The following is a 67,026-nucleotide window of genomic DNA, read 5'->3' as shown; positions in this document are numbered from 1 at the left end:
GTGTTTGTCTAATTTTCATTGACTTTATTGCAATGCATTATTAGGCTATGTTCACACTACGTTTATCAGCGTGCGTTGCCATATGCAAAAATACTGTGGAGACACCATCACCTTTCTCAACGTCAGTGAGCTAGCCAGACCTTCCTCCGGGAAGGATCAACAAAGCCAAGGAATGTCTCCAGTCAAGGAAACCACCCAAGCAAGGTATCCATCCAGAGACAGCTGTATCGGGCAGTTTGCCCCTCATCAGTTTGGAGTCGGATTCTGGCTAGTGGGAGCAATGCCTAGTAAGTTAATGCAAAAAGACGCTGGTTGACCTCAGGGTGATGCAACAAAACACCGCAAAGACACCATCACTGCAGAGACACCCTCTCTGTTAAAGTGCCGGCCACTGGGCATTAGGGACATTCCTGCAGCCAATTCCTCTGTATTGGGTGCAAGAATGTTCTTTTTGTACTATTGATTTGCGGGTACCATCAGGTGTGCTCGCAAATCAATTAACCATTTACTACCATGTAAAAAACGGGGTTTAACATAAGGATTTGTGACATAGCGGGCAGCATTGCATTGACTTCAATGCAATGCAACCCCTGCAGCAAAGAACAGACGCTGATTTTATTCTAATCAGCGTCCGTTCTTTACTGAAAAATTACCTAGTCTGAACATAGCCCTACAGGAACATAGTGTGAACATAGCCCTATGCAACTGCGCAAGTTTCCTCCCACCAATTTGAAAGACCTAATAAATGTGTGGGGAAGGAAAGGCACATGAGGTAATGTAGTAGCCATGCTGGTATTACTGTGATTGACTGTACGATTAGCGTAATTACATAAGTTACGTTCATGGTATAAAAACGCGACGCTGAGGCAAATTTTCTCAAAGTCTTTCCTGATTCTTGTGCCACTCAGTAGGGAGAGTGAAAGGAGCAGGGACAGCATCTGAATTTAATTAGGCGGCAATATTCACAGTGGTAGTTAGTCAGTGTAGGGAGGGAGAGCCTACTGAGTAAGGCTTAGAACGTTGTGATTTTTTTTAAAGTAGGGAGGGTGAAAGAATCCAGCGTTTTAGCACTATAAAGATTTCTTAACCGTGTAGTGACCAGGCGTTCTCTGTGGGGGGAAAAAAGTTAAGAACTGAACAGTCCTTTGTAGGGCTAATTTATATATTTTTTTTTTATTAATCTTTTTGTCGGGCTCAGCTGTGTGCCAGGGATTGCCAGTATATACGCACAGGGACACGCTAATGCTACACGCCTCCTAATTGCTCCACTATAACGTATTTTACTCTTTGCACCTGATAATCATGTGCATAGACTGAACTGTACGCTTCTACTGTACGTTTGTTATTTGATTGTGAATATTTGGCGAACATGAACCAATCACAATCATTTTCTAAAATAAACATTGGGATGGTCGCTCATCACTATTTTCTTGTTAAGTTATGTATATGAGCTGACATTGAACACTATTTGCTTGTTCAATTTGGCCAGCTATCTATAACACAGGGACATAACTATATGTGATGTCCTTTAACTCCTTGTGCACCCCTTTGGCAGTATACTTTAGATATCTATGGTGACATCATAAGACAATTTATCTGTGCTTTATGCATATGAAATATATTTTAGTTTTTTTATTTTCCCTGCACTTAGTTGAGGCCAGGGACCACCATAGTAGTTGGGGCCACCCCCAAAAGGCAGGGACAGACTATTGGGATTTTAGCCTAGTGTGCACTCCCCTCCTTGCCCAGTATACAGTAATCTTTTGTGTGTCTCTGTTGCTGCCCACCTAGGTGCATGGTTCATAAATATAGTATGTTTTGATCACATTAGACACTATATATAATTCGCCAACATTAGGCAATCCATCATTTTTTTTTATTTATTTTTTTTTTTTTGGGGGGGGGGGGGTGTTGTCATCTAGGTTCCATAAAATATTGTTCATTCCCTTGAAAAATACATTTTAAATAAAGGGGCAAAGCTTTCTGCACACGCATGTATTTCTTTAATATCCATAATTATATAATTCCTGAAATGTTTGTGTGGGACGGACAAAAGCACAAGTAGTCCCTGGATCTGTAATTACACACCAAGCAACCTAGCTATTAAGCAAGTCATGCCGATTACTGAAAAGCAGTCTGCAGCACAGTATTGCTTTCTAAATCTCAGAAATGTTCTAAATGAGTGACAGGTCTTTAATATAAAAGAGGTTTATAAATAGTGGGAAAATATAAAACACCTTAATGCTACAAAAAACACTAAACATGCTTGAATGAGCCTGCGTCAGAGGGAAAGTGTATAATAGGGGTTGTAAGGGAACATAATGAATATAAGAAATGTTAGAAATCCTCTGCCGCTCCCCTATTGATGCCTTGGTGGTCCACTAATGGCTTTGCTATATACCTGCGTGACTATTATAAAATATATTGTTTTCACATGCAAAACTAAAAAGGTATCTTATTAAAGGAGCTGTCTTAGGATCCATTTACACAGAAAGATTATCTGACAGATTATCTGCCAAATATTTGAAGCCAAAGTCAGAAAAAGACTATAAACAGAGATCAGATCATAAAGGAAAGCCTGAGATTTCTCCTTTTTTCAAATCCATTCCTGGCTTTGGCTTCAAATCTTTGGCAGATAGTCTGTCAGATAATCTTTCTGTGTAAATGGACCCTTACCATCAAGTGTAATCCCCTATTAACAGGGTAAGGGATACGTGTATGACCAACTAATTCGCCCAATCGATCATTTATCGATTTTGAAGCAATGGTTTTATTCTTATAACGATCAGCGGTTAGACGAAGAGATAAAATGTTTGCAAAAAATTGTTTTTGCAATCGTTTTAAGATTGCTTAAAGGGAACCTGTCACCCCCTGTGCCGGGGTGACAGGCTCCCGTCCCCCCGCTACAGCCCCCTATACTCACCTGATCCCGCCAGGACCCGCTTCTGGATACGGTCGGGTCACGGAGTCCAACGCTCATAGAGAATGACGGAGAGTCCAGCATTGGACTCATCTCTCATCGCGTGCGCCGTGTTGCAGCGGCTGAGATCTCTGTGACCCGATCGGATCCAGAAGCGGGATCCGGCGGGATCAGGTGAGTAAAGGGGGCTGTAGCGGGGGGTCGGGAGCCTGTCACCCCGACACGGGGGTGACAGGTTCCCTTTAAGCCCTTCTCACACTGTTTAGACAAAGCGATCTGCAAATTTTTAGCAAACGACCAACGACGATTTGAGAACATATTTAAAGACCATGAACGATTCCTCTCTCGTCGCTTAAACGTTCACTGTGTTTACACGAGCCAATTATCGCTCAAATGCGATTGTTATTGCGAAAATTTGAACGATAATCGCTCTTTGTAAAAGGACCATTGGCATGAACAATAAAACATTACATGAACAATGAAAGAGAACATCACGCTCATCAGAAATCTAACAGGTGGACAGAGTTCAGCATCTATTCCTATTACCACTGAACAGTAATATGATCTAATGTATTACCCTGTCAAAGTAATAGCATCTGTATAATTGAAGGATAAATCTACCTTGTATTTTTCAAAAGATTTTACTGCATGTTTGTAAGAAAACCTGTTAAGAAACTATACATTTTTCTTATGTCTTTTTGATAGGGAAAACCTATAGGAAAATGGTTTCTAGAAACATTGCTACTCTTGTCCAATACAACTACGTAAGTTCCGCAGAAATCACGGCCATTGTCACAATGGCCGCGATTTCTGCTGTGCTCACGTAGTGCTGCAGGCTGAGGGAATCCCGGCCAGAGTGTATACACATATAGTTTACACTCCGGACGGGATCCCTAGAGGCACCGCGAGATACTGAAATGTCAGTTTTCTGCAGCGCCATTCAATGAATAGCGGCCACAGAAATCCCTGTCAGTTCCCACAATTAAGCAAATGGCTACGGCCACACGCTCCATTGTGTGCAGTGGGGAGTTCTGTGCACGTCCGCATCAGAACTCAGCGGCGCTAAAGATCATCCAGCCAGTACTGCAGTAACCACCGAGATTATCTTTTCTGAGACCGGCCATTCTGTGACCTGGCCGGGTCACGGAACGGCCAGTCTCTTACATGTCAACATAAGCGCCTAAAGAGTGATGCTCCTGCCAGTCAACATAAAGAGCCTAAAGAGTGATGCTCCTGTATTTCTGCAGCACATTGGGGGAGATTTATCAAAGGGAGTAAAATTTAGACTGGTGCAAACTGCCCGCAGCAGCCAATCACAGCTCAGCTTTCCTTTTACCAGAGCTGGCATCTGAGCTGTAATTGGCTCCTGTGGGCAGTTTGCACCAGTCTAAATTTTACACCCTTTGATAAATCTCCCCCATAGACTTTATTTTCCTAATCAAATCCTGGGAAAGGCCCTAAGCAGTTTAAACATTATAACAGTTGCTCTCTGTACACATGCCAGCTCCAAACTAGCAAAGTTCTGCCATACAGCAACCTCAGTTTTGAACGCTTTCAGTAGACTTGTCAGCACCCTGCACTCTGCATGTTCTCACGTGATTCTTTTGTGTGGCACTAGGGACTAGAAATATGCATATGATGCTGGGAGAGATTGTGCTGACAGATTTTCTCTTACTCTTTTGGAAGATTTTTTACATTTTCATTTGTTCATCTTCTTTTCCAAAGAGTCACATAGCTTTAATTTTTCCATCTATAGATTCATATGAGGACTTTTTTTTAAGAACCAATTGTACTGTCACAAAGCTTTTCATTTTACCAATGTATGGCATTCATTTAAATGTATGGCAAAACTAAAATTATATTATTTACTGGGTTTCATGCTAAAAATTGTCAGCTCTAGAGTTTTTTTCCTTTTCTTTCTTTTTTGTTTACACCATTCACCGTACAGGATCAGTCATATTTAGTAAAATTTTGATAGTTCGGACAATTCCATACACTATGATAACTAATACCATAATTTTTTTTACTTGACAAATGGGAAGGGGGGGCACTGATGTTAGACCCCGTGTGGCCTCAGCGTGACTTCTGGTTATGAGCTAAAGGAGGGAGTTTTTAATAAAACAAACAGGGATATTGAATAGGGATAAAAGTCACTGAACCAAACTTTGAGAAAGTTCGTAACGAATCTGGTTAAAATAACAATAAATTAGTCTCCTCAGAAATATATGGGTGCTGCCTAATCAAAAATGTAATGTGACAGCTTTCTGTGAGTATCAACCACGACAAATGAAAGCATCTTCAGTGTTCAAGCTAATCTACTTTATTAAAGCTTCAAAAAATAAAATAGGAGAACCCAGTTTAGCCGCAACAAAAAAGGTAAAAAAAAAAAAAAAAAAAAACTGTAAAAAAAAAAGTCCCATCAGCTGTCCCAGCCAAAAAAAAAAAGTCCCATCAGCTGTCCCATCACTGCACAGTTGTGTAGAAAAATGTTGGCGACTCATTAGGATTCTTGGTGTCCAAGACCGTGCACCCCATTGCTGATGTCTGGTGCTTTAATTATGGGCAAGGGCAGAACATGTCTGTTACTGCCCATTGGGTCAACATCCTCCCAGAAGACCATCAGGAAATTGGCCCATTCTTTCCACTCTCACCTCCCCGGTGCTTTCGGGGGCCAGTTCTTCACAAGTTCTGCCTCCACCAGTTTGCAACCATCCGCCGCTTTGACTGCAGTCCAACCTGCCCCGGTTTCTTACCAACGATGTCAGGCCCGGCGCTCTTAGGCTATCCTCCATTTTGTGAGCCAGGGTGAACAGAGCCACAGTGGGCAGGAGCTCCTCCGGACCATCAGGGAGGAGATATATGAATGGCTGATCCCATGTCAACTAACAGTCGGAAGTGTTGTAGCCGACAACAGGAGGAACATTGCCTCTGCAGTGCAGCAGGGAGGGCTGAGTCATACACCTTGTATGGCACATGTGATAAACCTCATAGTGCACAGGTTTCTTCGAACATTTCCTGCCAATTATTGATCTTTTTTGAGGACACGACTCTGTTTGTGAGCAGGCATGACTATGGTATGAATGAGATAACCCCACTCATCCGTATTCTGGAAAGTGCGCTGAACAACATTATCAGCGAGGATTCCAAGGCCACCACTCCAAGGCTGAACATCCTCCTCCGTCAATTGTCTGTTGTCAACCATACTGGCCTGGGTGCAATCAGGTACTGCCTCCTCCTCCTCAAATAGTCTGTTCTCAACTATACTGGCCTGGGTGCAATCAAGTGGTGCCGCCTCCTCCAATACTCTCTTCTCAATCATACTGGCCTGTGTGCAATCAAGTGCTGCTGCCTCCTCCTCCTCCGTCAATTGTCTGTTCTCAACCATACTGAGTCCAATACAGTACTATTACTGCTGCTGGTTCCACTGTCAAATGTCTGTTTTCCACCTTACTGGGTCCAAGGAACTGTGTGCCCTATGTCCCGTGTAATCAGTTATACAGTACCTTGGCTAATTTTTTTTTTTTTTTTTTTTGCACTTTGATTTTTTTCCACTTTTTTTCATTGTAATAGCAACTGCAACTAAACGAGACTATACCCTATCAGACTCCCACTATTGTAGCTGCAATTATTCAGCTGTTATAGCAAGGTTCATTTTACTGAACTTTTCAAAAGTTTGCTCATCCCTAATATTAAACGCCCTCCTCAGGGCTCTAAAGGACATTTGGGCAGTCTAAAATCAGAACATTCTCCAGAGCCCTTTTAATTTGCGAAGTTGAATTTTGTTAATGCTGTAATTTACTTGGAACCCCACATATTTGTAGAAAATACCACTGCTTAAGGTCTGCACATGAAACTATTTCAGACTTTCAGTTATCAAAATGCTTTAGTGATATTCCAAAGTTCAAAATAAAAGTTTGTATAAATCCTAGAGAAGATTTATGGTGAGCAGACTACACAGCTTCTGAGAAAGCAAGCAGAACTTTATTTCCCAGGAATACCCATGGAAGTCATCTGGGGCAGGAAGGAAGTGAGAGAGAGGAAGAGAGAAGGACTTCTTGTAATAATGGGGACCAGAGAGAGAAGCCAGAAATGAAGAGAGAGATAGACAACAGAGAAGTACAAGGTGATCACAAAAGGAAATCTAAAAGAGAGGAATGGGGGTGGGGCCAAGACAAAACCTCCCAGCTCCCATGTGTCCTCTGAAGAGGCTTCTACCACTCACTTCCCCCTGTGAATTCCCTGTGAAATTCCCTCCTCCTCCATGTTGGTCAAGCCTGGTCCGAGGATCAGCAGAGTGTGAGTAATTGATCATATCTCTGCTGGTTAAACTGCTGCTGGACAGTGATAGACAAGGACTAAGGGTCATTTAGACCCATCAATCTTTGACCATCCACAGCCAAAAAGGAGCGCTGATCAGCAAGATTGGCACTTTTTTGCTGTGTAACTAATCGAATCGCCAGACTGCACAAAAGATCAAGAGCCAACCTTCTAGTATACCAGGCGGCCCTCTGTTACTACATCTTTAAGCGGAATCAAACAACTCCTTATAACAGTCTCCTATTGGGACTAAAATGTAGGTAAAAAAAAAAAAATAGTTGAATAATAAAAAAAACACCTTCCATGGTAAGGCTATGTTTCTACACAATAATTTATGCTCAGTATTTTGCTCAGTATTTTTTAACCAAAACCAGGAGTGGATTGGAAACATAGAAAGGCTTTTTTCACACATTTTTTGTGGATGACTTCCATTTAATAACGGCCGTTGTTTTAAAATAACGGTAATTATTTGCCATTAAATGGCGGCCATCCACTTAATTTCAACAGCATGTAAACATAGCCTTTCTGTGTTTCCAATCCATTCCTGGTTTTGGTTGAAAAATACTGAGCAAAACTACTGTGTTGGAACGTAGCCTAAAAGTACAGATCACCCACCTTTCTCTATTTTCTAGATGTGTAAACAAATAATTAAATAAACATACGTGATATCACCACCTGAGCAATTGCCCGAACTATTAAGTTTACTGAACAGCTTAGATAGAGGAAAAAAATCCAAATGCCAAAATTGTGGATTTTTGCTAAAAGGAAATAGAAAAAAAAAAAAGAATAAAAAGCTAAAGGTCACATCCTTACCAAAGTGGTACTGATGTAAAGTACAGCCTATGGTGTAAAAAACTATCCCTCATAGAAAGGGAAAAAAAGTTACAAGGGTCTGAATAGGACACTTTTAGGCCTACAAATTTTTTGGGTAAAAATTTATGTTGGAAAATAAAACCTTTATAAATTAGCTATTGTTGTACTTGTAATAAACCAGAAAATGAAGATAATGTATCAGTTTAACTGTAATTTACATTGCGTGAGAGTGAAAGTCCCCAGGATTTTTTCCCATCTCACCATGCATTTTATGGTAAAATAAATTAGTAATTAGAAAGCAAATTTAATTTAGCTAAAAATAAGCCCTTGCTTGATTCTTTTGATGGAAAAATGAAAGCGTTATAAATTTTAGAATGCAAAGAGCAAAAAACAAAAATTAAAAATTGCTGTGTTCCCTATGGGTTAAAGTGGGCATGCATGTGCAGGCCGGTTGGGAGAAGGTGTATTGTCAACCTTTTTCTACTGGAGCCTCACTTAACAAAGGCAATGCCTGGGCTTCACCAGGCTGACCAAGAGGGTGTTGGGGCCTCACCATCTGTAGTGAAAGTCCACCTCTATGGCACTTTTGAAGAGAACCAAAGCAGCTTTTGTCTATCTTCATTGGCATTATCCTGTGGATACTGTGGACAGGGCATACCTTGCCCAGATGGGAATACCTCTTCATACCACTAATGTTCCAAAACTATTGTCTTACCTTAAAGCACAATTTCATGCCAATAATGAAAAAAACTCAGACATAACTTATAGTTTATTTAAAATGTTTCCATTGTTAATTGGGAAATCATGTTTATACACCGTGAATATACATTTTGTAAGTTTAATATATAAATTGATAGTAATTCTAATATAATTATATGGTGTGCTTTACATTAAGCATTCAATCACAATGTATTTCTGTTCAAAGATCAATTACCAATTTAAACGATTAGCAGTAAGGTTCCTGCAAATAATAAAAGAATTGTATCCAAGCTTGCCACCATGAAGTATGCACCTGAAAAAAAAAAAAATCATATGTAATTCCGAAGAATATATGTTTTTATTAAATGCATTATTCATCAACCATGCAACTGGTGTTGTATATCACTATGCATTATATTCTAATGCTATGTGACAAAAAAAAAAAAAGTATGCACATGTGGTGTCCCATCACAGGTGTTTCGTGTTTTACAAATTTTGCAAAAACTCTTTCCTCAAAGCTTAGGATTGATGAAGGTATTTTGTAATTTCACCACTAGATAGTATTTTATGTGTATATTCTTATGTATGGCACAGCTGAAGCTAACAAAGTGTTACTTTTTCTTATATATTATGTTCTTTTTGTTAGGATTGGGACAGGGAGACACAAGGACAGGTGAACCCTGAAGCTGGCACCCGCCCCACTGCCCCTACCTGCTTGCCTCAGATGCTCTAGCAGCAAACTGACAACTTGAAGGCAGTCCCTGATCTTACTAAAGTGGATACACAGAACAATACAAGACAATACACACACAATAAGGAAAAGTCAAAGAACCAAGTCAAAACCAGCCGAGCAATGAAGTACCAAGTCGTGTCCAAGGGGATAGTCAAATAGTCAAAACCAGAGGTCAGGTAACCAGAATATGACATGCAGGGAATGCTAGCTCAAGTATCACCAGACAAGCCAGGAACTTTCACAGGCAAGGCATAGTAGACTGGGGAGGATACTCATAGGCCCCAGACTCAAATTACTGACAGCTGATTGGCAGTGTCAGCTGTCAATCTACAATCAGCTTAAACACACACAACACCTATGCTGCTCTGCCAGGGGAGTGGAACTCTGGCCTCTGCTACAACACAGAATAGCAGAGCCAAGTTGGTAAAAAACACAAGAAGCAGTCCAGCTGCTATGGGCGTCGAAGTCGCGCCCGCAGCAATTGGCCTAAGCGGTTATGTATGCTTTGACCGCATGCATCAGCGGTGTCAGGAGTAGAACGCACGGCCCGAGTCCTAACACTTTTATTGTCCAATGGAGATACTCTTCTTTTCTGACCTGTCCTTTCTATTCTCTTCTTTGCACATTGCTTTCCACCACTCACAGGGTTTCTTCTACACCCCTGTAGGAAGTAGTCACTTAGTGGAAGGAAGTGTAGCTTCAGTCTTTTCTAGATTCTCGTGGGAGAAGGAAACACAGAGCAGACGTCTCTGCTGTAGCCAAACCAGGTCCTGGCTCTGCCAGGACCCTGTCCGAGACAGTCTAGTTCAGTCTAGTTCAGACGGTTGTGTTAGTGAGGTTTGAGACACACATGTATGAAGCAACCAGACACCCTCAGTTTCTCCAGTATATCCACTATTTCCACTATGCAGTGCTAGACACTATAGAGGGAGAAAAGTTGGGTCTAAACCCAGCCCATGCCAAGAACCACTCTACAAAGTACAGGGCAGTATCCTGATATACAGAGGAACTAGCCTGAATAGAACAAAGATACCAGAAGGTCTACGTATTGTATCTCGCAGTGCAGGTGAAACCGGGACACCCTCAGACAATTAGCTTCACCCAGGTAAGACAGGAAGCTCGACACTGTAGGGCAGAAGGTGGTCAGACACTTGTCTAAACATGGGTACAAGTATTACTTTCACTCTCAAGTATTTCTCTCAAGTTTCGGCAGAGCACAGTACTACTTTGGGTTGGGACTCCCTTGACAAACTCCTCTCCTCTATGCTGCTCCACTCTGCTCTCAACTATACAAGCACAACTACAAGTATCTCTACTGTATTCCACTCTTTCAATTATCTCCGCAGCACAGATCCAGCTAAGCACTAAAGTCCATATGCAGATTATCTATTTGCTGCCAAAGTGTTTTACATTATTCAGAGACTGCACAGTAAAGCTGTTCTATTTTTATCACTGGGACTTGGTGATCTTTTCATCAGCACCAGCACCTGTACAAATTCGCCACACATCTTGGGTCATTTTTCCTCTTTCTGTGGGTGGCGGTACCGATAGTCCGAGTGGGTCACTTGTCATTTAGGACTACCATTAAAAGAGCCCAAGGGACCCATCACAGTCCGGAAGGTCACCAACCATTTTAGGGAACAGTACAAACCGGCCATACACAAAGCAGGCACTAACATCACACCTGTGTGCTGGACTCGCACTGGCGTTACGACAACCACCCTCACTGGCCAAGTACTACTACACTGGTACCACACAGGTGTTTTAGACATATGAAGGCACGTTATAATTCTCAGGCCGAAGCGTGTTGCCTGCATTCAATAAAATACTCCAGTATTGGTAAAACAGTTTTAGTGTTCTTGACTCCATGGTTGACATTGGTATAGTTTTCTAAAGATTCAGCTTGTTCAGTCACTTACTTACTTGAGCTTATTCCAAAGAGAAAGATTCCTTATCTGCTCATCTGGTCCAGGTCAGTCAAATAGATTTACTGCAGTATAGGTTGCTCAGGAAACTAAAGGCCAGGTTTGTAGCAAAGTAAAAGGGAGTTTTGCCATTGCATGCCGTATCTATGTTTCTCTTCTATGGCATTAGAACTCCCCTAGACTAATTGTTTCCTGTCACCACCATCTCTGGAAGTATTAAGTATACTCTCTAATATCCGAAAAGTAAGGGAAGGCTGTATTGCAAGTGTATATGTATCTGTCATGACTGTACTTGTTGGGACATTGATGCGGTCCTCGGCTTGTAAGGTATGACCAAGACGGCGCTTTTGGCTATGAATTTGTGCTTGTTCTGTTATATTTTCTCCAGTGTGAACACAGCTCTATCCTTCTGCACTGCTAATTGATTGATATGACACACCTGTCTCTCTTGCTTTTTTTTTTTCTCCTCTTGTCACTTCACAGTTAAATTTGGTGATTGACAAATTGCTGCTTCTGTATATGTGTGTGTGTGTGTGGTTCAATCGTGTTATGGACGTGGTGCCTGACATTCTATAAAGTTTATCAGTGCTCTGTTATCCATGCTATAACTATAACTATAAAGTCTAGTTTACCTAGCGTGCTAAGCATTTCCTCTGTTATCTCCTATGTTTTCCCATGGCTTTGTCTGACCCCAGCTTTCTGTACTTTACTTCTCTGAATATCTGGCTTCCTTGACCTTTTAGCTTTTGTTACCATGTCTCTGGATTATGTTTCTGTACTTCTGCCGCCCATTTGTTGTAACCTCAGCTTTCTGACCATCTCTTTCTGTTTGTATTGTCTTGTCCATGCTCTGTGTTTAACGGTTGCCCCAGGTGAGGCATTGTGGTTGTCCGCAGTCCCTTAGAACTGTTCAAAGCAAAAAGGCAAAGACAGTGGGTGGGGGCGAGTTCAGGCTTCATAGTCTGTGTCTACTCTATCCCTTCCCTGGCCAAACTTTACCTGCGGCTGTGACAGAAACACTGTGATTGTTGGGTTTCAAATCTCTTATGAAGAACACATTGGAACCTAACACACGCTATATTATTTATTAATGATTGTTCCTGTTCTTTGGTGTGTTATTAAGAAAGCACTTTATGAATTGTGCTCATCAATGAAAAAAGAAAATTAAATCAGTAATACAGACTGCAGGAAATATGTGCTTACCTCCTCCGATGCTAGGTGTGCTAGCTGAGGTGTCAACTGCAAATACAAAGAAAACAGAGAAACCAAACTGGTGTAACTTTTAATCCTCAACAGATGACTAATAATAGTGTAATTTCTAAGACAGGCAAGACAGCTGCCTTGGAAATTAGTATAAAAAGTGGCCTAACCTCTTAGGCTAGGTTTATATGCTGTTTTTCTTTTGAGTCATAGTATTACGACTCAAAAAATGACTCTTTTAAACCCAAAACATGTAAAGATATTGCAAAGATATTAAGAACATAATGAAGAGCATACACAATCTTGCGCTTTGTAGAAAAACATCAGCACTTGGTCAAACCAAATAAGAACCAACCCTGGGTTTTGCCCATCTGGCTTTTTCTGGGGAGACTCTAATTGGGTGAAACCCAGCTGGCGATTATAAACCATTATGCTCTACTGGGATTTCTGATGGCCTGCATTATAGTAATTGGTGTTTGAAGACAGCACTGCAGGAGATTGTGCAATACAAGTAACTAACTTCCAATTTTTGTTGCTGTCTACATAAAAGATTCTGAGGATGCCAACACCACCTGCAAATGCTAACAACTATGCTGTAAGACCACCAAGACTGTAAGTAGAACTTGCATTCTGGTTCTGCACTGAACTCCAAGGTGGAGGTAGGGGTGAAGCACGCTGCTATGTGCTTCTTTCATCTGTAACTGATAATCTAAACTTTTGAAATGTTTGTGCCACATGTCAAAAGTTTTTTTTTTTTTTAAATAACAGTAATGCATTATATTAAACAAATTTCAACTACTACTAAAATATACAAACCTTGTTTCTTTATAGGACCCAGTATTAAATTGGCATCAGTTGTTACACTGGTTGCGGTGCTCAGAGTCCTCACTCCAGTGCAGGACTAAAAGGAAAAGGGTTTGATGCAAGTGAATACTGTAATACTGGAAATGCTGCTATTATTAGTATAGCCTACTTTTACACGTTTACATTATTCATTTAGACAAAACATTAAAGCGACTCTGTACCCACAATTTGCCCTCCCCAAACTGCTTGTACCTTCAGATAGCTGCTTTTAATCCAAGATCTGTCCTGGGGTCCGTTCAGCAGGTGATGCAGTTATTGTCCTAAAAAAACTACTTTTAAACTTGCAGCCCTGTGTCAAATTGGCGTGGCCTCGAGTGTCTATGCCCTAACCTTGCACTGCCTCTCCGTCCCTCCTCCCTACCCTCTTTACCATTAGGAATGGCCCTGGCAAAATTTCTTCTATTGCTCCCTTTTCTGAACACTGCAAAAGTGCCTTAATGATCTAACCCATGTGCCTTGCTCACACAGATGATGAATAGTAGAAAACCTGCCTGGAGCATTCCTAATGATGAAGAGGGCGGGAAGGAGGGACGGAGAGGCGGTGCAAGCCTAATGCACAGACACTCTAGGCCACGCCAATTTGACACAGGGCTGCAAGTTTAAAAGTTGTTCTTTAGGACAATAACTGCATCACCTGCCGAACCGACCCCAGGACAGATCTTGGATTAAAAGCAGCTATCTGAAGGTACAAGCGCTTTGGGGAGGACAGATTGTGGGTACAGAGTCGCTTTAAGATATATTGTCCATATAACAGTGCAGCCTAGTTCTATACAAGGAGACAATATATTAGTTTGCAAAGGAAATGATGAGAGATCTTGTTTTCCTCCATTATTATGAACATTGGTAGTCTAGAGATCCAAACCCTCAACTACACCCCACAACTCCCAACATGTCTCCTAGATATGTAAACTTTTTTAATTAGAAATATTTAATTCTTAAACAATTAAAGAGACTCTGTAAATATCTTTGATCCACAGAGAGGAGGACAAGAGGAGTGTACTCATAAAACTTGAATGACTAAGAAAAACAATCTCTCCTTTGTGTTAAAGGGGTTGTCCAGCGAAAATCTTGTTCTTTCAAATCAACTGGTGTCGGAAAGTTTTATAGATTGGTAATTTACTTTTATTAAAAAAATCTTAAGGCTTCCCATACTTATTAGATCCTGTATGTCATGCAGGAAATGTTGTTTTATGTTCATTCTGACACAGTGCTCTCTGCTGACATCTCTGGCCGAGACAGGAACTGTCCAGAGCAGGAGAGGTTTTCTTTGGAGATTCATAGAAAACCGAGACAAAGTTCCTGACTCGGCAAGAGATGTCAGCAGAGAGCACTGTGTCAGACTGAGTATAAAACAACATTTCCTGCATGACATATTGTAGGTAATAAGTATGGGAAGACTTGAGATTTTTTTATAGAAGTTGATTTAAAAGAAAAAAAGATTTTCGCTGGACAACCCCTTTAAGTGCCAACCAATTGCTCAAATCCCTGTAGAATAGCAGGAAAATCACAGCTAAAATACGTATAACCACACCCATCACCAAACTACTTTCATTCTTAAAGTGAGTCATCAAATTATAAGAAACTTGTATATGTATGTATACACTATGTTTAAACTAGGGATGGTCCAAACCTGCCGAGGTTCGGGTTCGTACAAACCCGGACTCTCGGCAATGATTCCCGCTGTCTTAAACCTCCGTGGAGAGGGTGGATACAGCGGGAAGACCGCCTGGAAAACTAGGATACAGCCACAGCCATAGGCTGTATCCCAGTTTTACAGGCGGTCCTCCCGCTTTATCCACCCTCTCCACGGAGGTTTAAGACAGCGGGAATCATTGCCGAGAGTCCGGGTTCGTACAAACCCGAACCTCAGCAGGTTCAGACCATCCTTAGTTTAAACTATAAGAAACACTAACACTTTATGCACACAAAAAAATTGCATGCAAATTTAGGCTGTGTTTACAAGTTTAGATTTTAATTTCTAGTTATTAAAAAGGGAAATTTTAAATTCATTTGTAAGGGAGAAATCTTCGGGCCAGATTTATTAATTCTTGTAAAACTAACACTGGGGTAATTTGTCCATAGCAGCCCATCACAGCTCAATTTTCATATCCTAACAAGCTATGATAAAATTGTTTAGACCATCAATTATTTTTCCCAGACAACCTCTTTAGGGTAAAATATGCTTTGTGATATTTTCTCAGATTTTTTTTTTGTTTTACCCTAACTTATGAACCATATAGTAGTTTTCTTTTTTTTTATAATTTAAGATGAAACTTACAGGCGTGCAGCGGCCATTACAAATATGAACACTGCAGTATAAATAAACCTTATCCACATCCTTTATATATCCAAAGAGCTGAATAGAAAATCGTCCATTCACAGATGCTCCGTTTTCAATCACATTGATGCTGGAATCTTGCTTGCTGGGACAACTATGAGAAAAGAATATATAACCCATTATGAGCAATCACAAATACAAACAGGGTTGGGCCTTGTTTGTAGAGTGTCAAAGGCTGACCTTTTTGGACAATGCCTACCCACATTATACAGTGCCTGATTATAACTGCCATTAAATATGGTGTCTGCATAACACTTCTATTTTTTGATACAGTGCCGGATTATAACTGCCGTTATATAGGGTGTCCACATAATACCTCTATTAGTTGGACTTTAACAATACTACTGTACTCCCTACACTCCCTTACAGTCCCACAACATGTAATAAAAGTAATATGTTGTCAGTCTTCAAATAATACCAACATACATTGACAATATAACTGCTCTATACATTTTGTAATCTACTATCTTAGCACATCTGTATAGTAATGCTATACAGTTCATAGTATGATTTCTAGTGGCCACAAGCCTTGTTTTCTGCCCATAAGAGACACCCCTTGTGTGCTTTTTGTGATAAGTTTGGCACAGACACTGTTCAACTGCGGGCTGCCGGGCTGCATTCAGCACGTTCCTGCAGTCAATACTTCTGTATCTGCTGCAGGAACATTCTTTTTTTACATTTGACTTGCAGGCACCGTTGGGTGTGCCGGCAAATCAATTATCCATTCACTTCATTGTTAAGTGAATGGTACATTGTGTGAACAGCTATTATATTTGGAGGCTGTTTGGTGGACCGCGTCCGGCAATAATAGACATGTACATGTGTACGATGTGTGCATACAGCAGACGCCATTGCATTGAATTTAATGCAATGCCTCCCCTGCAGAACAGACGCTGATTCCATTGCAATCAACGTCCTTAAAAATAACATTGTGTGAACATAGCCTTAGGCTGTACCCTCTCAAGGTTAGGCCTTCTCTGGTGGGTATAGGTTTTAACCCTATAAGGGAACCTAAAACAACTTAATTTGTAGCCAACTCTAAAAATGCTTGAAAGCCCTGGATATAAAACATTGCTGCAGAAAAGCTTTCTCTATGTTACGGAAATACATACCTGTCCTTAATGATGTCATATTTTGTTGTGGAGCTGATAGAAGCTGCGGCGTAACAGTTTGTCATCTGTACGGCGTACTGAGAAATGTCCCCTACTTTCAGAATTATTCCAATGAACAAATTGGTATTGGATGTCACTATAACCTCAGTGCCATCATAGGGTGACATGTAGGTTGAGTCTTTAAAGAGAGCCATAGTCACTTCTAGCTTTCCTATGTTTTCCATATCCACAGTGACTGAGCTGTAATTATAAGCAAAGCCTGTGTTATCACACTAGAATATTCTTTGTGGTGACAATGGAGTAACATACCATTACTGGGTCCTACTATAAAATCTGTAAAAGAGCCCACCCACCACTATGTGTGAATAATCAAACTAGTATCTTGGGTGGTACAGGACCCATGAATCCCCCACAGTTCTGATGTTATGGTTTTCTCTGTACCCCCAATTTTTATGTTCTGTATGGCTTGAATTATATAGTGATCTAGAAGATAAAAGATTGTAGAGCAACATCAATGTAAATAACCTATAGAGGAGCATTAAAGGGGTTGTTCCTTTAATTAAGAAAACTCACAGTTAAGAAAACTAGGCCTAAACTGATGCATTATGAGAAATGTACAGGTAGAGAGGGTTTGAGAGGATATTTAGCAAACATGGTGTAAAGTGAAACAGTTGACCCTAGTAACTAATGAGATTCCACTTTTCATTCCTCACAGACACTTTGGAAAATGAAAGGGGGGATCTGATTGGTTGCTAGGGGCAACTGAGCCAGTTTCATTTTACACCATGTTTGAAAAATCTCCCCATAGATTCAATAATCCTCCATGTGCCTGCATTGTTCTGATAACCCACTACCCCTGGTTACACCCACCAAGATGGGCAAGACATGCTTACTTAAACTGCAATGTCCAGAAAGTACTGAAAGTTGGTCTTTACTAAGCCTGCAAGCAAGGGGAATTGTGGGAAAGTTCATGCACTGTTGCATGACAACAGCAAGGTCACAGTTTACAGAGAAAAGTGATTTTGTAAGTGTGGCAGCCCTATCTGACAAAGTGTTTGTGTGTGTGTGTGTGTGTGTGTTTCAGTAGGTGTGTGTGTGTGTCAGTATGTATATGTGTGTCCTTCTTGTGTATTTTTTCATGTACTATGCCATTGTGCCTGTGTTCTTAGCTTTAAACCCTACGTGTCATAATCTTAACTAACATTATACAGTACTGAAACTAACTAATGCTTATAATTAGCATAAGGATTAGCAAATTTACAGTAAGGCCCCGTTCACACTGAGCTAGAACGGCGGAAACCGCCGCGGAATCCCGCCGTGCCCTCTCATTCACTCAAAGCAGCACACTGAGCATGGCGGGATTCCATGGCGGAATTCTGCCATTCTTGCTCAGTGTCAATGGGGCCTTATAGCGAAGTGAAACGGTTTGCTAGGCTCGGTGGTTGGCTTGTCAGCAGGCTTCCTTTGAACTTAGTACAGCTCTATGCCAGAAATTTATCAGGACTTGTTTCAGCTTTTCCAGGCACCCGGATCAGAGCGTCAAGGAGCAGCTCAGAGTTCAAAGGCAGCTGGCTGACAAGCTGACCGCTACGACTAGTGAAGAACTTTGCTTTGCTAGTGCTGTAAATTCACTTATCCCCACTAACAATGTTGGATAATCATGTTACACAAATTCTATGCCTTACCCTGAAAATGGCCAAAGTGCTGTTTCGAGGGCCAGCTGTATGTCCAGCGGGTAGACACATGAAATACCAATACCAAGTACATCTTCTCCACCAAGTGAAGAATTTGTGTCCAGCGATAGGTAAATGGTGTTTTTATATACAACGTGTGTGCTGTTGGTCTGTATAAAGAAGGTAGAATTACAATTTCTAAGGGTTTTTCTAGTGAACTTAAAAACAAAAATAAATAAGTATGGGGGTAGATTTCAATTCAGCGGACATAAACCGATCTCTATCAGGCTATGTTCACACAACGTTTTTTCAGCTCCATTTAAAATGGCATCCGTCATTTTAGACTCAAAAGATGTCATTTAGCTGTCTGGCCTATCGTTAATGCAATGACAACTGTTGGTACATTATTCTAAACAATAATATAATAACAAAATTAAAGTCAATTAAATTGCAGCAAAAATGGACGTCTTTACCCTTTTTTTGACACTGTGTGAACATAGCCTTATAAGTTATGGAAATAGCACTGATCCCTATTATAAATGTGTATTCTCATTGCAAAAGAGTTTGGGCTTTAGAGGAGACCTTTTTTTAGGTTGGGTTGTGGCCTTTACAGGTTTTGCAATGTTAGTAGAGAGAATTTTTTTATTTTTCTTAATCACGAGAAAAAAATTAAAAGGGCACTGGCATGTCATGTCACAGGTGATGAGGAGTGGCTAAAAGTAGTTTGATCTCCATCAGTACTATGGGGCCCCCAATCCTCTATGTACCACTGTACGGGAAAACATGGACCTGTATTACAGATCCTGTAGTTTTTTTCTACCCGTATGTAGGCAAAGAGTTAACTTTCTATTCATCTGTTCTTACCACCAGCTGATTTCCACAGACTCCCTTCTTCAGGACAGATACTATAGATATAATATTTGTCACATTGAAATCAGCAAAGCCTGTGCAGGATTTGTCTTTCAGATGGATATTATTAGTGTTCAGGTTGAATTTTTTCAGCTGACATTTTTGGAAGGAAGCTTTTATTTCCTGATTACCACATGAAAGCACTGGTCGGATGTTTGCCAAGGCTGCAAAGAGAACAAGACATTGTTAGTAATGATAAGCTTTAAGATTTGGAGATGAGCAAACTTTTCAAAAGTTTGGTTCAGTAGGTTTGAAACAAAGTTCAAGTTCATCTGAACCTTAAAACAAACCGCACTAAAAGTGCTAAAAGGTTCAGCAAGTTTGATAATCTTACTTCCAGTACTTATTCAGTAAGTTTCTCTGATGTCCCTTTACCCCAACCCCTGCTCTCCCAGCCCTCACCCTCACCTCCTTTGAAGTACACTCTATCTGAATCTATTCCCCCTCTAACCTTCAAGTGGCCGTCATCTACCGACCACCAGGCTCCTCTGCAAACACCTTCCTTGACCAGTTCAACACTTGGCTATTGCATTTCCTCTCAACCAATATTCCCACCATCATCATGGGCGACTTCAACATCCCCATTGACAGATCCAAATCAGACGCCTCTAAACTCCTACCACTAGCCTCCTCCCTTGGCCTCACACAGTGGTCTTCTATGGCCACTCACAAAAAGGGCCACACACTGGACCTTATCTTTTCCCACCTCTGCCCCATATCTGACCTCACCAGCCCACTTCTCAGCATCTCTGACCACAACCTCCTAACATTCTCTTCTCTCTTCTCCGCATCTGCCCCCCAGTCCAGAACCTTACCCACCCTCGTAGGAACCTTAGAAACCTTAACATTCAAACACTCGCTCACTCCCTTGTACCACTCTCCACCATGCACTCTCTGGTGCTCATTCCAGTAAAAAAGTGATCTTTTCTCATCTGTGGATTGTGCTGCCTGGGCAGGGCTTCACGACAAATGAGCCACTTAGCCCCCCCACATCAACACAGTAGGCGCCACCCATGAGACGGCACTGGCCTATAAGCCCCACCCCCCTTGGCAGCCATTGGAACAGGCCAGCCTAAAGGTCTAGGCCCCTGGCCAATGGCCGCTGAGGGGGTGGGGCCTATGCGGCAATGACATCACAGGGCACTAGTGGCTCTGAGGGCGGGGCTAAGTGGCACCGTGAAGACTCGCCCAGGTAGCACAATCCGCAGATGATAAAAGATCACTTTTTACTGGAACAAGCATAATGACTCTTGATATAAAATAAGGTATGAAAACTGCTAATGTCATAATGCAAAAAGGGGGTGACAGTGTCACTTTAAAGTAGCCCAAAGCTAGGTGACACAATGGGTCCACATTGATTCCTTGTTATGTACTTTTTTATAATGGCCTCTTATGTGAGAATCTAAAAGCTATAAAAAGCTATGATCAATAAATGTTATTGGACTGGACTATATCATCTTTTTATAATCTTCTACTATAGTGTTTATTAGGACATACCTGTAACAGTGTCATCATTTTTGCAATGGCAGCTATACCGTCCGCCAACCAGTCGACATTCCTCATCATCAGTACATGAACAATATTCAGGAACAGTTGATGGATCTGAAATAGAAACATTTTGGTACCATAAATTGTCAGCAAGGAATTTCAAACAGTGGGGCAGATTTACTAAAAAAAAGGAGAAAAAAAACCCTGCCATTTTACACTTTTTAGCTAATCTGTGGGGCAGTTCTCTGCTTCTAAGCATCTTATTGATAAATCAGGCTCATCTTGTGGCTGCACTGTGCCCCGGAGTGAAACCAATGCCAGTGAGTAGTTTCACGCTTACTTGGTATACAGAATTCCCACAACATATGAACAATTAATTCATGTATTACAATATGGCTGGAGCAGGGACGGTTACAGTACCAAGGCAGATCAAACTTGGGGCTATTTAGTTTAGAAAAAAGACAACTTAGGGGCGATCTGATCACAATGTACAAATATATATGAATGGACAGTACAGAGATCTTAGTGATCTTTTTACTCCTAGGTCTGTAACCATGACAAGTGGGCATTCTCTACGTCTAGAGAAAGGAAGATTTCACCATCAGCATAGACGCGGATTCTTTACTGTAAGAGCAGTGAGACTGTGGAACTCTCTGCCACATGTTTCAGGGCTGATTCATTAACGAAGTTCAAGTTTTCTGGAAAAATATAATATTACAAGTTATGGGCACTAGATTACATGTGGTATAATATTGATCTAGGACTTATTCTGATTTCCATTTTTGAGTCGGGAAGCAATTTTCTCCCTGTGATGGGGCAAATGGCATCTGCTTCACAAGGGTTTTTTCCTTCCTCTGGATCAACACAGTAGGGGTTCTGTAGGTTTAACTTGATGAGCTATTTTCAACCTTATTAACTGTGTATATATACGTGCATAACACTTTCCCCGATTCCGGGGAAAGATTCCACTACTGCCTGTGCTGTCTGTGTTTTTACAAAACGTGTAAATAAGCCCTAAGGGTTTATGAATCCAAATTGACAGCTTCATACTGTAGACCCCTATGATGGTGTACGTTTGGGTCATTAGACTCACAGTTGGACCAGGACTTTGCAAATGCAATATCTGTATCTCTATTTTGTTTCCTTACCTGTGCAATATGCAGAATAGTAGAAGTAGTAGTTCGAAGTGAATTTATATATGTGAAATCCTCCAGGACAAGCCTTAATCTTCACATTTGATGTCCAATTGCAGCAATTACCACTATTAGAAGTACAGACTGTACGATTCACAATTCCATCTGCAGGCTCTGGATGTGTTCCTTGCAACCACATGGGGTATCTGGTGTAACAACTACCCTCAGAGGGACAAAAGTCTGCCATACGGATTCCACCACTGCCCATAAAACGATACCATCCATTAAGGTAATAGTCAGAGCGTCCATAATACCAGTAATAGTAGTAATAAAAATAGTAATCGAAATATGATGTACTTCTGGAAGGTTCATTCAGGGTGGCATAGTTGAAGCATGGATCAGAGCAGATATGGGACCCATTGGTCTTGATACATTCTCTACCAAAGCCACAAACATCTTTTGTACATTCATCTATTTCACAGTTATATCCATTTCCATAATATCCTTCTTGGCAATAACATGAATAGTATCCAAAGTAGTTGTTGCATATTGCTTTTGGGTCGCAGTTGTTGAGCTCATGTGAAGAACACTCGTCTATATCAGCACAAGTTGTATTTTGCAATGTGTAACCACTGGGACAGACACAGTAAAATGAGCCATACGTATTGACACAGGTACCCACATAGTTGCATGGGTTTGGCCATCTGTAATAGTCACATTCATCAATATCGTAACATGAAAATCCGTCACCGCTGAAACCTTCTTTACAGACACAGGTGTAGTCAAATAAATCTTTTTTGCAAAAAGCATTTCTGTTACATGCTGAACAATAGGCTGTAGAAAAACATACATTGCAACTTAGGAATTAGATCGTTACAATAGATTTATATTGTAGAAGACAATAATGATTGAATAGAGATTCAAAAAATCTTATGGTATACATTGCCGCTGCTTTGAACAATATTTAAATATGTGTGTCACAGCAGCCATATGGATAATGGAATCCTGTAGTTTGAAGATGACTTCTGTTGAAAAGTGTTTGTAAGCAGTAGGCAGGGCCGGTTTTAGACTAGATGTGGCCCTGGGCAAAGTTGAAGGTGGGGCCCCAAATGCTGAAATATTTTAGCAACAATTTAAGGTCCCCATACATGTTACTCTTTTGTTGGTGGTACCTGTTGCTCCTGGTGGGTTCGGCCATCAGCGTAAGGTGTATGGGGCTCTCTGGACAGTCCTCTGACAGATGATATCAGTGGACATAGGGGGTCAAGCTTGATGGAAAATCAACGCCCAACCTCTTTGTTCTCAGAGAGATAAGCCGCCATCAGATCTGTATGGCTATGGCTTTCCCCTCTCATAGAGAACACAGGAACACTCAGATGTGCCAAATTTCTGTGTATGGGGAGGACGGGACCGGATGGGACAGATAATTGTCAGCTGAAGGATTGTTCAGCCAGCAGTTATTGGAAGTGTACGGCCACTTTTAAGGCTGTATTACACGGCCTGATATTCTGCAGAAGTGAGCGCCAATCTGGTAGAATGGAGCTCGCTTAGAGAGCCTACTACATGGCTCTTTTATGATGCAGCAAAAGCTATGGAGGAGATTTATCAAACTGGTGTAAAGAAGAATTGGCTCAGTTGCCCCTAGCAACCAATCAGATTCCACCATCTTAGAATGTGAGTAATAAATGGTGGAATCTGATTGGTTGCTAGGGGCAACGGAGCCAGTTTCACTTTACACCATGTTTGATAAATCTCCCCCTATGTGTATATATACAGTATATCATTAGTGATGTGTGTGCAATCCTTGCTGTAAACAATAAAGATATATACTACCTGATCACGTTCCCCGGTGCCCTCAGGCCTTGTCTGTGATATATACTACCTGATCATGTTCCCCAGTGTCCTCACAGAGCGATAGCGTCCTGATTCGGACTATTTTCGCTCCATGTATTAGGCCCCTTACTCAGTTAAGAAGGTTACATGCTGGGACTGCCGCTATATGCCAGGACTGCCGCTACATGTCAGGACTGCCACTATATGCCAGGACTGCCCCTACATGTCAGGACTGCCACTATATGCCAGGACTGCCCCTACATGTCAGGACTGCCCATACATTCTGGGACTGCCGCTACATGCCGGGACTGCCCCTACATGTCAGGACTGCCGCTACATTCTGGGACTGCCGCTACATGCCGGGACTGCCGCTACATGCCGGGACTGCCACTACATGTCAGGACTGCCCCTACATTCTGGGACTGCCGCTACATGTCAGGACTGCCCCTAAATGCCAGGACTGCCACTACATTCTGGGACTGCCGCTACATGCCAGGACTGCCGCTAGTGGTGTAAACACAAGAACTATTTATATGAATTGCTTTAAAAAAATTAAATAAAAAAATCACTATAATCAGGACCAAATATTACCTCCATACCGTTATTGAAGAAAACTTTACTATATATAGGCCAATATTACCACCATAAAGTGACCGCCCCATAATGACTCTATATACACTATATACAGACCAATATTACTGCCATAGAGTGACCACCGCATGACTCTATATACACTATATACAGACCAATATTACCGCTATAGACTTTCCACTGTATAATGAATGACTCTATACACTGTATACAGACCAATATTATGTGGCTGTCACTCTATGGCTGTACTTTTGGTCTGTATATAGTGTATATATAGAGTCATTATGTGGTGGTCACTGTATGGCGGTAATATTGGTCTGTATATAGTGTCATTATGTGGTAGTCAATCTATGGCAGTAATGACTATATATACACTATATACAGAACAATATTAATGCCAAAGAGTGACCACTGCATAATGACACTTTATACAGACCAATATTACTGCCATAGAGTGACCGCCACATAACTCTATATACACACTATATACAGACCAATATTACCGCCATAGATTGACCACTGCATAATGACTCTGTATCCAGACCAATATTATGTGGCGATCACTCTATGGCTGTACTATTGGTCTGTATATAGTGAATATAGTCATTATGTGGTGGTCACTGTATGGCGGTAATATTGGTCTGTATATAGTGTCATTATGTGGCAGTCAATCTATGGCAGTAATGACTATATATACACCATATACAGACCAATATTACCAGCATACAGTGACCACCACCTAAGGACTGAATACCACCTTATTATTTTTCTCAATAAAATACACCGTATTGCCTTATATACATAGGAGCTGCAGCCAATCAGCTGCCTCAGTGGTCACCCGCAGCAATTACATAGGACTGATGAGGCCAGAGAGTGGCTGCAGCTCCTATACACAGTCTATTCACTTCTACAGCAGTGCTAATACACACACACACTAATATATATATATATATATATATATATATATATATATATATATATATATATATATATATATATACATACACTCACACATCCATGAAAACACATTATACAGATACAAACCATCCAGTCCATACACTATACACAGGACATGTAACACATACTACATTCATCCATTATACACTTACATTCATACACACACTACATGTACAGTATACTTACTCTGTCTAGCATGCTGGGTGTAGTGGTGAATCCCCCTCATGTACCATGCAGCAGGCTGTCATCCTCTCCTCCATCGTCCCGACAGCTCCACACCAGAGGAGGAAGTCACGTGCAGTAAGAGGAGCTGGAGGGAGGGGGAGGGGGAGCTACACACACACGGAGCAGACACCAAGCAGCGTCCTGCAGCCTCTGCGTGACCCCTGATAGCAGCAGCCAGGGATCACTGCCAGACGCTGCAGGACGCTCTCCTACTGGAACTGCGGGAGGGGGCCCCTGGGGGCCCTGGGCATTTGCCCTGCTTGCCCCCCCCTAACGCCGGCCCTGGCAGTAGGGATGAGCGAACCGAACCGTTACGAAACAGATTCGTACCGAACCGAACTTTCAAAAAGTTTGTGACGAAGTTCGTTAAAATCGCAACGGAGTCGCAAAACTGTACTTTAATCAGAGAATAGAACAGGCTACAAGGGATTATTACTCCAATAATCCTTTGTATCCTGTTATTATGTGAATATCAAGGTGTGTGACGTCACTCCAGGAACAGAAAGTGCCTGAGCGTTCATGCTCTTTCTCATTGTGTGTCTAGACTGCAGAGAGAGAGGAGGTGTACGTTAGGCAGTGAGGGAAAACACATAGATTACACATCAAAACAACTGGATAAGTACAGGGAGAGATAGAGAAGGAGTATATATTGTTTGTGAGAGAAGCTGGAGAGAGGAAGATAAAAAAAAAAATCGCAAGATACAGGGAAAGCTTGATAAGCTCATACATAGTGAAAGAGGCTGAGAAATCTGAACTCTACATTAACATGTTGTCATGTTTAAAGAATGATTTTTACACACATGCATATCCTTAGCTTCAAACTTTAGTTGTCTGTACTAGGTCTTTCTGGGTCCAAAAGAATACTACTCCTACTAATGCCCCCACAGTCAATTGTCTATTTGGAAACATACTGGGTGGAAACTGCCTTCTCAACTTGTTTGTTTGTAACAATACTAGCCTGAGTGATCAACTGCTGCCTTCTCCTGGTCCTCAACTGGTCTGTTTTAAATAATACTGACATGGAATCAATCAAATGCTGCCTCCTCCTCCTCAAGTAGCCGCTCCTCAATAATACTGGCCTGGAATTGATCAACTGCTGCATCCTCCTGCTGCTCAAGTAGTCTTTTTTTTTTATAATACTGGGATGGAATAGATCAACTGCTTCCTCCTCTTCCTCAATTAGCCTCTCCTCCATTATCCTGGCCTGGAATAGATAAACTGCTGCTGCCTCCTCCTCAAGTAGCCTCTCCTTGATAACACTGGCCTGGAATCAATCAACCGCTGCCTCCTCCTGCTGCTCAAGTAGTCTGATTTTAATTATACTGGCCTGTAATCGATCAACTGCTGCCTCATCCTCCTCAAGTAGCCTCTCCTCGATAATACTGGCCTGGAATCAATCAACTGCTGCCTCCTCCTGCTGCTCAAGTAGCCTGTTTTTAATTATACTGGCCTGTAATCGATCAACTGCTGCCTCATCCTCCTCAAGTAGCCTCCCCTCGATTATACTGGCCTGGAATCAATCAACTGCTGCCTCCTCCTGCTCTTCTAGTAGTCTCTTTTTAATTAGACTGGCCTGTAATCGATCAACTGCTGCCTCATCCTCCTCAAGTAGCCTCTCCTCGATTATACTGGCCTGGAATCAAACAACTGCTGCCTCCTCCTGCTCTTCTAGTAGTCTCTTTTTAATTATACTGGCCTGTAATCGATCAACTGTTGCTTCATCCTCCTCAAGTAGCCTCTCCTCGATTATACTGGCCGGGAATCAATCAACTGCTGCTTCCTTCTGCTCTTCTAGTAGTCTCTTTTTAATTATACTGGCCTATAATCGATCAACTGCTGCCTCATCCTCCTCAAGTAGCCTCTCCTCAATAATACTGGCCTGGAATCAATCAACTGCTGCCTCCTCCTGCTCTTCTAGTAGTCTCTTGTTAATTAGACTGGCCTGTAATCAATGAACTGCTGCCTCATCCTCCTCAAGTAGCTTCTCCTTAGTAATACTGGCCTGTAATCGATAAACTGCTGCCTTGTCCTCCTTAAGTAGCCTCTCCTCAATAATACTGGCCTGTAATCGATCAACTGCTGCCTCATCCTCCTCAAGTAGCCTATCCTCGATTATACTGGCCTGGAATCAATCAACTGCTGCCTCCTCCTGCTCTTCTAGTAGTCTCTTTTTATTTATACTGGCCTGTAATCGATCCACTGTGCCTCATCCTCCTCAAGTAGCCTCTCCTCGATAATACTGGCCTGGAATCAATCAACTGCTGCCTCCTCCTGCTCTTCTAGTAGTCTCTTTTTAATTATACTGGCTTGTAATCGATCATCTGCTGCCTCATCCTCCTCAAGTAGCCTCTCCTCAATTATACTGGCCTGGAATCAATCAACTGCTACCTCCTCCTGCTCTTCTAGTAGTCTCTTTTTAATTATACTGGCCTGTAATCGATCAACTGCTGCCGCATCCTCCTCAAGTAGCCTCTCCTCGATAATACTGGCCTGGAATCAATGAACTGCTGCCTCCTCCTCATATAGCCTCTCCTCAATAATACTGGCCTTGAATCGATCAACTGCTGCCTGCTTCTTATCAAGTAGCCTCTCCTTGATAATCCTGGCCTGGAATTGATCAACTGCTGCCTCCTGCTCCTGAAGTAGTCTGGTTTTAATAATACTGGCCTGGAATCGATCAACTGCTGTCTCCTCCTCATATAGCCTTTCCTCGATAATACTGGCCTGGAATCAATCAACTGCTGCCTCCTCCTCCTTAATTAGCCTCTCCTCCATAATACTGGCCTGGAATCAATCAAATGCTGCCTCATCTTCCTCAAGTAGCCTCTCCTCCATAATACTGACCTGGAATCGATCAGCTGCTGCCTCATCCTCCTCAAGTAGCCTATCCTCGATTATACTGGCCTGGAATCAATCAACTGCTGCCTCCTCCTGCTCTTCTAGTAGTCTCTTTTTAATTATACTGGCCTGTAATCGATCAACTGCTGCCTCATCCTCCTCAAGTAGCCTCTCCTCGATTATACTGGCCTGGAATCAAACAACTGCTGCCTCCTCCTGCTCTTCTAGCAGTCTCTTGTTAATTAGACTGGCCTGTAATCAATGAACTGCTGCCTCATCCTCCTCAAGTAGCTTCTCCTTATTAATACTGGCCTGTAATTGATAAACTGCTGCCTTATCCTCCTCAAGTAGCCTCTCTTCAATAATACTGGCCTGTAATCGATCAAATGCTGCCTCATCTTCCTCAAGTAGCCTCTCCTCCATAATACTGACCTGGAATCGATCAGCTGCTGCCTCATCCTCCTCAAGTAGCCTATCCTCGATTATACTGGCCTGGAATCAATCAACTGCTGCCTCCTCCTGCTCTTCTAGTAGTCTCTTTTTAATTATACTGGCCTGTAATCGATCAACTGCTGCCTCATCCTCCTCAAGTAGCCTCTCCTCAATAATACTGGCCTGGAATCAATCAACTGCTGCCTCCTCCTGCTCTTCTAGTAGTCTCTTGTTAATTAGACTGGCCTGTAATCAATGAACTGCTGCCTCATCCTCCTCAAGTAGCTTCTCCTTATTAATACTGGCCTGTAATTGATAAACTGCTGCCTTATCCTCCTCAAGTAGCCTCTCTTCAATAATACTGGCCTGTAATCGATCAACTGCTGCCTCATCCTCCTCAAGTAGCCTATCCTCGATTATACTGGCCTGGAATCAATCAACTGCTGCCTCCTCCTGCTCTTCTAGTAGTCTCTTTTTATTTATACTGGCCTGTAATCGATCCACTGTGCCTCATCCTCCTCAAGTAGCCTCTCCTCGATAATACTGGCCTGGAATCAATCAACTGCTGCCTCCTCCTGCTTTTCTAGTAGTCACTTTTTAATTATACTGGCTTGTAATCGATCATCTGCTGCCTCATCCTCCTCAAGTAGCCTCTCCTCAATTATACTGGCCTGGAATCAATCAACTGCTACCTCCTCCTGCTCTTCTAGTAGTCTGTTTTTAATTATACTGGCCTGTAATCGATCAACTGCTGCCTCATCCTCCTCAAGTAGCCTCTCCTCGATAATACTGGCCTGGAATCAATCAACTGCTGCCTCCTCCTGCTGCTCAAGTAGCCTGTTTTTAATTATACTGGCCTGTAATCGATCAACTGCTGCCTCATCCTCCTCAAGTAGCCTCCCCTCGATTATACTGGCCTGGAATCAATCAACTGCTGCCTCATCCTCCTGAAGTAGCCTCTCCTCAATAATACTGGCCTGTAATCGATAAACTGCTGCCTCATCCTCCTTAAGTAGCCTCTCCTCAATAATACTGGCCTGTAATCGATCAACTGCTGCCTCATCCTCCTCAAGTAGCCTCTCCTCGATTATACTGGCCTGGAATCAAACAACTGCTGCCTCCTCCTGCTCTTCTAGTAGTCTCTTTTTAATTATACTGGCCTGTAATCGATCAACTGTTGCTTCATCCTCCTCAAGTAGCCTCTCCTCGATTTTACTGGCCGGGAATCAATCAACTGCTGCCTCCTTCTGCTCTTCTAGTAGTCTCTTTTTAATTATACTGGCCTATAATCGATCAACTGCTGCCTCATCCTCCTCAAGTAGCCTCTCCTCAATAATACTGGCCTGGAATCAATCAACTGCTGCCTCCTCCTGCTCTTCTAGTAGTCTCTTGTTAATTAGACTGGCCTGTAATCAATGAACTGCTGCCTCATCCTCCTCAAGTAGCTTCTCCTTAGTAATACTGGCCTGTAATCGATAAACTGCTGCCTTATCCTCCTTAAGTAGCCTCTCCACAATAATACTGGCCTGTAATCGATCAACTGCTGCCTCATCCTCCTCAAGTAGCCTATCCTCGATTATACTGGCCTGGAATCAATCAACTGCTGCCTCCTCCTGCTCTTCTAGTAGTCTCTTTTTATTTATACTGGCCTGTAATCGATCCACTGTGCCTCATCCTCCTCAAGTAGCCTCTCCTCAATAATACTGGCCTGGAATCAATCAACTGCTGCCTCCTCCTGCTCTTCTAGTAGTCTCTTGTTAATTAGACTGGCCTGTAATCAATGAACTGCTGCCTCATCCTCCTCAAGTAGCTTCTCCTTAGTAATACTGGCCTGTAATTGATAAACTGCTGCCTTATCCTCCTCAAGTAGCCTCTCTTCAATAATACTGGCCTGTAATCGATCAACTGCTGCCTCATCCTCCTCAAGTAGCCTATCCTCGATTATACTGGCCTGGAATCAATCAACTGCTGCCTCCTCCTGCTCTTCTAGTAGTCTCTTTTTATTTATACTGGCCTGTAATCGATCCACTGTGCCTCATCCTCCTCAAGTAGCCTCTCCTCGATAATACTGGCCTGGAATCAATCAACTGCTGCCTCCTCCTGCTTTTCTAGTAGTCTCTTTTTAATTATACTGGCTTGTAATCGATCATCTGCTGCCTCATCCTCCTCAAGTAGCCTCTCCTCAATTATACTGGCCTGGAATCAATCAACTGCTACCTCCTCCTGCTCTTCTAGTAGTCTGTTTTTAATTATACTGGCCTGTAATCGATCAACTGCTGCCTCATCCTCCTCAAGTAGCCTCTTCTCGATAATACTAGCCTGGAATCAATAAACTGCTGCCTCCTCCTGCTCTTCTAGTAGTCTCTTGTTAATTAGACTGGCCTGTAATCAAGGAACTGCTTCCTCATCCTCCTCATATAGCCTCTCCTCGATAATACTGGCCTGGAATAAATGAACTGCTGCCTCCTTCTCCTTAATTAGCCTCTCCTCCATAATACTGGCCTGGAATCAATCAACTGCTGCCTCATCTTCCTCAAGTAGCCTCTCCTCCATAATACTGGCCTGGAATCGATCAGCTGCTGCCTCATCCTCCTCAAGTAGCCTCTCCTCAATAATACTGGACTGGAATCGATCAACTGCTGCCTCCTCCTCAAGTAGCCTCTCCTCAATAATACTGGACTGTAATCAATCAACTGCTGCCTCCTCCTACTGCTCAACTTGTCTCTTCTCAACAATACTGGGCTGAGAGGCGAGCAATCTACTGCTGCCTCCTCCTGGTTCTCGACTTGTCTCTTCTCAACAATACTGGCCTGGGTGCAATCAAGTGCTGCCGCATCCTCCTTGTAAACTTTTTTTTCCAATTTTTTTTTCACTATTTTGGCACTTTGATTCACTATATTTTATTAATTTTATTCCTATTATTATTATTTATTTATTTATTTATTTTTTTAATTTTCTCATTATTTTTGGAAAAATTTTTCCCACTTTTTTTCATTGTAATATCAACTGCAACTAAACGAAACTATACCCTATCACACTCCCACTATTGTAGCTGCAATTATTCAGCTGTAAGAGCAAGGTTCGTTTTCGGTTCGGTTCAGACCGATTCGAAATTCACGAAAGTTCGCCGGATCGAACCAAACCGAACTTTTCAAAAGTTCGCTCATCCCTAGTAAGCAGTATCAGACTGGCCCACTAGAGGACTGGAGGATCCTCGGGTGGGCCCCCAGCTTTAGAACCTGCACGAATACAGGCTGACATGTTTTCACTGGTTCTTCATTGGTGGGCCCGCAGGATCAATTCCTCTGGTGGGCCCAAGATACCCCAGTCTGACACTGTTTGTAGGCATGCTCTGTGACCTGTACAGAAATCATTGTGCAGGGAGGCGGAGAAGGTGAGCTGTGACCGTCACCTATTGACAGCAGTAGATCCTAGATCATCTGCTTTCATCTATTTAAGGTCTTGCAGATGCAGCCTTAATTGGATACAATATTTGAGGTCTCAAAATGTCACTACCACAAATTGTTGAGCCTCCAGGTGAAGTACAGGAGTCTTAGATTGTAAAAAAAAAAGTCCAGGCTGACACACTCTTAAGCCTCTATGAGTAAAATTTCTCAAAGGCTTTGCGCCTATTTTTATGTGGATAATTGAATTTTTCAACCATTTTTAATCTAAGTTTAGCGATGAGCGAACCTCGAGCATGCTTGAGTCCATCCGAACTCGAACGTTCGGTATTTGATTAGCTGGGGCTGCTGAAGTTGTATAAAGCTCTAAGGTTGTCTATAAAACATGGATACAGCCAATGACTATATCCACGTTTTCAACATAGCCTTAGGGCTTTATCCAACTTCAGCAGCCACCGCTAATCAATTGCTAAACGATCGCATTCGGATGGACTCGAGCATGCTCGAAGTTTGTTCATCTCTATCAAAGTTCTATATATGAACTAGTATTAGATGTGTAAATATATAACTTTTTTAATCTGCCTGTTTTTAGTATTCCTGACCATCCAGCGTCAGATTGTCAAGGCCGTGGCGGCAGTCCGTGTCCCGGACCGATGTTGCCCACGTGCAGAAGCTCAGTGCCGTCATCTCATCAGCCCTCTCGCACGCTTCACCAGCCCCGGCTCCAGTCATACCTGGCTTATGCTCAGGTGTCTCAGATTGAAAGGGACAGTATGTCCCCAATTGGATGTGCACCCAATCACCTCCCCTATAAAGTTTCACCAGTCCTGGCATAACTTGTTGGAGCCTCTGCATGTTTCCATAGTGTGTGGCTTTCGGTGATTCCTGCCTGTATTTCCTACCATTCCTGGTTCAAGATTCCACTGGTTGTGATGCCTATGACTGCTATCCTGGTTACAGCCGTGAGTCCTGCTGTGTTCCTGCCTACCTACCAGTCTCCAGCTGCACCTTGTCCGCAGCCACTAGCAAGCCAAGCCTGGAGTAGTGACCTGGGGTCGCCTGCTGCAGCAAGTCTATCCCGCTTTTCAGTGGACACTGGCATTGGCCCTTAGACTGTGCTCCCTGGTGCGGCTTACACCTTCGCTAACAGCCCCTTTGTTCTGGAAGAGATCAGACACAGCCAAAGCTCTCTGGCTGTGGCTTGACCCTACCTATAGAGAACACAGGAACGCTCAGCCATGCTGAACATTCCTGTGTATGGGGAGAATGGGGGCTGGACAGGAGAGATAACTGACAATCCTTGGGCTGTCCATTATTAAGGGTGTATGGTGACCTCAGATGCTGAGGCAGTACGGTCAGCTTCTATGGTAATAAAGTGCTGCTTGTATACACCGCTCAAACTCTTCTGCTATGTTTTATTTCTGTGTTTTCTAGAATAAGACATCTTCAATATAACAAGACTCCTTATACTGAAGCTCGTCATTTTTGAGGATCTTTTTGACCAATTTGACGTAATAAAGGTACATTGCTTGAACAGACAGGTACTTCGCTTAATTAAGTTTTGAGATCATGTTGATGATTAGTCATAATAAAGACAGATTTCCTTTGCTGGATGGGGGGGTTCTGTTGAAAGGATTTACACATTGAATGGCTCTTTGTTGGATACTACTGGATACTTTGTTGGAGGTGTTTACTATAAATGTAATACAATTTAGCACTTACCAGATATGTTGAACTTGCCACCTTTAAATGAAAAAACATAAATTAATAGTTAAACAGATGTTTGTGAAGACTCACTGAAACTGCAAATTATACGAACACTATCAACAAATAGGTCAATTTATAGGTCAATAGAGCGATTGATAGCTAGATGACTTGCTAGAACATAAAAAAAAAAACATTTTTAAAAACTGTGAGCTCTTAAACCAAAATGCTCTTAAACCAAAATGCTCTTAAACCAAGTTACTCTTAAACCAAGGTACCACTAAATCACCTACTATGTAATGATTTCATAGGAGTCTATTAGTAGATTTGGGCAGCAAAAAAACGCGACAGGCTCCACGATTACTAACAACTAAAGCCCCCATTACACAGGGCGATGTGGAGAGAAAGCGAGAGTCAACCTGTCAGGTCAGTGTTGCTTGCACCTTGTAGCGTGCTATTACACTGTAGACAGCGATCTGCTGGGAGCTGTGTGTGTGTGTGTGTGTGTGTGGGGGGGGGGGGGGGGGTTGGCTGCTTGGGCGATTATCAGATCATCCGGGCAGCTTATAGGATACAGCAGCGGTCCCCTGCCGCCACTCTTATTACACGGGGCAATGGCAGCAGATCTTTGCCAGGCTGATTGCTAGCGTTGTCAGCCTGTTGAAAGACAACGTTCAGCCAACATCATGCATGTCAGCTGATCATTGTCTTCTATTACAAGAAGCGATTATTGGCTGTAACAGCCAATCTTAGACAAATACGGACGATAATCGCTTTGGGCCTTAAGTCTCACTCTAATATACTGCAGCATTTAATAGAAAAATACAGGCCCAGACCCCAAAAGAAGTCGCACATTTTCCCAGGGTCTTTACCTTGCTTGCCACATAGGCAGGCAGGTGGCAGGGCATAAGGTGAAGTGGGCAGTTAACATAAATTCAGATTTATGTATGGGTGTACACTTCCACAGCATGCCTGTAAGCTTGAAGGAGATGTAATCGGTTGCTTTTGATAATAGTCACAGAAGGCTACTACACAGATTTATAGGAAAAAGAAGAGATTTATTACAAAAAACAATACTTAGCTGCAGTTACAGATGGTACTGATGCATGGTTGTTCCTTCCACAATGAAATGGAGAGCCCCATTGTATATTATGGACTAATATACACCCATTTTGCTCGATGACAGGGTGCTGGGCACCTTCCCTTCATGGTCCCAGCTGAGGCTGACTAAAAGCTACATACCCCCGATCTTTATAGTAAGTTTGGGTTGGGGGTGATGTGATTCCAGAAATGTCTATGTAGACCACTGATGACCATGATTGGAAGTTTCCCAGGCCTTGTACATGCTTACCAAGCAAAATGTGGTTGTACAATTACAGCTACATGCATTTGGACAATAACAACAACTGTGTCCTCCAATGTTGACACTACTGGGGAGGTTTATGGCCGAACAGTTGATATAACAATACATCTACCTATTCCCATGCACATAGCTAAATACAAACCAATCCCACTTACACAGCCAGCTAAGATAGATAGATAGATAGATAGATAGATAGATAGATAGATAGATACAAACAAATAAGACATGAAAACACTACATTCCTTCCTATCACATGAATAAGACACTTTAATATTCTGAAATAAACCTATCCGGTTACAGGAGATTAATTAAGACAATTGTTGACAATTGAGGTTTGGCACTGGGAATTGTATAATGGCAGTTTCCCAGGCTACTTAAATTTAACTTTGTATTTAATTTTGTATTTTGCTTTCCCTGTAAAGTGTCCAGTGGACGTGGCTGCCTTCTGGCCAAGCAGCCACTCTCTTTCCAGTGTTTCTATGTATGGGTGACAGGTCAGTCTTTCTTGAAATAAATATATAAAACATTTTTGTAAGTAAAGCTTGGGATTGCAGAGAAGAAGGTAAGTAGCAGGTAGACTGATAATCAAATGCAAATAAAGTTTTGTTTTTTACTTACTCAAATCACCTTTTTCTGGAAAGAAAAAGAAAGACAAATGAATATAGGGTATAATAGTCACTGGCATCATCCAGGTGAATAGACAAGTGATTATAGGGTATAATAATTACTGGCATAATTCATGTGAATAGCTGTGACTACAACTACTGTATATTTTCCAGGCTCATATTCAGAATCATAATTATTCAGATCATGTTCACCATAAATAAAATCTTTATACTCTCAATGTATTGCCTTAACAATATTCAATATGTAAAGCACGAGAGTGGATCGCTGATGTTTTGGGCATGTGTAAGCTACAAAGGCAAAAAAACGTAGTCAAAGTTGAAGGAAAGATGAATGCAGCACATTATCAGCAAATACTGGAAGCAAATTTGCACTCATCAGCCTGGAAGCTGTGCATGGGACATATTTGGACTATACAACATGACAACAATCCAAAACACAAGGTCAAGTCGACCTGTCATTGGCTACAACAGAACAAAGTGAAGGTTCTGGAGTGGCCATCACAGTCTCCTGACCTCAATATCATTGAGCCACTCTAGGGAGATCTCAAGCATGCAGTTCATGTAAGACAGCCCAGGAATTTACAGGAACTGGAGGTTTGTTGCCAAGAAGAATGGGTGGCTTTACCATCAGAGAAACTTAAGAGCCTCATCCACACCCACCACAAAAGACTTCAAGCTGCCATTGATGTTAAAGGGGGCAATACACGGTATTAAGAACTGGGGTATGTAAATTTTCATCAGGGTCATTTGGATGGTTTTGGTTGTCATTATAATTTAAAAAAATAGAAAACACAGTAGTTTGACAATAAATGGCTTCACTCAACCACTAACCATGAGTGGGAAAGAAACTTTCTGTGTTTTCATTCATATTATCTGGAAAAGGACAAAAAAAAATAATTCTGCTGAGGTATGTAAACTTTTCCGCAGAACTATATACATTCTGGCCAGGTTTCATACATTTTTGGTCCAATATTGTCAGAGTAAGTCTGATGATTATTTACATGAACATCACAAATTTACCTTTATATCCTTCAATACGTATGGAATAAGAACCTTCTGCATAAACTACAAGTCTCCAAATTCCAGCTATGGGATATTCTAAGTAAGATACCGAGCCCCAAGACTCTGAGAAGAAGGTTGTGAGATTTTGTACAGAACCTAAAAAAAGAGGATTTATTTACATATATTTTTACATGCAGACATTTTTATATGGCCAATATGTCAAAGCAAATGAGTTCAAGCAGTCCAGTAGATAACATTATCAGTCATTTCCAGATACATTTAGCATAAAATAATCCAATAATGTTGATGATCATTATTTATAGTTGTAATTATCAAAATACAGATGTAATATATCCTCAAATTTTTTTTTTATGTGAACATACTGTCAGGAATGTGCCTTTGCGCTCCTCACTTCAGGTTGGGATCTAAACCAGGCTCCTGGTCCTCACAAATAGTCAGCATGGCCAGCAGCAAGTTGCTAACTATTAGAGCAATCTAGGTTAAGCGTAATTCCTCTGTTATCTGCTGTGTTTGTCTGACCCTTGCCTGTTCCCTCTCTATCCTGTCTGCCTCTTGCCCTGACTTATTGTCCGTTCTAATTTACTAGACTTGTCTGCTGATTTTGTATTTTTGCTGCCCGCCGTTACAGACCCGGATTGTTGACCATGGATTTATTGTGTTTGTTTGTCTGTCGCTGTTCTGTGTTTCACCCTGTTTAGTATATGGACTGTCATCGTGGTTGTCCACAGTCGCCTAGGACTTTATTGTTGCAAGTTGACAGGGACAGTGGGCAGGGTCAGCTTAGGGCTCGCTGTCCATGTTTTGTTTGACTGCCTTTTGCCATACACAACGCTGACAGAATAGCCAGCCTAAAATATTTTTTTTTGGGGGGGGGGCACCTCGTATCATGGACGACATAAAGGCTCTGGTGAACAAGATGCAAGGTCTGAATATGCTGGTTCAGAACCTTGCCAAGTTTGTCCAGGAGCAAGAGACTGCCCTCAACAGGTAACCATGACCACTCATGCACCTCTGGAACTTCCAGTGCAGCTCCCTGAAAAGCTTAAGGGAGACAAGAAGATTTTCCGGACCTTTAGAGAGGGGTGCAATTTGTTTTTCTGTTTGCGCCCCTGCTCCTCTGGAGATAAGGACTGAAGGAAGGGCATTATTATGTCCCTCTTACAGGGTCCTCCTTAGGAGTGAGCTTTTTCGTTGCCCCCTGGATCCATGGAGCTGACCTCCGTGGATTAATTTTTTTGCTGCCCTAGGACTCCTGTATGATGATCCAGACCGAGCAACTGAAGCAGAATGCAAACTGAAGTCCATGAAACAGAGAAAGAGTACTGTGCTGAATTCAAACAGTGGTGTGTCGTCAGGCTGGAATGATCCCGCATTGAGGAGCCAGTTCTGGAGAGGGTTGTCAGACCAGCTTAAAGACTTATTAGTAGTTTATCCCACTCCTGACACTTTGGAAGACACCATGACATTAGCTATACGGATAGACAGACGCTTGAGGCACAGACACAGAGAGAAAGGCACCTTGGAACTTTTAAAAAAATCTTCCCTTCACTGTCTCTATTTCCTAGTTAGGTCCTTTTGTTACTCTGCCACAAGAAGAACCTATGCAAATCCGGGCCGTAGATGCCCAAACCAGACATGCCTATTGTCCACAGCATAATTAATGTCTGTACTGTGGCAGGGCCGGACATCAAGTGAGAGATAGTACCTTCAAACCTGAACCACTGGAAAACTCCAGCGCCTGAATGACTGTTGAGGGGGGTCATCAAGGTGCACAGGTATCTCTTAAGAAAAAAAACAAACTAATGTTACTGATTTCTTTGTTTTTGGGGAGCAAATGTATTTCGGGTTACGCGCATGTTGATTCCGCTGCCTCAGCCAATTTTATTATTTCTGCTTTTTGGTCAGGTTTGAGGGTTTGCACACTACAGCTTAGATGTCCGTTGACTATAACTGGAGCAGACTTTACCCCAGGGATAAGGTGCGGTATGTCACCCCTCATCTGGAGGTACGAGTGGGTTCAGTCCACTCAGAAAATATGGATTTCTTGATTATGGATAATTTATCCTCTAATATTATTCTGGGTTTGTCCTGGTTGGATCAGCATAATCCAGTGTTTGATTGGTCCAACAGGAAACTTATTAGGTGGGGACCTAACTGTGCTCCTCATTGTATTGCTTTCAATGTTGCGGAATGTTTTCCTGAGGAGAAATTCCTGAATTCTTGTCTGATTTTGCTGAGAAATCGGTGGATGTGCTGCCACCCCACCGTTCGTATGATTATGCTATTGATTTGATATCTGAGTCTAAGTATCCTAAGCGGGAATTTTTGACTTTTCAAGGCCTGAAAAGGGAGGCTATGCATGAATATATCAAAGACAGTTTATGCAAAGGTCATATCCATCCCTCTTGTTCTCCCCTGGACACTGAGTTCTTTTTTGTGGGGGAAAAAGATGGTGGTCTGCGCCTTTTTATTGATTATCGGAAACTAAATAAGATCACCATAAAAAATCAGCATCCTCTTTCTCTTATTTACAATTTCTGTAATCAGATTGTGGGGGCTCAACGGTTTTCCAAGGTTGACCTGCATGGAGCCTATAATCTAATTAGGAGATGAGTGGAAAACTGCTTTTAACACCCCAGAAGGGCACTTTGAGTACTTAGTTATGCCCTTTGGGTTAAGTAACTCACCTGCAGGTTTTTCAACACTTTATAAATTATGTGTTCTGTGAATATCTTGAAAGTTTTCTAGTGGTGTAGCTAACTAGGAAGGGGGCAGATCTAGTGAATTGGAGTTCTGGAGCTATACTGGCATTTGAGCAGTTAAAAGGTGTTTTTCTGAGGCTCCGGTCCTGATCCAGCCTGATATTGAACAACCATTCATTATTGAAGTTGATGCTTCAGAAGAAGGGATTGGAGCCGTCCTCTCGCAAGGTTTCAAGACACTAACCAACCTCAGACCTATTGGCTACTTCTCAAGAAAGTTCTCCAAGACTGAATGTAATTATGATATTGGTAACAGTGAACTATTGGCCATCAAATGGGCCTTCAATGAATGGATACACTTTCTTTAAGGAGCTAAACATAAAATTAAGGTTCTAACTTATCATAAAAATCTCCCCTCACCAAGCAAGGTGGGTGCTGTTTTTCACTTGATTTAACTCTAAGATCACCTTTTGGCCTGATTATAAAAATATCAGAGCCGATGCTTTTTCTTGCCATTTTCATGCCAGTAGTGCCTCTAGGGAGAAAACTGAAACTGTTTTGTTACCAGGAGTGGTGACTCTCAGTCTCTAGCCCCCCGGATAACTCTGGAGGGGAAACTCTTTGTTCCCTCCAATCTTCGTCTCAGGGTCTTTGAAGAGACCCATTGCTCAGTATTGGCAGTTCACCCGGGCATTGCTACCACAAAGTATCTGCTCTCACATCATTATTGGTGGCCATCTTGGGTCAGAGAGGTTAAGTTCTTTGCAAAAGCTTGTGAGGTCTGTACCAGGTCCAAGGTAAGTCATACAGCATCTGAAGGTCGTTTACATCCTCTTCTCTTGCTTGCAAGACCTTGTACTCATATATCTATGGATTTTATCACTGATTTACCACCTCCAAAGGGTAAAACTGTTATCTGGGTGGTTATTGACCAATTTTCGAAGACGTGCCACCTCATTCCCCTTAAAAAGCTACCCAGTGCTTGTACCTTAGCCTCTCTGTTCATTAATCATGTCTTAATTTTACATGGAGTTCCGGAGAACACAGTGTTGGATAGAGGAGTACAATTTGTTTCTACGTTTTAGAAGGAATTTTGTGGTCGCCTCAGCATTTTGCCATTTCCTCTGCCTTTCACCTCCAGTCTAATGGACAGATAGAAGGGGTCAACCAATCATTGGAAACATTTCTGAGGAGTTTTGTTGCTGGTGTTCAAGACATGTGTAGAGAATACCTGTCATTGGCAGAATTTGCTCTCAATAATTGAGAGAGTCAATTCATAAAGATGTTGCCATCTTTCTGTAACTATGGATTTAATCCTAGGTACTTATCTGCACAGGCTTCTGAATCCATAAATCCCTCAGCTGAGAACACTTACAAAAGACTGTGCACAGTTTGGGCCCAAGCTCTTCAGAACTTGGTTAAAGCCCAAGGAACATCTAAGAAACAAGCTAATAAAAGACACATATCTGTCCCAGATTATTCAGTAGTTGAGATACGAGATTGAAAAAAATACGAGAATACGAGATTGAAAAAAATTTAGATTCTCCTCGAGTGCAGAACTCTGTCCAGTACCTCATTCACTGGAAAGGGTTCGGGCCAGAGGAGTAGACATGGGTGGCGAGCAAGGATATCCATGCTCCTTGTCTCATTCGCCAATTCCATGCTCGCAATCCCTCTAAACCAGGGTCTTTGAGTGAGGGTCCTGAGTCCCCGCATAAGAGGGGAGGTACTGTCAAGAATGTGCATTTGCGCTCCTCAGTTCGGGTTGTGTGGCGCAGAAGGCACTGAACCTGGTCTGAACAGGGTTCTGTTTTTATTTGTTCAACCCCACCTGCTTTGTCTCTCAGCCTCCTGGCAATGCAAGAAATACTCTACTCTCTGTAAGCTAGATTTCTGCATGAATTGACCTGTATTAACCATCCACTGGCTCGTGATCACGAGCCAGTGGATGGTTAATGCAGGTTAATTCATGTGATACTAATTCCACTATGTAGGCTTGGTGTTACTAACAATGTTGTATCATGCTTTTGTTTTGTCTGTAAAATGTTTTTTTTTTGTGCTATTTTATGGTCTATATGCGTAAGTGTCATTATGATATGACTACCATGCCAACGATGGGCCGACTCCCGTGATGTTTAGCTGATATCTAATCCACGCCCATTGTGATGACATAGGAGCGAGCGTCGCATTCTCGGCTGAGCTGACGTCAAATTTGAGCGCCCACCGCATTTATATAAGACTGTGATCACCATAGTACACAATAGACTTGTTGAGAAAGGCTATACGCCTAAACGCGTTCTTTATCCGTCTGTCTGTATTTGCACCTATGTAAATAAATCACTATTGCAGAAGATTGGCGGGTGCCGGGAATTTCTTTTGATACTCTGTGCTTTTGGCCCAGGCACCACCACATGTCGGAGTGCCGACCACCGCCTACTACAACAAATAAAGGGAGAACTGATAGCAGGAAAACAGAGGTGTAAATAAGCCCATGACCAGATAGGGCTAGTCATCCAGACTCTCTTTTTCTTCCTCTCTAAAGTATTAGGCTATGTTCACACAACGTATTTTTTCCTATTACTACTTAATAAGAGAAAATACTCATGCCGGGTGTCTATGGGATCCCGGCCGGAGCGTATACACATTGTATACGCTCCAGCTAGGACCCTTAGCGCTAAGTGAATAGCGGTCATAGAAAACCATGTCAGTGCACACTATGAAGCGAGCTGCTGGGGCCGCTAGCTTCATAGCGTGCAGTGGGTAGTTTTGATGGGGGCGCGCACAGATGTGCCCGCATCAGAACTCTGCGGGCCGAAAGATAATCCTGCCGGTACTGCAGTACCGGACAGGATGATCTTGTCAAAGACCCGCCGCTCCGTGATCCGGCAGGGTCACGGAACAGCCGGTCTCTTACGACATGTGAACATGGCCTTAAAATGTATACTGGATAACATTGTGGTTTGGTTGTAAGCCTGTTAATCTTTTGCCCCAGGACCCACAAGACACATTGGCACAGATGCCTCTCTATCAAGGACTCTATTAGTTTTATTTCCCTTAGGATACCTTGTACATTATCAGTACTCACCCTTGGACAAAAAAGTATATGGATACTGCCCTGACCATTTTCCTCAGTCTTTTCTGTACTGACACAATACTTATATATAATTTCAAAAGTAAGCGTTAGTGTAAAAGGACACAAGCCGCATAATACAGCAAGAGCGTGTGATTTAACATTACAATAATTATGAGACAAAATATCATGAAGTTCTTACCAAAGGGGTTATAAAGAGTGACTGAGCAATTAGAACCGGACTGTGATATCAGGAGTGAAGTAAGATTTGCTGGCACTGAGAAATTAGCATAATAATACATGCTATTATCCACTGAAAACAGACGCGTTGTACTGTTAATTGGAATTTTCAGAAAGAAGTTGAACAGGTCTGCTATCTGGGGAGAAAAAAAAAAAACAAGATAATAAGAGGTAGCAGAAGGGTCTTTATGCCTTCCCAGGAAACAGGGCCCAATTGTGACTATAATGTCCCCACCAAAAGTTAACACACAACAATTATCTTTTATCAAGAATCAAAATTGGAAAAAAATAGTTTAATTTAACTTATTACATCAGCTATATTACACTCCAAGCTTTTTATTTAAAAAAAACAACAACATGAAATGAAAGGGGGATAAATGCCCTTGATGTGGGAAGGGAGGGGCAGGAATTGGGTATATGTTGTGGTTCTGTGTCTTCTTAAGGAACTGCTGGATATTAGTTCATTTAAAAAAATGGTAGAAAAAATAGGAGCGAGCTTTGAGTTGGAACCTGTACTGGCGATATTGGGGGATACAGCAACTATAAAAGCTAAAAAGGGAAGTAGGAAATCTATTCATAGAATCCTATTTTATGCCAGACTTTTAATAGTGAGGCGGTGGATGGCACCTTCTGTTCCGAGCACTATAAATCGGGAAAATTGTATACAAAAGTATGAGAGGAAACTGAAAAGTATGAAAAAAAAAAACCCTGTTGTATGTGGAAACATTTATGTAAAAAAAACAAACAAAAAAAACTGTTTTCTTTCTTTGTCTAGATTATTCTCTACTTGGCGGGGGTGGGGGTGGGGGGTTAAGGAAGGATAGAAAGTTATTGTTGTTGTATAAGTTGATGTTTTTTTTTTACTTGTATGGAATGACGTGTAATAATGATCATTGATGGGTAATGTGATTTTATGAAGGGAAAAAAAAATTAAAATGGAAAGTCTATCTTTATTCTACCAGTCAGTAGAATTGCAGATTCTTTTGACACAGCATGAAGAAGAATTTTACAAGGCTTCTGTTACAGCCAGGACCTAAAAAGCTTCCGGCAAGGCCTGGTCAAGGACAGAGTATGTATACCTCACAAACTATAGAATTTGAGAGAAACCCATCAGAAGCCAACCAACTAAACAACCTGTGCTTCTTTGAGGAGAGTATTCAAGGGAAAAGGAGTAATTATAGTCTGCATCTCTATGAGTAACTATAGTGCATCTCCCATTCATTTTAAAGGGGTAGTGTGGCGCTAAAAAATTATCCACTAAATAACACACATTACAAAGTTATACAACTGTGTAATGTATGTTATGTTAGTGAATGGCCCCCTTCCCGTGTTTCCCCCCACCCACGCCACCCCCGGAAGTGTAGTGCTCTATACTCACCTGATCCGTGACGACCCCCGTCCGCCATCTTGTGACAATGATGTAATCTTCGGGCACCAGCCAAACCGCTTCGACCGTCCCTCATGCTGGCCGCCCTCTGCCGCGTCATCAGCTGTTCAGCCACGATTGGCTGAGCACAGTTATGCTCAGCCAATCGCGGCTGAGCAGCTGATGACGCGGCAGAGGGCGGTCGGCCACTCAAAGATTACTTCATTGTCGCAAGATGGTGGACAGGGGTAGACACAGATCAAGTGAGTATAGAGCTTCCGGGTCTAGCGTGGGTGGGGGGAAACACGGGGAATGGGGCCATTCACTAACATAACATACATTACAAAGTTGTATAACTACCCGTTTAAGGCATTGCTATATTACAAGGAGTTTAAAGGGATTTTTATTATTGTTAAACTGGGTGCCATCTACTATTGTTTTACACCTATCTAACCTTGCCTGCAATATAACTATGACAAATAGACCTACTGTATACTTATACAAATTTACTGTCATATAAGTTATATACTATGTATCTGGCTCTAGTTTTATCCAGTTCGCTGCAGATCGCACCTGCTTACGGGTTCATTTTTCTGTTTTGTTTCTAGAAATAGACGTCCTTGGTCAGTAAATGTTTCATGTCTATAAAATTTTAACTGCAGTTCATGCTCTTTTTTTCACATAAGAAAATTATCAAAACTAGATCTGATGTGAGTATAATTTCATGCCAAATAAACTCACTTAAATTTTCCTATTAAGCCACTTACTTTAGAGTTTGGGTAATAAGTCTTAAAAACATGGCCATAACTACGAGCCGCAATATCTTTATAAACCTGGAAGTCAGATCCATTCATACTGGAACAATAATCCGCAAAAAAAAAGACCTGTGAATAGAAAAAAAGGAAAATGGGTTTTATAAAAGTTGAACAATTGATGGTAAAGTGCGATCACTAATGCAATGGTAAAGTGCGCTCACTAGTGCAATAGGTTCTGTTGACACTGGGGTCCCAAATGTAGAATCATCAAAGATTTTGTATTATCAAATGAAAGATTAATGTAATTTCACTGTGCCAACATGGAAGAAAATTTATCAAATAATATATTCTGGGAAAACACAATTTGCAATGTTATTTTATAAAATAACGTACAATAAGTATGAAATTTGTAAAGCATATCTTACTTTAACTTGCAAAGAATCCAACAGAGAAAAGATTTGGTTGACTGTATTTGTGTCGCCATAGTCCTTGGCTGAACCCTCTGTTACTAACACAACAAATGAACCAAATGGGCTAACTTGCAGAGCTTTCAATAAACCGGCCATTGCATATTCTGGACAGTCGCCACCATCATGAGTATAGAGGTTATAGAGAGCATTGAGAAACTCTGTAGACGAACAGGTCACGCGAACAGGCCCAACACCTAAAGAAAGAGATCATAACATAATGGCTGATGGAATAAGTGTGGTGTACCTAATAAAGAGGAGAAAGTGAACAAACTCATCGTTAACTTATGCGTAAAAGATAGTGGTTACTTGTGTGTTACACTGAGGCACAGTCTCTTCAACAGCAAACCTTTTCCTAAAGGTGGAAATGCCTCAAGGCACAAATCTTTCCCTGCACCTGCTATACTAGCTCGGATCTTGGCAGCTCACTTTAGAGGCCAGGAGCTTTTAGCTCAGAGCTTCTTTCACCCTCAGGACTGCTTTAGTGGGTACCAAGGCTGCACTTTCAGACATAAGGGGTGCTGGTTACATAGGTAAGCAGGCTTCCCTGTTCTACAATTTTTCTGCTTCCAACCCTTTTCTTTTCCAGTAAAACCCATCCAGTATACTGCAAACAGATCACTGATCTCAGGGAGGCCAGCCAAAGAAAACACTGTTGGCTGCTGGTTAAAATGCTCAAAACAATGAATTCCTAGGTGTATTGCCCCCTGGGGGCAATTTAGTTTAGGCTCCTATTACACGGGCCGATCAGCCCTGTCTGATTGGCGCTCATTTGCTCCTCGTTCCCCTCTTGTTGCTGATGCTATTACATTCGCCAACAGTGAGCGGGTAAGTTTAGGGGGGACACGGGGAGCTGCGGGGAAGCCCATAGGAGATAGCAGCAGTCTGCTGTTGCCGCTTCTGTTGCACGGGGCAACGGCAGCAGATTGTTCATCATCATTGTCATTCGTCTTTCAACATGATGAGAAACATTAAAAGACAACGATTGGCCAACAACATGCATGTCGGCTGATTGATGCCTTAAAAGGGGTGCTCCGGTGGGGGGGCACTTTTTTGGGGGGACCGGGGAGGAGGTGGCTGAAATAAAAGACGTCCACTTACCTCCCCGGTTCCAGCGGCCCGAGATGTGACGTCTCAGGTCCGCTCAGCCACTCAGTGAAGGAGGCGGGATCTGTTTGAAGTCCGCTCGGATCCCGCCTCCTTCACTGAGTGGCTGAGCGGCCCTGACACGTAGCGTCTCGGGCGGCGTCAGACACCCGGAAGCGGCCGGGGACCGGAGCGCCGTGATGCGGGACCCGCTGCTGGAACCGGGGAGGTAAGTGGACGTCTTTTATTTCAGCCACCTCCTCCCCGGTTCCCAAAAAAAAGTGCCCCCACGCTGGAGCACCCCTTTAATTACACAAAGGGATTATCAGCTGTAATGGCCGATAATCAGCTGAATATGGCTGATAATCACTTCTTGTAATAGGGCGTTTAGGCTTAACCAGGCTAAATTAAATTTACAGAAAGAAAGAGAATTTCTGAACTTTCCAGATAATGTGTGGTAAAAGAAAAAGTTATTAGCCCAGAAAAATACACATTACACTTGTGGTGTAGTGATGAGGGAATACTGTTTGATCGAATAGTAAGGTATTCGATCTATCGAATATTATCGAATAGTTCGCCGAATATTCGAAAAATATTCGAATTCGAACAATAATCGAATACTTGTTCCCATTAAATTAAATGGGATCGAATATTCAAATAGATAGTATATATTCATATGAATATCGAATATTCGAATATTTCACTATTCGCTCATCAGTATTGTGGTAATATGACAACTCCCTATCACATCACTAAAATGATTATTAACTGTTTCAGCAAACTCCCAATCATGCTCTTAGGTAGAAAAGGGAGACTATGGATCCATGTATAACTGAATAATGGAGATCCCAAAACAAAGGAGTTGGGCAGTAATTTTCTATCATTCCGAACCCCTATCTCTGCCAACGTCATCTGTTGGTGGTCAGTTGGGAGAGCCTCATACACCCTATACTGACTGCGGGACCTGCAACAAGTGGCGTGCACAGCCAAATAAAGTATAAGGTATAAGGGGAATTTATGCATGCACAACATAATCTGTTATTTAATCAAGCAATGTCTTACTTGGATCATTGAATTCCATCAGTGTGTATTGTCGTGTCACATTAGAAGATGATTCTGCCAAACGAGTGGAAAGAACCCTGGTAATCTCTTGAAATTGATACAAATAGTAATACATTGAACCACTTGTGTCCGTGACCAAAGTAAATGATGGGAAAGCTGGAAATACAAAGTTTAATTTAAAGATATGCATAGACATAAAATTATTATTATTATTATTTACAAAACAGTAGGGTTATAGGTTAAAATTGATGAACACTTCAACCTTATGAACTATGTTGCAAGACAAGACCATACATAAGGGCCAGATAAAGACATAGGGGGAGATTTATCAAACATGGTGTAAAGTGAAACTGGCTCAGTTGCCCCTAGCAACCAATCAGATCCCACCTTTCACTCCTCACAGACTCTTTGGAAAATGAAAGGTGGAATCTGATTGGTTGCTAGAGGCAACTGAGCCAGGTTCACTTTACACCAAGTTTGATAAATCTCCCCAAAACTGTATACTCTAAAAGTAACATTTTTATTGCATTTCATTCCCACCAATAAGTAAAAGAAAAGTGATCCATTCGCAAACTACTGAGCAACAGGCCTTTTGGGATGTAGCTTGTACATTTCAGAATCTCTGAGCATTTCCAGTGGCTTAAATGGGATAGTGTTGCAAATGGTAAAGACTCATATGTTCCTGTAATTGGTGGGAATCAATGACAAACTGAACTGTACAAATAATCTTTTATTTTTATTAGAATTATAATTTTATTTATTTTTCCAAAATTACAAATTATCAATAAAAAAAAGATTATTTTACAATAACTTTACATCAGAGCAAAAATTCCATACATAGCATAAAAAAAAAATAAAAGGAAAAAAACAAGAAAAAGGCACCGGCGCCTCGTGTAATATCAGAGGGTGAGTATGATGAAGGAGTGAGGGAGGTAGTACGCTCACCTTGTAGCCACTTGGGCTTGAAGCATATAACCCTAATAAGGATACTGGTTAAGTCGCGCTGTCCAGCTGGAGAAGGTGGTGAGAGCAATCAGTGGCTGCCAAAGCTAGATGTACCAAAAGACAGGGTGCTCCCTGAATGGGGGCCCATAATAGAAGTGATACTGGTAGGAAAAAAGTTTTGGGTACAAGATTCCAGCGCTGCCATTGCATGCAAACCGATTGCACCAAGGTAGTAAAAAGCAATAGGGTACTGTATTCAAAGTAAGCACGAGGTTGACATGTTTCGGGAGTAACTGCATGAATATCTGTTCTGAGGAAGGAAGAGTTACTCCTGAAACTTGTCAACCTCGTGCTTACTTTGAATAAAGTACCCTATTGCTTTTTACTACCTTGGTGCAATCGGTTTGCATGCAATGGCAGCGCTGGAATCTTATACCCAAAACCTTTTTTCCTACTAGTATCCTTAAAAAAAAAAATTACAACCTTAGCAATTCCACCCAAATGTCGCCCCCCCCCCCCCCACCAACAGAGGAATGAAAAGAAAAAGGGGAAAAAAAACATTAAATCAATTAACAAATAAGCCCTTCCTCACTACCCTCCCCAGCTACCCATAATATTTCTCAACCTATGAGAAGATAATCACCATTATCTCAGAGATCTAGAAATCTAAAAGGGGCACTGAGCTTTCTGCGTTTTATAGGGCCTATACTAGGGATGCACGATGCACCGAAAAATCGGTTCTACTATAGATTTTCGGGGCATATTTTTGGTTCGATACCAGGATTTCCTGGTATTCGATACTTTATGATAAGCCGCGCGTCCGCACGGCTTATCATAAAGTACACAGCAGAAGTCATGACAGGCAGCAAGCTGAGTGCCTGTCATGTCCTCTGCGTATCCCCCCTGGCGTCACCTCCTCTGTCCCCCCCGCCTTCTCTCTCTCTGCTACAGCGGCACTAACTTCAAATAGCCGGCACACAGCGGTCACATGTGTTAACTGTGTAGATGCCGCTGTGACATTGACAGCGGCATTCCCCCCTCCTGAGCCCGCTCCCTATGCAGCAGGGGTCGGCTACTGTGTGTAGCAGACCCCTGCTACTGATGACTGCGTCCAAGATCCTGCTGCCTACAGTCATTTACCCTTTTAGTAAAAAGGTCAGAGCAGGGTCGGCGGCTGCAGAGAGAGAGCGGCGGGTGCGGTCCTGAAGAGGAGACCGGAGCAGAAGGCTGGAGGTGGGGAGGAAATGCAGCCACTACATCTGGCTGCACAGGACTGTGAGGAAGGGCGGCAGGACACTCCCGGTGCGGACATCAGCTATGTGAGGGGTGAAGAGGGGATCGGCCTGGCTCTCAGTGGGAAGGGGGAGGGGAGGGTGGCTGTAGCCTGCAGATTACCCTGCCACCCAAATCCAGGTCACCCTGCCCTGACAGCAGGAATAGTGCAACTACAGCCCCCATCATCCCCCCTGAGAGCTGGTCTGTGTGTTTGTTACATGACTAAATCCCCCATCATCCCCCCTGAGAGCTGGTCTGTGTGTGTGTTACATGACTACAGCCCCCATGATCCCGCCTGAGAGCTGGTGTGTATGTGTGTTACATGACTACAGCCCCCATCACCCCCCCTGAGAGCTGGTCTGTGTGTGTTACATGACTACAGCCCCCATCACCCCCCCTGAGAGCTGGTGTGTATGTGTGTTACATGACTACAGCCCCCATCACCCCCCCCTGAGAGCTGGTGTGTATGTGTGTTACATGACTACAGCCCCCATCATCCCCCCTGAGAGCTGGTCTGTGTGTGTTACATGACTACAGCCCCCATCATCCCCCCTGAGAGCTGGTGTGTATGTGTGTTACATGACTACAGCCCCCATCATCCCCCCTGAGAGCTGGTGGGTATGTGTGTTACATGACTACAGCCCATCATCCCCCCTGAGAGCTGGTCTGTGTGTGTGTTACATAACTACAGCCCCCATCATCCCCCCTGAGAGCTGGTGTGTATGTGTGTTACATGACTACAGCCCATCATCCCCCCTGAGAGCTGGTCTGTGTGTGTGTTACATGACTACAGCCCCCATCATCCCCCCTGAGAGCTGGTGTGTATGTGTGTTACATGACTACAGCCACATCATCCCCCTTGAGAGCTGGTCTGTGTGTGTGTTACATGACTACAGCCCCATCATCCCCCCTGAGAGCTGGTGTGTATGTGTGTTACATGACTACAGCCACCATCATCCCCTGAGAGCTGGTGTGTATGTGTGTTACATGACTAGCGCCCACATCATCCCCCCTGAGAGCTGGTGTGCATGTGTGTTACATGACTACAGCCTCCATCATCCCCCCTGAGAGCTGGTGTGTATGTGTGTTACATGACTACAGCCCCCATCATCCCCCCTGAGAGCTGGTGTGTATGTGTGTTACATGACTACAGCCCCCATCATCCCCCCCTGAGAGCTGGTGTGTGTGTGTGTGTGTGTTATATGACTACAGTCCCCATCATCCCCCTGATAGCTGATGTGTGTGTGTGTTACATGAATAAAACCCCATCATCCCTCTGATAGCTGTAGTGTGTTACATGACTACAACCCCCATCCTCCTCCTGACAGTTGAAGTGTTAGTGTCCATACCTTCCTGATCACGCACAGTAAACAGAGCAAACGCAGAAACCACCAAATTCAGTACCACACAAAACATGATACTAAATAAAGCTACAGATCACGACGCAAAAAAAAAAAAAGAAAATAAAAAAAAAGCCCTCTCAGCCCCAAGCCAGACACGCTAAAAGATAAAATATAAAAGTGTTAGAAAGCAGCATGGGCAATTTTTTTAAGCCCATTTATTTCAAATAATGTCAACTTTTTTAAAGTAATAAAATTAAAGTAACATGAATTGGTTTGTACGGACCTGACAGTCGGGGTGGGGCATTTCTATTCTTTTGTTGTTTACAAATATAATATATTAAGTATCGAATTGGTATCGAGCATTGAAAAAAAAAGTTGGTATTGGTATTGAACTCAAAATTCTGGTATCGTGACATCACTAGCCTATACACATGTCTTATGCAATGACAATTGGAATGACAATTGGCAATCCAACTAAAAAACAAACACTCCCAGGAAATAAACATATTTTTCCAGACTTCCAGTTCCAGTGTGCACAGGATAACAGCACTGTAAGGGAGCTCCCACAGGGACTCGCTATAGTCTTGGCTCCCAGCTGTTACCCGTTACTACGGTCAATACCATAACACCTGACATACTCCCATTAGGGACATGGAGAAACAACAGCAGCGCGCTGGGAAGCAACACAGAGCCTCCCCTTCCTCTATACCTCTCCCACAGAGGGAGAAAACAAAATCCAAGATGGCGCTGTCTCTTCACACAGCAGCTCAGCACAGCACCTCAGGAGACACAAATATACATCTTTCACCTCCTCCTTCTTTTGAAATGGTCACCAACACTGAATCTTTTATCCCTGGACTGTCTATTTCCTGTAAATCACTGGCTATAAAAGTGGCCAAAATAATAATACCAGACATTAATGCTTCCTTAGGAAGCCACTATAATGACCTCACTATCTGCTATACAGGGAGACATTTCTCATCATACCTCCCAAATACATGAATTAGAAGAGTGCCTAGGGTTAGTGGAGGATGAACTAGCCACGACTAAATCTAAGCTACAAACAACTATGAAACTAACTGCAACATTAAAGGTGCGTTTACACGAAACGATAATTGGCCCGATCGTACGATTAACGATGTCGGAGTAACAATTTTTTTTTTCATAACGATCAGCATATATACGGTACGATATATCGTACGGAAAATTTGTTTTGCGATCGCTTAAGCCTATCTCACACATTGGTTAAATTGGTGAACGACTGTTCACACGGAACGATCTGTGACTTTTTTGCGAACGACAATTTGATAACATGTTAAAAGATCAAAATGAACGATTTCTCATTCGTCGTTTGATCGTTCGCTGCGTTTACACGTACGATTATCGTTCTAATTCGATCGTTATCGCGCAAATGCGCACAATAATCGTTACGTGTAAACGTACCTTAAGGGACAAGACAGATGATCTAGAAAATAGATCAAGACGGAGTAACCTTCGCATAATAGGTCTGCCTGGAAGCACACCATTGTCACAATTATCCATCATCTGTTCCTCAGAATTACCACAGACCCTAGGGTTACCAAGGCTCTTGTCAAGTAGAAAGGGCACATCGTATAGGCCCTCCAGCAAACACTTTAACCCCTTCCCAACAGGGTACTATTAACAAACCGAGACAAGTAATAGTAGTCAAATATCTTAATTATGCAGATAAAGCTGCTATTTTACAGGCGTTCAGGAAAATGAAAACTGAAGTTCTCATAAGAGGTCATAAAATTCTGATATTCAATGACTATTCTACATTACACATTACCTGTGAGTCTCTGGATGTAACTTTAGGCCTCATTCACATGTTCGTAGCGCTGTCTGTGGCCGTGGACCCACAGCTACAGACAGCACTACATATGTGCATCCATAGCCATTCGCAATTGTAAGGACCCATTCATAGATGAATGGTCATCAGTGCCGCAATTGCGGTCCATACTGTATGTGGTCATGGTGTGTATACTTTAGGCTATTTGACCCTTGTGTAGTGCTGTTTGTATGTGCAAAACTGTATTATGTAGAGATAGGCCATGATTTTCCCCGCATCTGAATTCCCCGCTGCACACAAGGGAGCTCTGGCTGTAAGCTCCGTTGTGTGCACTGATAGGTTTTCTGTGGCCGCTATTCATGTCAGTTTCTTGCGGCGCCTCTAGGGATCCCGGCCAGAGTGTATAACATGTGTATACACTCCGGCCGGGATTCCTTAGAAGGCAGCATTACAACGGCCGTAATTATTACAAAACTTACGTAGTGTGAACATAGCCATAGGCTGTAAAACATAAAAAATATTTTGGACAGGACTAATGTAATAAGAGAGAATACAGATGGATAATTCTTACGTATTCGTTTGTTTCTGGAGTTTTTTTTTTTTTTTTTTTTTTCACTTTATCTCTCAATCTCTGTTCATTTTTCATTTAGCATAGGAGGCATTGGAAGTATTATGTGTTTGCTAAACCTTGATATCTATATTTGACTTCTTCTGTACTTTACCTGCTTCCGTGTTATTGCAAGACACATTGGAAGAACCGCTGCTGACATAATAATAACCTGAAAGGGAAAAGAAAGAACAATAAGTGACTGACCGAAACAAAGACAGCATAACAAGCAGTAGTGTACATAGAAAACAGGGTCCTTGGGTCCTCCATTATTGATGTATTTTATTTTTATTTTTTTTAATCCAATTAAGAATGTATTATATGTACAATACTTGCTAGGGTTATGGTGCATTTACACGTAACGATTATCGTGCAAATTTGCGCGATAACGATCAAATTCGAACGATAATCGTACATGTAAACGCAGCGAACGATCAAACGACGAACGAGAAATCGTTCATTTTGATCTTACAACATGTTTTCAAATCGTTGTTCGTCGTTCGCAAAAAAATCGCAGATCGTTCCGTGTAAACAGTGGTTCGCCGATTTAAGCAATGTGTGAGATCGCAAAACGATTGCAAAACGAATTTTCTGTATGATGCATCGTTCCTTCTAAGGGCATATCATTTTTTCCAGTAGGAATTTTTCCTTTTATTGTCAACTGTCTCATAGTCAACCAAGCGCACAAGATCATGTTTTTAGTGCATTTTTAATAATTATGTTCATAAAAATGTATATCGTTGTTGTTATTTTTTTCCCCACCCTTTTACCACTTGCTTCTAAATACATGTTTATTGTATTTGCTCACATTGAACTGTGTACCGCAGATCTTCAATCCATTTTCAGTGCTAACTTTCAAGTGTAACTAAACAGATTGCTTTTTTTTCCTTTTTAAAACCTTCCTTCTATTAGGTATGTTTTAGGCCCCACTGTTTTCAGGGCCTGAGTCACTTGGATCCCATATATGTTTATTATACCTGACCTCTGCAGCCTTGCTATTCAATGCAATATTGCTATCATGTACAGACGGCATAAGTAAGAAAAATACAGTGGTACCTTGGTTCTCGAACTTAATTGGTTCCGGAAGGCAGTTTGAGAGCCGAGCAGCGTCTTCCCATAGGAAATATTGTAAATGTGTTTAATTGGTTCCTGCACCAACCAATAACTACCTACAGTATTATATATTACATTGAAAAGTGCCCAGTTTAATCTCTACAGTACATTATAGAACAGCACTATACTGTACAATACAATATACACAATGAAAATTCAACAAAACCAGCAGTGATATTACAGTAGTCACTAACTTCTTACTCATCCTTTACTGTATAGAGTCCCCTCATCCCAGCACTGTAACGGATAGGAGTATGTAAAGTCCTTATACAGTACTGTACAGGATGGGAGATGGTGGTGCACTGACTATACTACTGTACGGTACATGCCTTCCAGCCGTTCTATACAGTACAGGATGGGAAATGGTGGTGCACTGACTGTATTACCACTGTACAATATATGCACTCCAGCAATCTTATATAGTACTGTACTGTATATGAAGCCTCACCAGTGCTAAACTCACCAGGTACAACTCACAATCCACGCTGGCAAAAACGTTCAGATACCGAGTACCTCAAGACTGGGTGCCCGAAAAGTGTTTGAGAACCGAGCAAGAGTTTAAGAAACAAAGTAAACTTTCCTTGAAAATACATTTGGAATTCCAAGCAGTTTGAGAACCGAGGTACCACTGTATATGTTAGTTAATTATAGACTCAGGCCCGTATCTGCCATGAGGCGAGGTGAAGTCTTCGCCTCAGGCGGCAGATAACACAGCCCTTGAGGGGGGGCGGCATTAGCCTCCTGAGTCATTATCATTACAACTAGTTACGGCTCAGTACCCAGCCGTGTTTCCTGTCAGTTGCCTCATGAGAAGCGCTGAGGAGGCACTGGAAGCCTCGTATTCACAGGTATTCACATCACATAAGACATAGGTATAGTGTCTCCTGCTGTTAACCTTTTCAATAATGCAGAGTTATTATACTCTGCATCACTTACACACTGTAGAAAAGAAAAAGTGACCAGCAGTGGGGACGCTATATTATGTCTTCTCTGCACTGCCGACCTCCGAGCTGACCTCAGCATAGTGCAAGAGCAGGAGAAGAGGCATAAAAGTAATGTTTTGCTCTGCTGTTAACTCTTTCTGTATTGCAGAATGTAAGTGATGCACAGTAATACTCTACATTCTGCAGTACAGAAAGAGTTAACAGAGCAGCCCATTTTATGGCTCTTCTCCGTCTCCTGAGGTCAGAGGTCAGCAGTGTCAGATTGTTGTTTGTTTTGAAGCTCTCAGGGGGCCCATAGTGGCTCAAACAGTTAAAAAATCTGGTCACTGCACACGGTTATCTATAGTGCTGTCCCATACACATTGCGATGCTGCACTGTGCCTGTCCTGGATCTTCTCTCCCTGACTACTGCTCTGAGGTCCCTGCAGTTTAGACTGCTGTCAGGTCACAGGATAGGATACTCAGCTGAGCCATTAATTGTGTTGAATGGGGGGACCTGGGAGTGCTGGAGTTCTTCTATGGGGAATGTGAGGGGCACTATGGGCATGGTGATATTACAGGGAATGTGAGGATGGCAGGGGGCATGATAATCTTGTTGGGGGAATGTGAAGGGCACTATGGGCATGGTGATATTACAGGGAATGTGAGGAGGGCAGGGGGCATGATAATCTTGTAGGGGGAATGTGGGGGAACAGGGATATAATGCTGAAATGCAATTTTTCAGCTCATTCAAGTACAGCTGCTAGTACTGCTTCATCTGTGTCTTGGTGTATTTTTTCTGATTATTTAACATAAAAATAGAAAATCGAGATTTAAATCGAGAATTGTCTCAAAATAAAAAAATAAAAAATAGAGATTTTATTTTTTGGCCATATCGCCCGGTGTGTGTGTGTGTGTGTGTGTGGGGGGGGGGGGGGGGGGGCGTTTTGTCAGTTCTCGCCTCAGGCAGCAGAAAAGCTAGAATCGGCCCTGTATAGACTTTATCAGTCGACCCCATAAGCATACATACCACTGGTACTTGACGATGAAAACGAAGACGTTGAATTAATATATCTTGTTGTTGCAGATGTAAAAGCTGTAGTCGATCCTGATGAATATTGGCATAACATCAGAAGTAAGCCTATAACATGATACTCCATGATCACATCGAGCTAACTGTGCTGCCCTAGGTGAGAAAGGTGGAGACATTTATATGTTCTGCTGCACCTACAGAAAACTTGAAAAGCCACATAACTACAAGTTTTAAGAGGATGTAATGCATACAATTGTATAGTGCTGTACAGAGGCGTAGCTAGGATTCTCGGGCCCCATAGCAAAAAACTTTAATGGGCCCCCCCTCCCCTACGCACAACACAAACACTGCACATTTTTTGTGTTGCAGCATGTAAGTAAACACTGGGTCACTTACACACTGCAGTACATAAAGGGTTAAGCAGAAGGACAAACGCTCTTACCTTCTCTCCCGGGCCCCCCACCTGAACGGGCCCCATAGCAACTGCCTACCCTGCCTCTATGGTAGGTACACCACTGGTGCTGTATCTCACACATCAACAGAAACTATAATAGCTGCAATGATGGATAAACTGTAGATGTTTTTCTTGTTTCACAATGCTTTTCTATGCCTTATAATTGCATTGTGTCTATAATTACATTGTGGTTGATTCCAGTAGAAATATATGCTTGGATCTTCAACTGTAGCAGAGTAGAGAGCAGCACTGTGTTAGACTCAAAAGGGTACACTACTTTCTGCAGGACATACAACTGCTCACAAGTTCTGGACATACGTTCCGAACTCATACCTCATACCTGTTTTGCATGATATTGACGTTGTAACAGGCCACAGTCCAGACTATACCTCGGGTTAAAGTGGCCTAGGCAAATTAATACCCCTCAGCTCATATTATACCCCCATGAAATCAGTAGCATTCAGTGATATGTACAAAAATTAATTAAAACACAACAACAAGAGAGACCTCTGGCGCTACCTTCCTGTCTGTATGTGGGGTGCAGCAAACATCAGACTCATAGGTAACCGAAGATCAGGGGCTGGCTGGCAAATTTTAGCCTAGGTGGCAAGCACACAGCACTGGCCCATGAGTAGCCGGCTAGCAGCCCATCCATCAACAACCACTCTGGCCCTTACCGATTATTACCCTCCCCACATCAGCGCAAGGAAGGTAGATGACAACCCAGACCCGTACTTCTTCCAGCAGCACAGTTCAAACAGTTCGTATAACATCTTCCTGTATAAGTTTATGGGACAGCTCATCACTAAAACTGAACCGTCCCATAGACTTACATTGACAAAGTGACTTTTGTCCCCTTCACACAAAGCAGTAGAAATTCCCTGGTCACCAATGACCAGAGGGGCTCAAGATGTTATCCAAACTGTTGGAAAAGTGATGCTGGCAAAAGTACAGATCCGGGTTGCCATCTACCTTCCCTGCACTGATGTGGGGAGGGTAATAATAGGTAAGGGTTGGAGTGGTCCTATAAAGGGAACCAATCAGCACAAATGTGCTGACACAGATCTACTGTGCACCTCCACAAGGCTACCAGCCAGTACCCAGGATAAGATGGTGGGAAAGTTGGGTGACCTCCATCATACGGAGCAAAAGATGGTGGAAAAGCTTGGTGACCATATCATACTTAGTATAAGATGTTGGGGAAGCTGGATGACCACATCATACTGAGTATAAGATGCTGGAAAGCTGGGTGACCACATCATTCTGAGTATAAGATGCTGGGAAAGCTGGCAGACTTCCATCATACTGAGTATAAGATGCTGGAATGCTGGGTGACCACGTCATACTGACCTCAAATAAGTGGGAATGCTTAATGACCCCTTTAATACTGAGTACAAGATGCTGGGAAAGCTGGGTGATCTCCATCATACTGACTACAAGATGCTGGGAAAGCTGGGTGACCTCCATCATACTGAGTATTATACAAGATGCTGGAAAGCTGGGTGACCTCCATCATACTGACTACAAGATGCTGCGAAAGCTGGGTGACCTCCATCATACTGACTACAAGATGCTGCGAAAGCTGGGTGACCTCCATCATACTGACTGCAAGATGCTGGGAAAGCTGGGTAACCACATCATACTGAATACAAGATTCTAGGAAAGCTGGGTGACCACATCATACTGAGTACAAGATGCTGGGAAAGCATCCTTTGTATCCTCTATGTATCTTCTATGTACCCCAGCAGCACAGACTCAGCACGGTCTTGAGGCCTTCAGGCAGCTGTCAGTGGCAGCTGCGCAGCCCTATAATGTATTGGGGGAGGACAGGCCACCCCTACTGAAGAGTTAATTGCTCTATTCAGTTTTCTGGGTGCTCAGATGTGGTATAATACAACAGTCGATGTATAATCCACAATAGAAGTAGAAGCAATATGCTGCAGCACACTCACCAACTGCTGAAATCTTCTTTATTATTGCAAGTTTGCAGGATACATATAAGGTGAGGGAGAACAGACAACATGTGCCTTTAAAATCAGCGACGATCGTTTCGTGAGGCTGTCTCACTTCATCTGGCTGAGAATACGAGGTTATGACATCTGTACATCTAAATAGGTGCGTAGAGAAAGTAACCTAGCAACCATATAAACAAACAGTGTGATATATAATAAAATCAACTTAAAATCAAACGTATCAATCAATCAATGTAACTACAAGAACACATGTAATTCATTTCTATCGTTAAGTCCTAGTGGACCTGTCGCTACAAAGAAATAAATTAGGGCGGCTTCTCTTTCTAGGAGCCTACTATTCCTGTCTCCTCCATTTCTCAGGGGGTTAACTCGTTCAATGCCAGCCAATTGCAATACTTCCGCATCTCCATTGTGTATTCTCCCATATGTTTAATTAGCCCAGGAGCATCTTTCCTAGTATGTATAGAATTACAGTGATCTCTAAAACATGTATTAAACTGACTAATAGTTTTGCCGATATAATTAAACCTGCATGGGCAAAAAATAGCCTACTCTAAATAAGTACTTTTACATGTCATAGGCTGTCTAACCATCCACATATTCCCACACCGTGTGATATTACTGCATAAAGCATTTTGTTCACAAAAAAAAAAAAAAAAAACTACTGTGACATTTGCGATTACCAGGAGAAATAGTGGGAAGCCAAGTTTTAGCCCAGACTTTTCCGGACAGTCTCCGATAGTTCTATTCCTTCTGAAAGCTAATAATAGACGTCTTTTAGCAACGTCTTTTAGGAGAGGATCTCCTTCTAACAGGTACCAAAATATATCTATGGCTTTTTTTTAGTATATGATTACATGGTATATTATCAAAAGAAAAGTTGAACCTTATTTTTTGAATTAGCATTGTTCACACTCTGATTGACTCTCTTTCTATGGTGTCTTTTCCTGCTATTCTTTTTCTGGGAGTCTATTAAAGGACAACTCCGGCCAAAAAGTATTTTTTAATATGATATTACATAAGAGAAATTAGACAAATTCCTAATGTACATTAATTATGGTAAATGCACATATACTGCTTTTTAACCTAATTTAGTAGATCAGGCAGGCTTCAGATGCTCTAAAAAACTGTCATGAATCAGGTGTAATTCATATGGAGTGTCAAGCAGGGGCGCACTAAAAGTAGAAGTCTATGGAGCTGTATGTAATGTAGTGTTACAGTGAGTTACAGGACACGTGCATCTCAGGGACACTTGCATCTCCCTCTCGCCCTCCCTGTGATGCCGATGACCAGGCTCACACCGGGAGAGAGAAAGATGGATGGCACCGAGCAGGGAGGGAGAGAGGTGCCCGTGCATCTAACTACCTCCCTCCCTGCTCAGTGTGTGGGACAGATACACACTGTACTACTCCTCCGTCATCTGCACATACTATGGGCTCTCCTGACCCGTGCTCAGGAGTGCTCATAGTATGAGCAGATAATGAGGAAGTAGTACCAGGGCCGATCCCCATCACCACAACCAACTAATTTTTCTTTTGATAAACAATGTAATCATATTCTAAAAAAAGCCATAAATAAATTGTGTACCTGTTAGAAGGAGATCCTCTCCTAAGAGATGTTGCTAGAACACGTCCATTATTAGCTTCAAAAGGAATAGAACTATCGGAGACTGTATAAATCAGCTTCTAGAGAAGTCCGGGCTAAAACTTGGCTCCCCACTTTTTCTCCTGGTAATCGCAAATGTCACAGTTTTTTTTGTGAACAAAATGCTTTATGCAGTAATATCACACTGGGTGGGAATTCATGGATGGTTAGACAGCCTATGATGTGTAAAAGTACTTACAGTATTTAGTGTATGCTATTTTTTTTTTGCCCATGCAGGTTTTATCATACCTCCTAATTGTCCCTCTTTTGGAGGGACAGTCTCTACTTTGGCCCATGTCCCTCCCTCCCTCTTTGCCCCTGACATGTCCCTCTTTTTGACCTAAAAATTAGACTGGCGTTAAATGTTGCCATAGAAAGTGTCTGGTTTCTTACTTTATAATAGACCCAAATTTGCATATTATTCCCTCATGTGGTGCAAGTTGGATCCTAAAATTGTTATATTCAGATGAGACATCACACATCATTTCACACATACAGATGTGGTGTGGTACACGGCCGGTCACTTGCCAGATCGTAAAGTGTGATGCCACTCCGGTGGTGGTTGGCCGAGATACAGCCAGACCTTAAGATGTTATTCCATGACCCCAGTGCCAGTGGGGCACACAGATGTGATGGCACCCTGTACCCCAGTGCCAGTGGGGCACACAGATGTGATGGTACCTTTTTCCCCTGTGGACAGTGGGATAGTGTAGTCACGGATGGCTGAAGTGGTGTAGTGACCCTCCCGGACTATCGGCACTGCCACCCACAGTAAGGGGAATTGTCCCAAGGCTATAGTGTCTCTATAAGGATATAGAGTCTCTATATCATAAATATGCTTGGTTTATCTTGAAAAAGGAGAATATCGTGCGACTCTCAACCAAAGTAGTTCTGTGCTCTGCCGGGATGTTGGAGGATGGGGTAGAGGAATAAACTTAGAAGAAGAAGAAGACAATACTTGTGCCTGTGTATTGACATTTTTAGTCTTCACACCACCTAATGCCCACCAGTGTCAGGTGACCAATCCTATGAGGGTGACACAAGGCCCCACATCTTGTTACCTGGGATGAGCGGAATGCTGAGAGTTCTCTTCTGACGACAACACTGGGAGATAGATTTCCTAGGCCTTAGCAACTTTTCTCTATCTGGATCAGTTGCTAGCTTACACTTACACACTGCAGTACATAAAGGGTTAAGCAGAAGGACAAACGCTCTTACCTTTTTTCCCGGGCCCCCCACCTGAACGGGCCCCATAGCAACTGCCTACCCTGCCTCTATGGTAGGTACACCACTGGTGCTGTATCTCACACATCAACAGAAACTATAATAGCTGCAATGATGGATAAACTGTAGATGTTTTTCTTGTTTCACAATGCTTTTCTATGCCTTATAATTGCATTGTGTCTATAATTACATTGTGTACAAAAATTACTTAAAACACAACAACAAGAGAGACCTCTGGCGCTACCTTCCTGTCTGTATGTGGGGTGCAGCAAACATCAGACTCATAGGTAACCGAAGAGCAGGGGCTGGCTGGCAAATTTTAGCCTAGGTGGCAAGCACACAGCACTGGCCCATGAGTAGCCGGCTAGCAGCCCATCCATCAACAACCACTCTGGCCCTTACCGATTATTACCCTCCCCACATCAGCGCAAGGAAGGTAGATGACAACCCAGACCCGTACTTCTTCCAGCAGCACAGTTCAAACAGTTCGTATAACATCTTCCTGTATAAGTTTATGGGACAGCTCATCGCTAAAACTGAACCGTCCCATAGACTTACATTGACAAAGTGACTTTTGTCCCCTTCACACAAAGCAGTAGAAATTCCCTGGTCACCAATGACCAGAGGGGCTCAAGATGTTATCCAAACTGTTGGAAAAGTGATGCTGGCAAAAGTACAGATCCGGGTTGCCATCTACCTTCCCTGCACTGATGTGGGGAGGGTAATAATAGGTAAGGGTTGGAGTGGTCCTATAAAGGGAACCAATCAGCACAAATGTGCTGACACAGATCTACTGTGCACCTCCACAAGGCTACCAGCCAGTACCCAGGATAAGATGGTGGGAAAGTTGGGTGACCTCCATCATACGGAGCAAAAGATGGTGGAAAAGCTTGGTGACCATATCATACTTAGTATAAGATGTTGGGGAAGCTGGATGACCACATCATACTGAGTATAAGATGCTGGAAAGCTGGGTGACCACATCATTCTGAGTATAAGATGCTGGGAAAGCTGGCAGACTTCCATCATACTGAGTATAAGATGCTGGAATGCTGGGTGACCACGTCATACTGACCTCAAATAAGTGGGAATGCTTAATGACCCCTTTAATACTGAGTACAAGATGCTGGGAAAGCTGGGTGATCTCCATCATACTGACTACAAGATGCTGGGAAAGCTGGGTGACCTCCATCATACTGAGTATTATACAAGATGCTGGAAAGCTGGGTGACCTCCATCATACTGACTACAAGATGCTGCGAAAGCTGGGTGACCTCCATCATACTGACTACAAGATGCTGCGAAAGCTGGGTGACCTCCATCATACTGACTGCAAGATACTGGGAAATCTGGGTAACCACATCATACTTAATACAAGATTCTAGGAAAGCTGGGTGACCACATCATACTGAGTACAAGATGCTGGGAAAGCATCCTTTGTATCCTCTATGTATCTTCTATGTACCCCAGCAGCACAGACTCAGCACGGTCTTGAGGCCTTCAGGCAGCTGTCAGTGGCAGCTGCGCAGCCCTATAATGTATTGGGGGAGTTCAGGCCACCCCTACTGAAGAGTTAATTGCTCTATTCAGTTTTCTGGGTGCTCAGATGTGGTATAATACAAAAGTCGATGTATAATCCACAATAGAAGTAGAAGCAATATGCTGCAGCACACTCACCAACTGCTTAAATCTTCTTTATTATTGCAAGTTTGCAGGATACATATAAGGTGAGGGAGAACAGACAACATGTGCCTCTAAAATCAGCGACGATCGTTTCGTGAGGCTGTCTCACTTCATCTGGCTGAGAATACGAGGTTATGACATCTGTACATCTAAATAGATGCGTAGAGAAAGTAACCTAGCAACCATATAAACAAACAGTGTGATATATAATAAAATCAACTTAAAATCAAACGTATCAATCAATCAATGTAACTACAAGAACACATGTAATTCATTTCTATCGTTAAGTCCTAGTGGACCTGTCGCTACAAAGAAATAAATTAGGGCGGCTTCTCTTTCTAGGAGCCTACTATTCCTGTCTCCTCCATTTCTCAGGGGGTTAACTCGTTCAATGCCAGCCAATTTCAATACTTCCGCATCTCCATTGTGTATTCTCCCATATGTTTAATTAGCCCAGGAGCATCTTTCCTAGTATGTATAGAATTACAGTGATCTCTAAAACATGTATTAAGCTGACTAATAGTTTTGCCGATATAATTAAACCTGCATGGGCAAAAAATAGCCTACTCTAAATAAGTACTTTTACATGGCATAGGCTGTCTAACCATCCACGTATTCCCACACGTGTGATATTACTGCATAAAGCATTTTGTTCACAAAAAAAAAAAAAACTACTGTGACATTTGCGATTACCAGGAGAAATAGTGGGAAGCCAAGTTTTAGCCAAGTTCTATTCCTTCTGAAAGCTAATAATAGACGTCTTTTAGCAACGTCTTTTAGGAGAGGATCTCCTTCTAACAGGTACCAAAATGTATCTATGGCTTTTTTTAGTATATGATTACATGGTATATTATCAAAAGAAAAGTTGAACCTTATTTTTTGAATTAGCATTGTTCACACTCTGATTGACTCTCTTTCTATGGTGTCTTTTCCTGCTATTCTTTTTCTGGGGGTCTATTAAAGGACAACTCCGGCCAAAAAGTATTTTTTAATATGATATTACATAAGAGAAGTTAGACAAATTCCTAATGTACATTAATTATGGTAAATGCACATATACTGCTTTTTAACCTAATTTAGTAGATCAGGCAGGCTTCAGATGCTCTAAAAAACTGTCATGAATCAGGTGTAATTCATATGGAGTGTCAAGCAGGGGCGCACTAAAAGTAGAAGTCTATGGAGCTGTATGTAATGTAGTGTTACAGTGAGTTACAGGACACGTGCATCTCAGGGACACTTGCATCTCCCTCTCGCCCTCCCTGTAATGCCGATGACCAGGCTCACACCGGGAGAGAGAAAGATGGATGGCACCGAGCACGGAGGGAGAGAGGTGCCCGTGCATCTAACTACCTCCCTCCCTGCTCAGTGTGTGGGACAGATACACACTGTACTACTCCTCCGTCATCTGCACATACTATGGGCTCTCCTGACCCGTGCTCAGGAGTGCTCATAGTATGAGCAGATAATGAGGAAGTAGTACCAGGGCCGATCCCCATCACCACAACCAACTAATTTTTCTTTTGATAAACAATGTAATCATATTCTAAAAAAAGCCATAAATAAATTGTGTACCTGTTAGAAGGAGATCCTCTCCTAAGAGATGTTGCTAGAACACGTCCATTATTAGCTTGCAAAAGGAATAGAACTATCGGAGACTGTATAAATCAGCTTCTAGAGAAGTCCGGGCTAAAACTTGGCTCCCCACTTTTTCTCCTGGTAATCGCAAATGTCACAGTTCTTTTTGTGAACAAAATGCTTTATGCAGTAATATCACACTGGGTGGAAATTCATGGATGGTTAGACAGCCTATGATGTGTAAAAGTACTTATTTAGTGTATGCTATTTTTTTTTTTTTGCCCATGCAGGTTTTATCATACCTCCTAATTGTCCCTCTTTTGGAGGGACAGTCTCTACTTTTGGCCCATGTCCCTCTGTCCCTCTTTTCCCCTGACATGTCCCTCTTTTTTTTTACCTAAAAATTATATTGGCATTAAATGTTGCCATAGAAAGTGTCTGGTTTCTTACTTTATAATAGACCCAAATTTGCATATTATTCCCTCATGTGGTGCAAGTTGGATCCTAAAATTGTTATATTCAGATGAGACATCACACATCATTTCACACATACAGATGTGGTGTGGTACACGGCCGGTCACTTGCCAGATCGTAAAGTGTGATGCCACTCCGGTGGTGGTTGGCCGAGATACAGCCAGACCTTAAGGTGTTATTCCATGACCCCAGTGCCAGTGGGGCACACAGATGTGATGGCACACCTGCTTTTATTTTAGAAGGCCGGTTGTACCTTTTTCCCCTGTGGACAGTGGGATAGTGTAGTCACGGATGGCTGAAGTGGTGTAGTGACCCTCCCGGACTATCGGCACTGCCACCCACAGTAAGGGGAATTGTCCCAAGGCTATAGTGTCTCTATAAGGATATAGAGTCTCTATATCATAAATATGCTTGGTTTATCTTGAAAAAGGAGAATATCGTGCGACTCTCAACCAAAGTAGTTCTGTGCTCTGCCGGGATGTTGGAGGATGGGGTAGAGGAATAAACTTAGAAGAAGAAGAAGAAGACAATACTTGTGCCTGTGTATTGACATTTTTAGTCTTCACACAACCTAATGCCCACCAGTGTCAGGTGACCAATCCTATGAGGGTGACACAAGGCCCCACATCTTGTTACCTGGGATGAGCGGAATGCTGAGGGTTCTCTTCTGACGACAACACTGGGAGATAGATTTCCTAGGCCTTAGCAACTTTGCTCTATCTGGATCAGTTGCTAGCTTACTGCTGTCTGTGGATACTGTCCTGCTCTGCTCTGTTTCTCTCCTAGTCTATGGCGTGGGTTGAGGTTGTCTGACTTGTCCTCTTTTGAAAGGGGTTTAACACTGCATATTGTTGTGTAGCGTTACTGTGAAGAAACGGGGTTCTGACTTAGACTGACCGGAGTAGGGCACCTGGCAGAGGGACAGGGCCCAGAGAGGACCACTGTAGAGAGCTGTCTAGCTTGCGTCCTTCCTCTACAATGTCCAACATGTAAGACCTATGCACCTCCTCTACCCATGTGACTTCTTTCCTCATCGTATCTAAAGTGCGCTGTGAGTGGGTGAAGAGTGCAATAGAAGAAGT

General features: G+C 42.4%; 1 protein-coding gene across 2 annotated transcripts; it reads right to left on the bottom strand.

The window, feature by feature from the left end:
• Positions 1-8,869: 8,869 nt before the first annotated feature.
• LOC138800354 (uromodulin-like) lies at positions 8,870-63,956 on the bottom strand. 2 transcript variants are annotated; one of them, XM_069981964.1, is made up of 20 exons: positions 63,890-63,956; positions 59,324-59,504; positions 56,915-57,070; positions 53,964-54,020; positions 47,869-48,024; positions 45,679-45,917; positions 45,266-45,382; positions 43,095-43,269; positions 37,118-37,255; positions 36,090-36,104; positions 34,127-34,147; positions 22,140-22,958; positions 21,001-21,105; positions 19,459-19,667; positions 18,607-18,764; positions 16,922-17,161; positions 15,750-15,903; positions 13,424-13,508; positions 12,611-12,646; positions 8,870-9,062 (listed from the first exon to the last, which is right to left on the bottom strand). In XM_069981964.1, the coding sequence occupies exons 3-20, from the start codon at positions 57,042-57,044 to the stop codon at positions 8,989-8,991; spliced, it is 2,928 nt and encodes a 975-aa protein (XP_069838065.1). In that variant the 5' UTR covers positions 57,045-57,070; positions 59,324-59,504; positions 63,890-63,956; the 3' UTR covers positions 8,870-8,988. The 2 variants fall into 2 exon arrangements, with proteins under 2 accessions (XP_069838065.1, XP_069838066.1); XM_069981965.1 differs by lacking the exons at positions 53,964-54,020; positions 56,915-57,070; positions 59,324-59,504; positions 63,890-63,956 and adding an exon at positions 48,131-48,217.
• Between the last annotated feature and the right edge of the window lie 3,070 nt (positions 63,957-67,026).

This window comes from Dendropsophus ebraccatus, chromosome 9, assembly GCF_027789765.1.
Source record: "Dendropsophus ebraccatus isolate aDenEbr1 chromosome 9, aDenEbr1.pat, whole genome shotgun sequence".
Taxonomy (NCBI): domain Eukaryota; kingdom Metazoa; phylum Chordata; class Amphibia; order Anura; family Hylidae; genus Dendropsophus; species Dendropsophus ebraccatus.
This window is presented reverse-complemented; position numbering and strand designations above follow the sequence as displayed.

What these genes read in the sequence shown, in the direction of transcription:
- LOC138800354 (XM_069981964.1), bottom strand. Translation starts at nt 57,044, where the DNA reads ATGGAGTATCATGTTATAGGCTTACTTCTGATGTTATGCCAATATTCA. An exon ending in TTCATCGTCAAGTACCAGTG is followed by an intron (nt 54,021 to 56,914) that starts GTATGTATGCTT and finishes TTTCCCTTTCAG; the next exon opens with GTTATTATTATGTCAGCAGC. An exon ending in TTGCAATAACACGGAAGCAG is followed by an intron (nt 48,025 to 53,963) that starts GTAAAGTACAGA and finishes TTGTATTTCCAG; the next exon opens with CTTTCCCATCATTTACTTTG.